The following is a 69928-nucleotide window of genomic DNA, read 5'->3' on the forward strand; positions in this document are numbered from 1 at the left end:
CCCCTGCTCCTCCTCCCGTCCGTAATTAGCGGCCCCTGATGTCGGGATGTCTCTATCCAGGGTGGGTCACCCCTGCCACGCACCGCCACTCGGGCGAGACAGCAGAGGTACAACTGCGCTGGGACGGCTCGGGTTACCCGGGACATCTACTCTACCCGGAGCAGAGCACAAGCTCCTGGAAGCGGGAAGGAGAGAGCGGGGTGGGGGGATAAAAATCCTTAGGGCAATTTTTAGTGGTAGAGTGGGAATTAAAAACGCGAAAGCACCTGGCCGACAGCGGCAGTGCCGGGGGTGGGGCCGTTCCGAGGGCGCCGCCGCCGCTCCGGGGCTCGGGGAAGGGACGGGTCCCTCCCGAGGGGTCTCTCCGAGCCGAGCCGGGGGGCGGCCCCCGGAGGGACATCTCGGTCCCGTCCGGCGGTGGGAGCGGCGGAACCGGGGCTGCGGCGGACGGAGCAGCGCTCTCGGCCGAGGTGAGCCCGGGGCTGCGGGGGATGCGGGGCTCGGCCGCACCAAGGCTGGGCGGCTTGGCCCTCGCGTCCCGCTCGGGGAAAGAGGTGTTTTTGCGCGGGGGAGGTGAAGATGGAGTGGCCGTGCTGCCGGAGCGGCAGCGGGACCCCGGCAGCGCCGGGCCGGCTCCGTGCGGCCGCCGCCGCTCCGCGGGGCAGCTCTTGGCGCTCCTTCCCGGAGGGGCGGCGGCGTTTCGGCCGCGGAGTGCGGAGGGCAGTCCCTCTCGGGTCCCCCGCACCTCTGTAAGGTCTGTGCTGCCCGGACAGCGCTCTCGGGGGCAGCGGCGAAGGGGCGAGTGAGGGTGGCAGCTCACACGCCGTGCCCGCTTGTGCCGCAGGCTGCAAGGGCTCCGTCCTGCCCCAGGAGCACTGGTGGGACTCTGGCAGGTCCGGGAGGATGGCAGCAGCGTGAGGACGAGGAGGAAGGGGTCAGCTGGGAGGGAGAAAAGCGGAGTTCCGCTCTGCCAGCGGTGACTAAGAGGTCTGACTTGGCTGAGAGGGTGGAAAGACATCAGAACTGGTGAGCGGGGAGGGTGCAGTTGGCTGCCGTGTTCCCGGACAGACGTGCTCTGGAAAACGTCGGTGTCTGGACAGGGATAAGGTCTGAGGAAGAAAGATGGAGATTCACAATAGAACTGTAGGAGAGGAGGAAGAGGCATTGAAAAAAAATACAGAACTCTTGTAAGTGTAGTAACCCAAAACTATTAATGCTGCTGGAAGAAGACGAGTTTAGAAGCTTTGGCTAAAAATGAACCATCCTGGTTAAGTGAACATATTGCTTTCTAAAGCGTGAGAAGTTTCTCAGAATAGACTGGATGTTTCTTAACTCTAAAGAAACCAGCATTGAACTATTATCCACGGGGTTTGTCACAACGGAAGCCAGAGGAGCAAAATCTCAAGAAACTCAAATACCCCTGAGTTTGAGTTTTGTAGCAATCCCAGCAGCATCTCGAGTCAGTGGCTCTGTAGGAGGAAGCACTGACTGGTGAGGCACCTGTGAATGCCCTTCTCTTGTTCATGTGCCCTTTTAGGCAGCACACAAATGGCCATTGCCCTTGAGGGAAAGAGTGTATGAAGCTGAGTGAAAAGCAGTCTGCCTGCCAGGTTTAGCTTTAGGTGGGCAGTTCAGGGAGCAGCTGTCCCTGTGCCACAAGGTTTCCTTCTCATGGGATTTCTACTGACTTGAGGCATTTGCTCCCTCCATCCGGCAGTGGCTCTAATGAAGCCTTTTTCCTGTTCAGAGACATCATTGTGCCAAGTTGCCATGCACTGAAGTTCAGTGACACCACCAGGATGCAGCCTCCTGGCTGCCTGCTGTAGAATTTTTCTGTGCCAATATTTGTGTGTGTCTCACTGGCACCTGTGCCACAAGAAAGTACATCCAAACCTTCAGCAGAAGCAGCCTTTTGCTGCTTTAGGTTTAGCAAGGCCAGTCACAGCAGGTTCGGAGGAGCACCAAGGAAGAGACTGAGGAGGGAGGGAGTGGGGCCATTCCCTAGCAGCAATCAGCCATAGCCTTGGCTTTTTCATCAGTAGGTATTTTGCACAAGGTGCTTATGAGTAATTCTTCCATCTTACTTTCATTTCATTTGGTCTCTAGTATAGAGAGGAGCCTCTGTGCCAGTCACAGTCACCATAAGAAACCATGCAGATGTGCCTGTTCCCTATGTAGAGGTGAGACCAGAGGGGTAGGATACCCATGTGCCAGATATGCCTTGCTGTCAGTGCCCTGGGTTCCAAACCACCAAAAGGTTTGGATCATGTTACAGGATGTGACGGCAGGAGAGACTGGGGATACCCCTCTTGTCTTTGCTTGCAGCCCCCCAGTAAATCTGCATAGCTGTGCTGTTATTCAGCTTCCTAAGGGTTGTGCTTCCCAGACTTGTCAAAAACTTGGACTGTATCTTCTGGCTTTGTGGTTCCTTTCTCTGCTCTAGTGGTGGGGTGGGGGTGGTGTTTTACTTCTGACCAAATTAACGTTTAAACTCCTCAAATTGCTGGGTTGTTCAGGTTACAGAACAGATTAGCAGATCTTTTGGGTGGTGCTTTCACTGGGAAACTGGTGATACGCTATCAACTCACTTCTTGTAACTTACTTCTTCACTGTCTTTACTGACTTTTACAATTATCTTAAACTGGGGCTGGGAACTCTGCCTGACAGTTTAAATGAGGTTTGGTGGAATTTCAGATTATGGCATTGTGAACCAACCACTCCCCTGTCAGTGAAGGATTAAGTACACTTATGTTTATTTAGATTTTTCTCTTAGGGAAACGTTCTCACTCTTTTTTGTACAATTGCATAACACCTCCTGTCTATGCAAGGTTAATGTCTCCCAGTCTGTATGTAATAAGCTCAGCCTTGCAGTTGCACTGTCAGATAGGAAAGTACTTCCTCAATACTCATAGGAGGAAACTTGTGAGACAGAAAAACAGCCCCCGAGATCCTTGAAGAAACTTAGACATTGACTTCACTATAATTTCAAATCAGAGGTGAAACTTCCTGATTCAGTTCTAAGTGACCTGCTCCTTGGATAGACAGAGGTCCCCTAAATCCACATGTAGTTGGCTGTTAGACCATCTTTCCTTGTAGTTAGCAGTGATACTGTGAATTAACAGAATTTTCTCACTTCCTGATGAGGTGGAGTTTCTGGCTTCTGCGTTCTCATGATCTCCTTGGACATGCCACCAAAGAGCAGCTCCTTTTTTTAGCCATGTGCCAGTATTCTTTTGAGCTGTGAGGGTTAAAACAGTGTTTAGTCTTAAATTTTATACCCCGGCACACAAGAGCCTGCATGGCTTCCTACAGAAATGCAGTAACAGGAAACTACTGTTTGGAAGCTGTTGGTGGCAAGGAGCTGTATCAGTTTCCCAGCTTGCCCACTGCTAGCATCTGTCCTTTTGTCTCTTTGCCCTTTCCAGCAGCTTTACACAGCCAAATTCTGCCATCCCTTTCATTTTAAGTATTGATGAGGGTTTTATGTAGTTGCTTCCTGAAAACTAAAAGCTGTGAGGTACAAAGCTGCTCTTTTCAGTAAAGAAGACCCAAAAGATGGTCTACAATAAAAAAGTGTTGGGAAACTTTTCTTGACAGAGTGCTGAGACTGATTCTCCTGTGTGGTTTTGGGTGGAAGGCGAGCTACCGCAGCTTTCTCCCTGTTGTGCAATTCCATCTTCTGTCCTGCCCCACAGCTCAGGGTTTGTCAATTGCTGGTCACCTGAAGCCATCCTTCAATAGCTGCTTCTCCCACAGTGTCTCCTGTGCTGGGCTCAAGGGCTGTGGTGGCAGGAAGGGAGGAATGTGTTGAGCTGAACAGTGTTGGGGAATTATGCAATTGCCATGAGGAAGTGAGGAGGCCACAGCCCAGCCTGAAGGGGGTGGATGAAGGCTCAAAAAAAGAAAATAGGGGGGTGGGCTTCAGGTTACTGCAGGCCTTTTTGAGCTGGGAGGCAGGTTACCGCTCCCACATCACTGGCATGTTGTGCTCTGCAGCAGGGAGGGCTGGCCAGCTGTGCAGCACCTGCTGCTGGGGCTTTGCTGCTTTGTTGTCCTGTCTGACAGGTGCAAGTAAATATTACCTCTCCATTAATGAAATAGGCACAGAAATCTGAGGGAGGCATCAAGCCATAGTGTTTTGTGTTTATGAACCTTTACTTAAGAAACACTCAAGTTCATATGAAATCCTTGCAAGAATATGTAGAACCTTGCATTTATTTCAACAAGTAGTCTTAAGACTAGCAACAGCATTTTGTAATGTTAAGAAAATTAATCTTCCTGGGGCTTTTTGGATAATCCCAGGTATCCCTGAATAGTGAGGAACACATGTCGTCACCAGAGGGTCCTCCTGCCCCACACCTTGGTGGCCTGGCCCCAGGGTGGGCAGCTCATACCTGCACAGCTCCCTGGAAGGCTTTGGGAAAGCTGCAGGGCAGAAATTACATTTCTCTGCCAACCCTCTATTTGACTAGAATCACAGAATAAGCTGTGAGAAGGAACACACAAGGCTCATTGAGTCCAACCCCTGCCCTGGACAGGACAACCCAACAATCCCACCCTGTGCCTGAGAGCATTATACAAATGCTCCTTGGACTCTCTCAGGCTTGTGCTGTGACCAGATCCCTGGGGAGCCTGTTCAGTGCTCCAGCACCTTCTGGGTGAAGAACCTCTTACCAAAACCCACCCTAACCCTGCCCTGGTACAGTTCCAGCTGTTCCCTTGAGTAGTTCAGCCCTGTGTTCATTTGCACAGGCAGTTGCCATTTCAGTGTTAAAAATGTCTGCTCTTGATCAGACGGGTGAATTCTCTATGTGAGTGCCATGTGGAGCATGAACAGTATGGAATTTTGAAAGGATGCATTCAAGGAGGTCACCAGTGATCCTGATATGCCCTATTTGAGCTAAATCCAAATGGGAAGTTCTCATGAAGTGTACAGAAGTGAACGGAACCGTGCAGAAAGTTGCATTAGTTCTTGGTGTTCCATACATATTGGCAGCAGGCTATTGGTATTCCACGTTCCATATGTTTTGGTATTCCTCAGTGAACAGGAAACTATAATTTAGGTTGTGTAGGCTGTGTAAAAGGTCAAGGCATTCAAAATGTGGCAAGGACAGTACCTGGTGGAACCTTGGGAAAGGCCCTGTGATTCCCCCTTAGGCTGTGATTGCAGGAATGGCTTCACACAGACTGGCCTGCACCAAAGAAGCACAGATGCAAACACGAGTCTTGAGCCCATATCTCTGCTGCAGGCTGTCTCATTCCAAGTGTTTCTAGAGACTGGTCTTGACCACAGCTCTCAACAGCACGTGGTAGCAATTCAGAGTTCCTACTTCTGCTCTTGGCAAACATACTGGACTGGCAAGAGCAAAGGGGTAAAAGCAGAAGGTGCAGTGCAGGGCAATTTTGTCTGTGGTCTTTGGGAGGAAAGAACCTACATGCTTTGCTCTGACAGTTTGTGCAGTCTGTAGTTCTAGGAGGATTTTTTCTAATTTGTTCTTGATGAAAGCTTTGCAATCTTGAATTTTCATTGTGCTCAAAAGGAAGAAAATGCCTGTCTATAGCTGCTCTGAAACACAGTAACTGGGAACTGATTTATGTAAACTTTCAGCAGCTTTTTTTTTAATTTCAGTTAAGGATGCCTTAACACCAAATATATTTGCTGGGGATTACACCCACTGGTTATTTCTAAATTGCCTTAGCTCTAGATCCAAGATTAGTATGTTTAATTTTTGTGTACCAAATGTTATTTAAAAGTCTGCCTTGACAATTGTGCTTTGATTCTAGTTTGAAATTTTAAGGTTTTTTGTATTTTCTTATAATTTAAGGTTTCATTTGGCTCTTAAAGGAGAAGCTTAAAAACAAAAGAATATCTTTGCCTTCTGGGAAAAACAAAAGCAAGGGTGAAACCTGTTGGCAGGTAGGAATGGAATAATGGATGTAACCTTCTCCATGAAGGAGCAGGAAAAAGACTCTGGGTCTTTTCTAATGTTAATCTGGGAAAATATCCTGGAATCAGTATCAAGGACCATATTTAACAAAGCATTTAAACCCGGTGTTTCACCTGACTTGTGTAGAAATGCCTTAAGCTTGTCTTACATCACCTGGAGTGGGCTGCAGCCCTGTCTGCCTCTGGAAACTCTGGGATGGATGTTTTGTGCCTTGCCTGAGCCAACAGCACATTGCTGCAGCTGTGGGTAACCAACCATTGGGGCTGGAACAGGATGGGGCTCTGGCAGCATGTGAGAGCTGCTTTGTGCCTGTTGGGATTGCTGCTGGGATGTGGCACATGGCTGGGGACAGCAAGTACCACAAGAAAGAGACTTATTTAAAAAAACAAGCAAGTTTATTCCTTGCTCTGTGTGCCACAGGAAAAGCACTCAACAGGTCTGGCCCTGTGAGAAGGGCAGCCTGGGTTTGGTGAGGGAGGACCTGGCTCTTGTCTCTGGCTGCTGTGATACCTCTTTGCTCTCAAGTCATCTCTGTTGTCCCAGCAAAGTCCTAAAGCGCCTCTTTCTGACAGGGCCAGGAAACTTTTTAATGTCTGTTTTGCCTTTTAGGCAGTAACAAAGTACCTGCTAAGGTAAAAACAGGAGCGAATTTCAAGCAAACACAGCTGCGTGTTTGCATTGGTGTGGCAGTCATTCCTGTGCCTGTGGTCATTCCTCTTTCTTTGTTTCCTCCATTGAAAGTGCTGCATGGAACCTCAGGGGTGCAACACCATCAGCTGTTGTGTAGCTTCAGATGAGACTTCATCAGACATGATGGGAAGAAATGGAGCTTTTGCTTCAGAGGTGTTTGCAGTGCCCCAGAGGCGCCTGTGGTTACCCTGCTGCTTTCACCATTGTTGCTGAAACAGCTGTTGGAACCTGCTGCACCTATTTGCTGCTTGAGATGCTTCTATATTTCTCTCCTGTTAAGCAGTGGAGTGTCTTTGAAGAAAAGTAAATCATTGCTATTTCCTTGCTGTTTGTGAGGGAGAAGTAGTGCTCCTAACTACTATCCCTCACAGCTGTGCTTCAGTCCATCTGTTCTGTGGAAATCGAACCCTCAGGAGGGCTTCATATTTATTTTGTAGGCAAAGTTTTCTGCCTTGCGTTACTGAGGTAATCCCCTCCTTTGTTGGCAACTTCTCCTTAGGCTGGTTTAGTTGCAACACAAAGCTTTGCTTTCTGAGAAGTCTTCAGAGAGGTGTGTGGCAGTACTGGGATGTCCTTATCTTCCTGTTTAACTGGTAGAGAGCCCTTCGGTACATGCTAGTGAGATGCTTGGGATAAACTCTTGACAGGTTTAAGCAAATAATAAAATCTGGGATGGGAAGCTGTCAAAAAATTGTTGGCAAGTCCTTTGCATTCAAGTCAGTAAATGATGACATGGCACTTAGAATCATTCATCTTCCTTCTTTAAAGAATTTCTAAAAAATTGGATGGGTAGCTTTTGGAAATCAGTGTTACCACAAAGGGAAGGAAAAAAAAAGATATGAGTCATTCAGGAAGTCAGTAACCCTCACCACCTAATTTCTTCTAAAATCAGTTTTGTTTGCACTAGGTACTGAAGAACAGCTCACCAGCTGGTAATCCAACATGCAAATCCAAGTTTCACCCTTACAGGAACTAAAAAAAAACCCTAGGGAGTTGTCTGCATTTAAACACTGCAAAGTACTCTGTATGAGGCAGAACTAGCAGGGTTTGAGGAGCCAGGGGCTGCAGGGCTCACCTGTGTGGAAAGGGGCTGTGATTCCAGCTGGTTCCAATCAGCTCCAAACTAGGCAAACCCAGCCCATTGCACACCAAAACGGCAGCTGGTCAGAACAGCATACTCTGCCACTGCTTGAACGTTTTTGAGAAAGCATGGAAGCTGCTAGGGACAGGATGGTGGGGTCTTTTTGTTTCTTGCAGCTGTAAGAACAGAAAGTGTGTGTTACCCTTTCAGAGTCCCAAGGGAAGCAGAGGGTCTGGAGGGAAGGGCAGCTAACCAGGAGGTGGCTGCTCCCAGGGCTGCTGGCTAGGTGATGTGTCAGGTAGTGTAGAAACACTCCAAAGTGGCCAGTCTGAGAGGCTGAAGGTGTCTTGGAAAAGTCATAGAAAACAACAAGGCTTTTGTTCAACAGAGGGGGAAAGAAAATGAGACAGAAAAAAAAAGTCCCAGCAGAGAGTTTTCCTCTTGTTTTCAACTGAAGAGTGATTAATCTGTATGGATGCTAAATACAAAAAAGCAAGCAGGAAGCACAGTGTCCATGGGAAACCAAGTCACCTAACTTTCTCAGACTGGCCTGAGATGTGGCCAAGGAAATCATAAGGAGGAATCAAACCAGTCCTTGGAGACAGAAGACAACCTTGCAGGTGTTGTCTGTCAATTTCTTGTTTTCTTGCAAGAGAAGGTCGAGGGATGGTGTACACAACTGACCAATGATGGTGATGTGTTACTTTACTGACCAATAAGAGTTTTACCTTTCTGGACCTTCTTGGACTTGTCTATAAAAGAAGATCTGGAATATTAAAACTCACTCTCTTGTGCAACCAGAAGAGAATCTGTGTCGTTACTTTCACCATTCCCAATACAGTGTGACAAATCTGAAATGGAAAATTCTATTATCAAGCTGATCCATAGCTCTCTTTAGGAGGCATAATATAGTTCTGTTAGATTATGCGCATTTCTGGTTTGTCTAACAGAACTTCTGTTTTTACTGCTGGATTATATTGATTTTATTTCTTTTAAATTATACAAACTTTTACCAAAAGATAAACAGGGATTAAAGTAGAGGAGACACTAAAATGTTCTGCATCTTTCTGACAACTTTTTATCTTTTTCTTCAAAAAATATGTTCCTTGTGAAATATTTCTGGGTTTTTAACTTTATTAAGAGCCAGGCACTTCTGAGAAAAGCACTGTCACACTGATGACAGTGCTCTTCAATTAAACTGTGCTTTTATACAGCTTCTTTCATGCCATGTCTCCTGTCCTTGGACTCATGAAGGTTAGCTGGTACATGGGTGCTGTACCTCAAGGGGAAAACCAAGTTTGGGGCTGGAGATGCAGAACTGGCCAGTGCAGCAGAAGAGGAGCGTGGAAGACTCCGGAAAGTAATCCTGGATCCAGTCTCCTGGGAAGTGACTGAAGGATGATTATTTTCTCTGTGCTGCCTAGGAGCTCTTGTGCTGGGGGCATCCAGGACACACAGTAAAGAGAAATGCTCTGTAAGGGCTCTTTTCCTCCTTGTTACTCTCCTTGTTTTATCTCCCTCCTCCCAAAATATGGAGTCTGAGATGGCTGTAGTACAAAGGAGATTCTTGTAGGAAATTTCAGTTACTTGTTTTAATCTGATACATGCTGGGGAGTGAGCTCTGCCTAGGGCTGGTGTGTCCTCAGCAGGAGAGAAGAGGGGAAGCAAAGCTCTCCCCATGCTGTGTTTGGAGATGCCATTTATGAACATCATCCCTTTAGTCTTTTACTTGTACTTCAGATTTATCTCTCTCAAGTGATTTTGGCCATTCCCTTGTTCACTTGGCTCATGGTCTCTGGTTTTTGCTTTATAACCGTTCCTGAAATTCAGATGAACAGGCAGAGTCCAGAAGAGAGAACTGCAGAAGGTAGTCACTCAGCTGCATCCTGCCATTACAGCCCAAGCTGAGATCTTGACATTTAAATTTGTATATCATGATGAAGCAAAACATCATCCTGTAATATGCTGGCAGAGGTATGAGAAGTATAAAGCATGCTTCAAAATGGCATCTATAACCAGGGGGAAAATGAAGTAGGCACATGAGGTCTGGCAAGTTAAAGTCTGAGACTATAGAAAACACTGTTTGAAAACAATTTCCAAAAGATAGTAAAGCTACCAATATTATTAATCCTTTTTTTTTTCAAGTTGCAGAAAGAACATGAAGCCTGCTACAGAGACAGAAGTTCATTAGGAAATGAGATTGGGTGTTCAGAGATCACTTTGAAACAACCCAGAATTAAATTCTGCATCTGGCTACAGGTAAGAAGAACTTGGGGATGCTGGGCCCTGCTGTTTGTGAACAGAGAAGGGCTGGTGGGAGATGTGGTGGTTGGAGTCTGTCTTGGGCATAGTGGTCTTGAAAGGAGAGTTTTCAATTCTCCATTTTCCATTCAAGTATGGAATGGAGTCACAAAACTTCTACCCTGGACTTACAGACTTTGGCCTGGGGTGCTGGTTGAGGCAGTCCCTTGGGAAGCAGTCCTGAGGGGCAAGGGGTGCAGGAAGGCTGGACATTCTCCAAGAACATCTGAAAGGCACAGGAACAGGCCAGCCCAATGTCCCGTAAGACAAGCCAGCAGGGAAGAAAGCTGGCCTGGGTGAACAGGGAGCTTCTGATTCAGTTCAAGGGAAAAAAAAAAAAAAAAATTACCAGCTTTGGAAGTAGGGGTAAGTGGCTCAGGAGGATTACAAGGCTGTCATTAAGTTATGCAGGGAAAAAGTCAGAAAGGCCAAGGGCCTAGCTAGAATTTAATCTGTCAAGTGCCACAAGAGATAATTTTTTTTTTTTTTCCTAATACATTAATAACAGAGAGCCAAGGAGACTCTCCATCCTTTATTGCATGTGAGGGGAAACATTGCCACCAAGGATGAGGAAAAGGCTGAGGTACTTGATGCCTTCATTCTTTCAGTCTTTAAATGAAAGACTAGTTATTATCAGGGTGTCAAGCCCCCTAAGCCAGAAGAAAGGGACAGGATGGTCCCCTTGTAATCCAGGAGGAGACAGTGACCTGTTGCTCCACTTAAAATTGCACCATCTATGGCACCAGGTGGGATCCACTCAAGGGGACTGAGAGAGACGGTGGACGAGCTGCTCTCCATCATTTACTGGCAGCCCTGGTGAACTACAGGAGCTCAGGACCTCTGAACAATGAACCAATATGATTTCACAGAAGCCATTTATTGATTATATTACACATCTATTCATACATTCTAAAACTACTGTTCACACAATCATGCATCTTTTCATTGGTGCCCCTATCCTTTCCACAAGCTCTGCACACACCCCTTGGGGCACAGGATTGGTTACAGTCCAGGAGTTCAACCACCCTCTGTTATCTGGCTCTTGTGGTCCTGCTTTCTTGTTTTTCAGCCTCTTCTTTCTTATTTTTAGAATAGCTTATGTCTCGGCAACCTGGAGAAATTCTATAGGGTCTGATAATAAACTCTAAATACGGCTTGGCTGGAGCACATCATGGCCCAAGCTGCTCAGATGCATTACTACAGTGAACTAGGGAAGTCCCAGAAGACTGAGGGTTAGCCAGTGTGACACCCGTCTACAGGAAGACTGAAAGGAGGATCTGAAGAGCCACAAGCCCATGAGCCTGACCTTGATACCAAGGCAGGCTGTGGAACAGATCATACTGAGCATGACCAGCCAGGGGGCCTGGCCCAGCCAGCACACATTCATGAGAGTCAGGTCCTGTTTAACAAACCTGTTCCTGCAAATTTCTGACTGTCCAAGTGTAACAGAATTACTGACCATTTTCCCTTCCTCTTGGGTTGCTGCTTATTGTATTCAGGGAGGCTGATTGAAATGTAATGATGTTGCCATGTCTGGCTATCTGATTTTCTGTTTGGGGTAATTTCTTAAGTCCATCATTGATATTCTCTGTTGCAAATAACAGAGCCTGTAGATATTTTTTTCTGGACAGCTTCAGTGAGATGCCATCATATCTGTGGTTGCTTTGTGTACGGTGATCTGGGAATCAGCAGCTATCAAAGCTGCCATATAATTTCTTCCCACAATCTGTTTACTTTTTGTTGTAGAAACTTGCTAATCTCATTCTCTGACTCTTTGCTGTGGCTTTCTTTTAATGCATCTTATCCCACAGAGTGTCTATCTATCATTTTATTACAGCTATACAAGAAGGTGTTTATACTTCTTTCTTTTATTTCAGGAGAAAACTTAGTTCTAAACCCACTGTAAGTGAATTGGATATTGCAGGGTTCATTCTGGAAAGGTGAAGTTGTGATAAATACAGAAGATGCAGTTAAGAGACAAATGCCTTAAATGTCCTATGCCTTCAGCTGCAGTATTTTATTGATTTGATATACTACATTTACAATATTTGCTCTCCTCTTACCTCAAATTTTCACACATGCTTGGTCTGCCATCTTCTCAGAGTTCAAGAGGAAGGAGCTCTAAAGTTGTTGGTAAAAAGCTAAAAACTAATTCCCCTAAATACTAGGGGAATTTGCCGGTGGATACATGCATGTTGGGCACCGTGGTGTCTCTATGCCTATAAAGTCACATATTGAATGCTGCTATTGTCGAATCTCACCTCTTCTACTTTCATTAGTAATGTAAATCTGAAGAAAATTAGGATCTTCAGCTGTTTTTTGGTGGGTCCCCAAAGTACTCTATCAGGCTGCTTGTGATGGGTGATATTTATTAAGAGTTCCAGACTCTTAGCAGCTACCTAGGTATGCAGCAGTGCTTTACTCGACCGTTTCCCCTCCTGTTTTTTGTTACCGAATTTGTAGCAAATTTACAAACAGCCCCTTAGGTGTTTTGCAGTTCCTATGTCCACACAGTTGCTTGAAAGGACATCACTAATCTCAAGGGTATTTGGTTTGTTCCACTGAAGACAACAGGGGCTGGTGCAAACACTTTTTCCAAGGCTAACCAGAGCTGTGTTGCTGTGTTTATGCTGGACGTACATTCAAACATAGCTTTTACAGTTATATAAAAGTATATATATATATATAAACATATTTATTTATGGTTATATATATATATAGTTATACACTACCATAAAGTAGTTGAACTCTTGATAAGAATACAGAACAACGACAAGAATAATAAAACAAAGAAAGAAGTGAAGCTTCTTTTTGAAGTATACCACAGTGTACTTTCACTTAGCCCATGAAGCCTGGATGTTCATGACAAATTCTGGCTGATCTCTACCAGATCTCCCGCCAGCCCCAGGCTCAACTCTTCCAGTGCTGGGTCCCTTGCTGCAAGAGCTGCCACTCTCTGCTTTGCTACCCCAACAGTACTTTTCTTAAATCCAGAAGGATATTTTTAGTGACCAGAACTGCATGAATGAAAGTTAGCTTGACCACAAGAGGGCACAGCTATTGCTTGGAAATGTTGGGATCAACCAAAGCATCTTTCCCAGCTTAAGATGGAAAACCATCTCTAGCCAGTTTCTCTGCATGTTCTGAGGTGCAACAAAGAATTACATTGCAAATCCATTTTAGTTAATAGTATATTATGTATCTAAAGATACACATATATTTGCTAACAGTTAGATCATCTCTTTGCACCTTCTTTCCTTTAATTTTCTTCTAATTTGCAGGCCTATTCAGCTTCATAGGCAAAATTTCCTAATTACATAGGTATAAGTTGTATCAATTAAATCCTAGAAGGGAAACCATAGTGAAGTTTTTATTGACATCCTCCATTTATATTCTGTTTTTGAAGCAACACTTGCACTTCTGTGATATGGACAACCACAGTTTTCCTGTAATCATCTGATCACCTCTGGCTATGACATTTGTTTGTATAGTAAGATTTAGGCCTGGGAGTTCTGAGACCTTCTGCAGAACTCATGCTCTGAGAATTACACAGATCTAATGTAATTATGTAGAAACAATCCTAATTGTTTTCAGTGCAAAGTGAGAATGTAACGTTTCATTCTCTGACATCACTAAATTCATGCCCTTAAAAAATTTTTACAATTAATTTCTTCCTTTTGTTATCACTATTTGAACTGTCATGTAGATCATACAATGTTTTATAATAATATCCCTCAATAATAAATTTTTTTCTCATGAGGAATGATTTTACAGGTTTCAGGGACTTTTGAGTATCTGCTATTACAATTTGAAAGGTTAAGGATTGCAGGAATGCAGGATGCTTTTTTGGCTTCAAATTAGTTTGCTTCATGCACAATTCATGTTGTACCATCAGTCAGTCATTCAATTATCATCTAGTTTGGGCTGTTTCCCTTTTTTGCTGTCTGTGATTTTGCTACCAAGGAAATATTAGTGAAGATATTCATGTAGGGCAGGAAAGCACTTTGCTCAGGGCAGGGTGCACTAAAAGTAGGCGTGAACATGTGCTGAGCTAGCAGCAGCAGACTGGTGGCAGTCCTTGCATGGTGGAGTTACGAGATCATCTGTGGTAGCAGCCCTCTGTCTCCTTCCTTTGTTTTATCCCTTTTGGTTTTGGAACAAGGGATCCTCGATGATATTTCAATAACAGGGTTTAAATTGTACAGTGAGGCGCCTCTGAACATTTTGCAATTTTCGTTTGGACACATTTTTTGTTCACATATTTCAAGCCCTGTATTGCCTAACATGGCTTTTAAATTTAATAAGCAAGGCCATGAAAATGATAGGCAGCATTTTCATGGAAAGCACCTGGGCAGAAAAGGGCCTGGTGTCCTCTGGACCACAAGCTGAGCATGAGCCAGTGGATATCCCCACAGCCTGTGGAACATGGCCTGCAAGGTCATGGGGATCCTTGCCTACCACCCAGCACTGGTGAGACACAGCTGGAGGGCTGATTCTGGAATTCCAGGATGAGGGAGGCGTATCCGTACTGGAGCAAGTCCGGCAAAGGGTCACTAAGGTGAGAAGGGGAATGCAGCGCATGGTGCATGAGGAGAGGCTGGGAGAGCTTTGCTGGCTTTTCTTGGACTAGAGCAGGCTGGGCTGTGTGGTCAGGGTGTGCAAACTCCTGACTGAAGGTGGGTGGGCAAAGGACACAAGTGACTGTTCAATGCAGCGGTGGCAGGAGACCCAGTGGGCACAAATTGAACCGTGGCAAGTTAGAATGAAAGGAATGGTGGTGAAACACTGGATCAGGTAGCCCAGAGCGGTTGTGGTGGAGTCCCTGTGCTGAGCCCTGAGCTGTCCTGAGTCTGTCAGTGGTGCTGCTGTGCATGGAAGGATCTGGGGAGAGGAGAGGGGTCTGGGATGCTACAGAGCAAAATTTGTTTCAGGCAGCTGAGGAGGAACTGTGGTAAACCCTAAATTTAGTGGCTGTACTGCTACAGGACGGATTTATGACTGTACCAGTGTTTCTCATGCAAGGGAAGGTCAGCCACCCTTGATCACAGGGACAAGGGGGAACTGTCATAGAATGAGGGACACCTGAATGTGGCAAAGTCCTTCAATGAGGTCCCTGGCATATGAGGGAGTATTCCCTAGTGAATGAGTAAAGTATGAGGTAAGAGAATGTATTTCCAAGGGGGTGTTCTGTACTTAGGGCTTGGGGTGGGAGCAGGCAGCTCTATGGAAGGATCAGCTCAGTTATTGTGGCAGCCCCAGGAGCAGGGTGAGTGCTGGGAATTCTTAGCAAAGGAGGAAAAAAACGCCAATCCATTTACCCACCACTCTAAAGCTTAAAGGATAGCAACAGTGAGGTTTCAATTTCCTCCTTTTTATTTAAATTACTTTTTAACTAACTGGTTTGTTCACAGTGCATCTGTGTGACCTTTGCATCAGCTACTCACTACAGTTGAGTGATGTCACATCCTCCACATTTTATTTCCTCCATGTACTCACTGTTCCTTTTCAGAAGAAGGGGGTGCCAAACCATAGAGTGGCAGGCATCCTCATAGACTTTAATTTCTTAAACATTTTTTCAGCTGGACAGGGAATTCTGTGGCATCATGAAAAAGCTGGGACAGGTGAGTTTTCTGCATTCTCTTCAGCACTGGCTCTGTTCTGCCAAATCTGTTCCTCTTTGCCTTCAACAGCTTAAGAAATTATTATGGGGTTAACCTAACTGTGATGTGGAGGGTGTGGATTGTAAAGGGTTTGTAAAAAGAAGGGTGAGCCGGGTTTTGCTGCCTGTAGCACTGGCAGCACACGCTGGCGTTACTGTGCAGGAGGAGAAAACCTTCTGGGGATCCAGAACTGATCATTTCTGTATCGGCTGCCCCTCCTTTGTCCTCAAGTCTCAGTGCCCCTATCAAGCCTTTTTCAGGCACATGAGAAGTGCCATATGTGACCGAAGCTCTGTGATCACAGGAGAACTGACAAATGGGGTTGTGCCAGCTGGGTTTTCTGTCCTGTACCCTGCTTGTTTGCTTTCCACCTGCCAGAGATTTTTGCACGTGTGTCTCACGTTCAGAAAGATAGGAAGTTGTGGAGGTTAACAGAAGAGGTCTCTAATAGAGTTTGCAGAGTTTGTTGTGCACTGCTATGAAGGTGGGACACGCCTGTGAAGGAAGGGTCATACTCTGCTGCCTCATCTGTCAGGTTTTTTTCTTTCCTTCCCTTCAGGCTGTCATAGGAGAGCAACCTATGGCTGGAGAGAGAATGCTCAGGATGCCCAGCTTCCTCCTAAAGCCCACCAGGGTCATGCTGAGCCACAAGCCCTGGGCACTGTTTATCCTCATCTTTGTGTTTGTATCCTTTGCGTACATCAAGTTGTATTCGAATATCTGGGAGGACCCAAAGAGCAGAGGCCCCCTCTACGGCTCGTCTGCTGAAATCAGCTGTGCTCACTATGTGCCTTCTTCCCTCAACATTGCTGGTGGGCCCTCTCCTTCTACAGGAAGTGTGTTTTTTGTGGAGACCTCAGAGCAAACTACCCCAAGTTACCTGTTCTCATGCTCTGTGGAGTCAGCGGCCAGGGCACACCCCGCATCAAGAGTTGTGGTGCTCATGAAAGGCTTGGCCAAAGAGAATGCCTCCTTACCCAGGCACTGGGCTTTCTCCTTGCTGAGCTGCTTCCCCAATGTGGAAATCCAGCCCCTGGACTTGACAGACCTCTTTTCTGGAACACCTCTGAAAAGTTGGTACATGTGGCCTCTGCGCCACTGGGAGCCTCATTTTTTACCTGTCCTCTCTGATGCCTGCAGGATTGTCCTCATGTGGAAATTTGGTGGCATCTACCTGGATACAGATTTCATTGTGCTTAAGAACTTACAGAACCTCACCGATGCACTCGGGATTCAGGATGACGTTGAACTGAATGGGGCCTTTCTGTCCTTTAAGCCCAAACACAAGTTCATGGAGCTTTGCATGCAGGACTTTGTGCAGAATTACAATGGCTGGGTCTGGGGCCACCAGGGCCCAAAGCTCCTAACTCGTGTCTTCAAGAAATGGTGCTCCATCCAGACTATCAAGAGCATGAGCTGCAAAGGTGTGAGTGCTCTTGCCCCAGAAGTTGTTTATCCCATTCCCTGGCAGGACTGGAAGAAATTGTTTGAGCCAGTCAGTGCCTTGGAGCTTCGCAAACTCCTGAAGAACACCTATGCAGTGCACGTATGGAACAAACTGAGCCATGGGACCAAGTTAGAGATCCCCTCCCAGGCTCTGCTGGCTCAGCTCTATTCCCAGTTCTGCCCTGCCACCTACACAAAGATGAAACAGGACTCTGAAGAGTTGTCAAGGGGTGCAGTGTGACCTGAGGGCCCTTGGCTGCAGAGATGTTCCCCAGACCGAAGGAAACCGAGTGCCTTTGACATTCTCCAGAGTTGGTTTCTAGACCCCAGAGCAGGTGTTCTGCGTGACAGCTCTGTGGTTTTGTACCATTTCTGATCTCTGCCTCCGATCCTTTGAGTTACAAATTTACAGCAGAACCTGAGTTCAGCCTCTCTTGCTGTCCTTCAGGAGACCTCTTGCTGCAAGGGAGGTTGAACTTGTTCTTCAGCATCCCTCAGCTGGTCCTCTCTTGGTTTTCTCCAACAGCTCCTCCTGTGGATCCCGGCCTGAGCAGCCCCTTGTGATTTTTCAGCAGCTGTAAAGACCCTTGGCTTGCTCTCTGTGGCATTTCTCGGCTTGTGAACCACTGCCAGTAGGTGCCAAAGGGCACAGTTAGCTGGAGCTCAGAACAGAACTCACTGGCTGGCAAGGATCCTTTACGCCTTGAGAAATACATGAAGAGGATATGCAAATTGCAGGATTTAATATCCCTGCGCCTCTCAGTGTGAAATTCTTCTAAACTTCTAAAGTGAGAAAAGTTGAAATGGTGTTTCCTACTGTTTCCAGTTCCACAGCAGTGGGATGACTTTTCTGGGACTCCTCAGGAAAACAAACAGACAAAAGCAGTTCATTTAGGAGTGGAAATATAAAGTGTCTTGCTCTGCTGAAGTAATTCTTGTAGGAAACCAACATCTAACCAGCCATTGTCACATTCTGAAGAGTCTCAGCATTGCCTGTTTCTGCAGTGCTGTGAGGAGGATTACGTCTCTGTGATTGGAATATGGAGCCCATTGTGGAAGTCCAGAGGATAACATGTCCATATCAACAGAAAGAACAGGTCCAGGATTCAGAGCAGTGTCCCCAGGGACAGAAATAAAAACTCAGAAGCGCATGAATGTTGGAAAAGACCTTCGAGATCATTGAGTCCAACCTTCAATTCCAGTATCATCACGCTCACTGGCCTTTATCCCATGTGTACTCATTTTCTGGAGTGCTTCCAGGGAAGGCGACTCCACCACTTCCCTGGGGAGCCAGTGGAACACGGTGCTTAAGCACTCTGAATTTTTTTCCTCATATCCAAGCTGAACCTACCGTGGTGCAGGGAGTGCTGCATCCAGCCCTGGGCCCAGCACAGGAAGGACAGGGAGCTGCTGCAGCCAGGCCGGAGCCAGGACACCAAGAGCATCAGAGGGATGGAGCAGCTCTGCTGGGAGGAAAGGCTGAGGGAACAATTGGGATTGTTCAGCCTGGGGAAGAGAAGGCTTTGGGGTGTCCTCACTGTGGCCTTGCAGTGCCTGAAGGGAATGCACAGGAAAGATGGAGAGAGACTCTTGACAAGGGCCTGGAGTGACAGGAATAAGGGGGAATGGCTTCACACTGACAGAGAGCAGGTTTAGATTGGATATGAAGCAGAAATTGTTCCCTGTGAGGGTGGTGAGGCCCTGGCACAGGTTACTGCGAGAAGCTGTGGCTGCCCCATCCATGGCAGTGTCCACAATCAGGTTGGGTGGGGCCTGGAGCAACCTGGGATGGTGGAAGGTGTCCTTGCCCATGGCAGGAGGAGTGGAATAAGATGATCTTTGATGTCCTTTCCAACCCAAATTATTCTACTGATAGCGGTGCTGAAATGATTCTATTAATTTCTGCTCGTTCTGTCCCTTGTTCCCTGGGAGCAGGGCCTCCTCTCCACCTGGCTGCACCCTCAGGTGTTTTGGACTCTTCAGGGAATTTTGGAGAGCAATAAGGTCCCCCTGAACCTCCTTTTCCTCCAGGTTAAACTCCCCCAGCTCCCTCAGCTGCTCCTCATCAGACTTGTGCTCCAGCCCCTTGCCCAGCTCCGTTCCCTTCTCTGGACACGCTCCAGCCCCTCAATGTCCATCTTGCAGTGACAGGCCCAGAACTGGACACAGCACTGGACACACCTCACATTGGTGAGGCCTCACGAGTGCCCACAACAGGGGGACAGTCACTGCCCTGGTCCTGCTGGCCACACCATTGCTGACCCAGCCTAGATGCCATTGGCCTTCTTGCCCACCTGGGCACACACTATGGACCAGCAGGCCCAGGCCCTTTCCTGCTGGGCTCTTCCCAGCCACTGTTCCCCAGCCTGGAGCTGCTGGGAGTTGTGACCCAGGGGCAGGAGCCCCAGCACCTGGCCTTGTTGAACCTCAAAGTTATGAAACAGGACTGGCCCTGACAGTGGGCCCTGGGTACAACACCGGTGACCTGCTGCCAGCTGGATTAATTCCACCACCGCTCTCTGGGCCTGGCCATCTGGGCAGTGTTTTTCCAGCAAATGGGGAACCTGTTAAATCCATGGGCTGCAAGGACAATGCTCTCCAGGAGAACGCTGTGGGAGCAGCAATCAAAGGCTTTACTGAAGGTCCACGTACACAACATCCACAGCCTTTCCCCATCCATTAGGTGTTCACAGAAGGAGGTTGGGTCAGTCAAGCAGGACCTGCTTAAACCCATGCTGGCTGGGCCTGATGCCCCAGTGGTACAGCACACATTGTGTGACTGCACTCCAAGTAATCTGTTCCATACCCTTCCCTGGCACCGAGGCCAGGCTGCCAGGCCTGTGGTTCCCCCACTTGTCCTTCCAAGCCTTCTCGCAGATGGGTGTCACATTGGCCAGCCTCCCGTCACCCAGGAGCTCTCCAGTTAACCAGTCCTGGTTAAACGCTGCTAAATGATGGAGAGAGGAGCTTTGCGAGCTGCTTCACCACCTCCCAACCATAGCCTTAGGAGGAAGGATGACATCTCCCTAGACTTGTGCATGTCTGAGCAGCACAGCATGCTCACTAACAAGTCACTAACAGCTTCTTCCTGCAGTGTGGGGACTTTGTTCTGCTCCCTGTTTCTTCTGTCTTCCAGTTCAGAGGGCTGGACATGTCAAGAGTAACTAACTGGGCTTTCGGTTAAAGGCTGAGGTAAAGAAGGCATTGAGTACCTGAGCCTTTTCCTCATCCCTGGAGGTCATGTTCCCACCCCAGCATGAAATAAAGGATGGAGAATCTCCTTGGCCTCTTGTTGGCTATTTTTGTTATTAATGCATTTGGAAAAGCATTTTTTTCTTAACTTTCTTGCTGGTGACCATATTTACTAGCTGGACTCTTACCTTTCTCGTTTTCTCTCTGATTAACTTCATGACATCCTTGTAGTCTTGCTGAGTTGGCTGACCCTTCTTCCAGAACTCTCTGTTCTTCCCTGAGTCCCAGCGGAAGAAGCCTGCTGTTCATCCAGGCCAGCCTACCCTGAACCGGCTTACAGCACATTGGAATGGGCTCCTGCTCCACCTGTATGACCTCCTTCTGGAGGCATATCCAGCCTTCCTGGGCTCCTTGGCCACTCAGGACTGCCTCCCAAGGGATTCTCTCAACCAGTGGTCAGAACAGACCAAAGCCTGTCCTCCACAAGTCAAAGGCAGTGGTTTTGCTGCCCCCCTCCCTCCCTTCATTGAGAACTGAAATGGAATTATGTCACAGTCACTGTATCCGAGGTGGCCTTTGGCAACCCCATCTCCCACCAGTGCTCCTCTGTTTGCAAACAGCAGATGCCCTGGGGAGGGCTTGCCTACCAGCTGTGTTAGGAAGTTTTCTTCCACATGCTCCAGGAACCTCCTGGAGTTCTGGTCTCCTGTCTGTTGGGTGGGATTCCAGCAGACACCTGGTAAGCTGAAGATGTCACTGAGGATGTTGGCAGTGATAGATGTGGGTACATCTATCTACCCCTAATGCAAATCTCTGCCCAGCACTGGTGAGACACAGCTGGAGGGCTGATTCTGGAATTCCAGGATGAGGGAGGCGTATCCGTACTGGAGCAAGTCTGGCAAAGGGTCACTAAGGTGAGAAGGGGAATGCAGCGCACGGTGCATGAGGAGAGGCTGGGAGAGCTTTGCTGGCTTTTCTTGGACAAGAGCAGGCTGGGCTGTGTGGTCAGGGTGTGCAAACTCCTGACTGAAGGTGGGTGGGCAAAGGACACAAGTGACTGTTCAATGCAGCGGTGGCAGGAGACCCAGTGGGCACAAATTGAACTGTGGCAAGTTAGCATGAAAGGAATGGTGGTGAAACACTGGATCAGGTAGCCCAGAGCGGTTGTGGTGGAGTCCCTGTGCTGAGCCCTGAGCTGTCCTGAGTCTGTCAGTGGTGCTGCTGTGCATGGAAGGATCTGGGGAGAGGAGAGGGGTCTGGGATGCTACAGAGCAAAATTTGTTTCAGGCAGCTGAGAAGGAACTGTGGTAAACCCTAAATTTAGTGGCTGTACTGCTACAGGACGGATTTATGACCGTACCAGTGTTTCTCATGCAAGGGAAGGTCAGCCACCCTTGATCACAGGGACAAGGGGGAACTGTCATAGAATGAGGGACACCTGAATGTGGCAAAGTCCTTCAATGAGGTCCCTGGCATATGAGGGAGTATTCCCTAGTGAATGAGTAAAGTATGAGGTAAGAGAATGTATTTCCAAGGGGGTGTTCTGTACTTAGGGCTTGGGGTGGGAGCAGGCAGCTCTATGGAAGGATCAGCTCAGTTATTGTGGCAGCCCCAGGAGCAGGGTGAGTGCTGGGAATTCTTAGCAAAGGAGGAAAAAAACGCCAATCCATTTACCCACCACTCTAAAGCTTAAAGGATAGCAACAGTGAGGTTTCAATTTCCTCCTTTTTATTTAAATTACTTTTTAACTAACTGGTTTGTTCACAGTGCATCTGTGTGACCTTTGCATCAGCTACTGACTAGATAAATGGCGTTGCATCACCCCCTTCTATTTTCCCCTTGTGTTTCGACTCCATGTACTCACTGTTTCTTTTCAGAAGAAGGGGGTGCCAAACCATAGAGTTGCAGGCATCCTCACAGACTTTAATTTCTTAAACAATTTTTTCAGCTGGACAGGGAATTCTGTGGCATCATGAAAAAGCTGGGACAGGTGAGTTTTCTGCATTCTCTTCAGCACCGGCTCAGTTCTGCCAAATCTGTTCTTCTTTGCCTTCAACAGCTTAAGAAATTATTATGGGGTTAACCTAGCTGTGATGTGGAGGGTGTGGATTGTAAAGGGTTTGTAAAAAGAAGGGTGAGCCGGGTTTTGCTGCCTGTAGCACTGGCAGCACACGCTGGCGTTACTGTGCAGGAGGAGAAAACCTTCTGGGGATCCAGAGCTGATCATTTCTGTATCAACTGCCCCTCCTCTGACCCCCAATGCCTGGTGCAGAGTGGTGGCTCCATGTTCTGACATTTGGATGCCTCCCAGTGTGGCTGACAAGTCATTTTTGGCCACAGGGGTAGCTCCGTGTGTGACCCAGACACAGTAATCAAGAGGCAATGACAAATGAGGCTGTGCCAGCTGAGTCCTCTGTCATGTTCTCTGCAACTTTGCTTACAGCTGTTGCATTAAAGCTTCTCCTGTTTTCTGAACCTTTCTGTCCTGGAGCGTGGGGCTTTGGAGATGGATCTCATGGAGGGAGGAGAAATGATAATATCCATTAGGAAGGAAGAGATCTTTGAGATGCTTGAGTTCAACCCCAAAGCCCACTCTGCCAAGTCCACTACTAAACCAAGTTCCTAAGTGCCACACCTACACATCTGTTAAATACCTCCAAGGACCAGTGGCTCCACTGCTTTCTTGGGCAGCCCGTGCTGGCACCTGATAACTCTTCCAGGGTGCAAAATTCTGAGTGATGTCCACCCTAACCTGCCTTGGCATAACTTGAGACCATTTCCTCTGGTCCTAAAAGCCACAGCCTTCTTCACTCTTCTTCACGTGCTCTTGCCTGTTGACCTCTGGAGCCCGGTGGTGGGCACAGGAGGTGCTGCTTCTGCTGCCCTTCACTTTACGGAGCAGCAAGGGCAGCAATGCTGATGCTAACGCTGAGGATGGAGCTTGACTGACTTATCTATTTGTTGCTGCCCCGTTATTCTCCTCCACTCCATCCCTCCCTTTTGGCAGAAGAAGGGAGGGAATAAGGGCAGGAGAGTGGAGGGATTACCTGTCCACCAGCAGGATGTACTGGGAGAGCTGAGCAGGTCAGAGCCAGTGTGGCCTGTGCAAGGTTGGGTAGCAGCCTTTACAAAGGCAGTTCTTGACCTTATTGTCTGCATCTGCCTCCAGAGCTGCCCTGTATCCATTCCTTTCCCACCCTCCGTCCATCCTGCCTGGCTACGGTGCCATGATCAATGGGCCGAGCTCTCTGCAGGGACAGGCAGTTGGTTTGGAAAGGCAGCAACTGACAGGTCAACAGCCTGGAAGACTGAGGCTTGTGTTTGGTTTGGGGGAAGGACACGCTGTGTATCAGGAGAAAACAACTCCCCTCATAACAACCGGCTCTCACTGGGCAGCAGCTCCACACAGTGTCTATTGACAGGGCTTCAGGAATGGTCATAAGGAACGTTCCTATTTCCTCCTGCCGGGGGCTTTGTGTACGTGTCTCGTGTCTCGTGGTCACAGTGACCTGAAGTTCTAGAGGGTGACAGATGAGGTTTCTAATGGTGTTCCCAGAGTTTGTTGTGCACTGCTATGAAGGTGGGACACAGCTGTGAAGGAAGGGTCATACTCTGCTGCCTCGTCTGTCAGGTTTCTTTTCTTCTTTCCTTCCCTCCAGATCATGATGGCTGTCTCAGGAGAGCAAGCTATGGCTGGAGAGAAAATGCTCAGGATGCCCAGCTGCCTCCTAAAGCCCACCAGGGTCATGCTGAGCCACAAGCCCTGGGCACTGTTTATCCTCATCTTTGTGTTTGTGTCCTTTGCCTACCACAAGTTGTACTGGGGCATCTGGGAGGACCCAAAGAGCAGAGGCCCCCTCTACGGCTCGTCTGCTGAAATCAGCTGTGCTCACTATGTGCCTTCTTCCCTCAACATTGCTGGTGGGCCCTCTCCTTCTACAGGAAGTGTGTTTTTTGTGGAGACCTCAGAGCAAACTACCCCAAGTTACCTGTTCTCATGCTCTGTGGAGTCAGCAGCCAGGGCACACCCCGCATCAAGAGTCGTGGTGCTCATGAAAGGCTTGGCCAAAGAGAATGCCTCCTTACCCAGGCACTGGGCTTTCTCCTTGCTGAGCTGCTTCCCCAATGTGGAAATCCAGCCCCTGGACTTGACAGACCTCTTTTCTGGAACACCTCTGGCACAATGGTACTTGCAGCCTCAGAGGCAGCAGGAGCCTCATTTTTTACCTGTCCTCTCTGATGCCTGCAGGATTGTCCTCATGTGGAAATTTGGTGGCATCTACCTGGATACAGATTTCATTGTGCTTAAGAACTTACAGAACCTCACCGATGCACTCGGGATTCAGGATGATGTTGAACTGAATGGGGCCTTTCTGTCCTTTAAGCCCAAACACAAGTTCATGGAGCTTTGCATGCAGGACTTTGTGCAGAATTACAATGGCTGGGTCTGGGGCCACCAGGGCCCAAAGCTCCTAACTCGTGTCTTTAAGAAATGGTGCTCCATCCAGACTATCAAGAGCATGAGCTGCAAAGGTGTGAGTGCTCTTGCCCCAGAAGTTGTTTATCCCATTCCCTGGCAGGACTGGAAGAAATTGTTTGAGCCAGTCAGTGCCTTGGAGCTTCGCAAACTCCTGAAGAACACCTATGCAGTGCACGTATGGAACAAACTGAGCCATGGGACCAAGTTAGAGATCCCCTCCCAGGCTCTGCTGGCTCAGCTCTATTCCCAGTTCTGCCCTGCCACCTACACAAAGATGAAACAGGACTCTGAAGAGTTGTCAAGGGGTGCAGTGTGACCTGAGGGCCCTTGGCTGCAGAGATGTTCCCCAGACCGAAGGAAACCGAGTGCCTTTGACATTCTCCAGAGTTGGTTTCTAGACCCCAGAGCAGGTGTTCTGCGTGACAGCTCTGTGGTTTTGTACCATTTCTGTTCTCTGCCTCCGATCCTTTGAGTTCCAAATTTACAGCAGAACCTGAGTTCAGCCTCTCTTGCTGTCCTTCAGGAGACCTCTTGCTGCAAGGGAGGTTGAACTTGTTCTTCAGCATCCCTCAGCTGGTCCTCTCTTGGTTTTCTCCAACAGCTCCTCCTGTGGATCCCGGCCTGAGCAGCCCCTTGTGATTTTTCAGCAGCTGTAAAGACCCTTGGCTTGCTCTCTGTGGCATTTCTCGGCTTGTGAACCACTGCCAGTAGGTGCCAAAGGGCACAGTTAGCTGGAGCTCAGAACAGAACTCACTGGCTGGCAAGGATCCTTTACGCCTTGAGAAATACATGAAGAGGATATGCAAATTGCAGGATTTAATATCCCTGCGCCTCTCAGTGTGAAATTCTTCTAAACTTCTAAAGTGAGAAAAGTTGAAATGGTGTTTCCTACTGTTTCCAGTTCCACAGCAGTGGGATGACTTTTCTGGGACTCCTCAGGAAAACAAACAGACAAAAGCAGTTCATTTAGGAGTGGAAATATAAAGTGTCTTGCTCTGCTGAAGTAATTCTTGTAGGAAACCAACATCTAACCAGCCATTGTCACATTCTGAAGAGTCTCAGCATTGCCTGTTTCTGCAGTGCTGTGAGGAGGATTACGTCTCTGTGATTGGAATATGGAGCCCATTGTGGAAGTCCAGAGGATAACATGTCCATATCAACAGAAAGAACAGGTCCAGGATTCAGAGCAGTGTCCCCAGGGACAGAAATAAAAACTCAGAAGCGCATGAATGTTGGAAAAGACCTTCGAGATCATTGAGTCCAACCTTCAATTCCAGTATCATCACGCTCACTGGCCTTTTTCCCATGTGTACTCATTTTTTGGAGTGCTTCCAGGGAAGGTGACTCCACCACTTCCCTGGGGAGCCAGTGGAACACGGTGCTTAAGCACTCTGAATTTTTTCCTCATATCCAAGCTGAACCTACCGTGGTGCAGGGAGTGCTGCATCCAGCCCTGGGCCCAGCACAGGAAGGACTTCCCTGGGGAGCCAGTGGAACACGGTGCTTAAGCACTCTGAATTTTTTCCTCATATCCAAGCTGAACCTACCGTGGTGCAGGGAGTGCTGCATCCAGCCCTGGGCCCAGCACAGGAAGGACAGGGAGCTGCTGCAGCCAGGCCAGAGCAGGGACACCAAGGGCATCAGAGGGATGGAGCAGCTCTGCTGGGAGGAAAGGCTGAGGGAACAATTGGGATTGTTCAGCCTGGGGAAGAGAAGGCTTTGGGGTGTCCTCACTGTGGCCTTGCAGTGCCTGAAGGGAATGCACAGGAAAGATGGAGAGAGACTCTTGACAAGGGCCTGGAGTGACAGGAATAAGGGGGAATGGCTTCACACTGACAGAGAGCAGGTTTAGATTGGATATGAAGCAGAAATTGTTCCCTGTGAGGGTGGTGAGGCCCTGGCACAGGTTACTGCGAGAAGCTGTGGCTGCCCCATCCATGGCAGTGTCCACAATCAGGTTGGGTGGGGCCTGGAGCAACCTGGGATGGTGGAAGGTGTCCTTGCCCATGGCAGGAGGAGTGGAATAAGATGATCTTTGATGTCCTTTCCAACCCAAATTATTCTACTGATAGCGGTGCTGAAATGATTCTATTAATTTCTGCTCGTTCTGTCCCTTGTTCCCTGGGAGCAGGGCCTCCTCTCCACCTGGCTGCACCCTCAGGTGTTTTGGACTCCTCAGGGAATTTTGGAGAGCAATAAGGTCCCCCTGAACCTCCTTTTCCTCCAGGTTAAACTCCCCCAGCTCCCTCAGCTGCTCCTCATCAGACTTGTGCTCCAGCCCCTTGCCCAGCTCCGTTCCCTTCTCTGGACACGCTCCAGCCCCTCAATGTCCATCTTGCAGTGACAGGCCCAGAACTGGACACAGCACTGGACACACCTCACATTGGTGAGGCCTCACGAGTGCCCACAACAGGGGGACAGTCACTGCCCTGGTCCTGCTGGCCACACCATTGCTGACCCAGCCCAGATGCCATTGGCCTTCTTGCCCACCTGGGCACACACTATGGACCAGCAGGCCCAGGCCCTTTCCTGCTGGGCTCTTCTCAGCCACTGTTCCCCAGCCTGGAGCTGCTGGGAGTTGTGACCCAGGGGCAGGAGCCCCAGCACCTGGCCTTGTTGAACCTCAAAGTTATGAAACAGGACTGGCCCTGACAGTGGGCCCTGGGTACAACACCGGTGACCTGCTGCCAGCTGGATTAATTCCACCACCGCTCTCTGGGCCTGGCCATCTGGGCAGTGTTTTTCCAGCAAATGGGGAACCTGTTAAATCCATGGGCTGCAAGGACAATGCTCTCCAGGAGAACGCTGTGGGAGCAGCAATCAAAGGCTTTACTGAAGGTCCACGTACACAACATCCACAGCCTTTCCCCATCCATTAGGTGTTCACAGAAGGAGGTTGGGTCAGTCAAGCAGGACCTGCTTAAACCCATGCTGGCTGGGCCTGATGCCCCAGTGGTACAGCACACATTGTGTGACTGCACTCCAAGTAATCTGTTCCATACCCTTCCCTGGCACCGAGGCCAGGCTGCCAGGCCTGTGGTTCCCCCACTTGTCCTTCCAAGCCTTCTCGCAGATGGGTGTCACATTGGCCAGCCTCCCGTCACCCAGGAGCTCTCCAGTTAACCAGTCCTGGTTAAACGCTGCTAAATGATGGAGAGAGGAGCTTTGCGAGCTGCTTCACCACCTCCCAACCATAGCCTTAGGAGGAAGGATGACATCTCCCTAGACTTGTGCATGTCTGAGCAGTACAGCATGCTCACTAACAAGTCACTAACAGCTTCTTCCTGCAGTGTGGGGACTTTGTTCTGCTCCCTGTTTCTTCTGTCTTCCAGTTCAGAGGGCTGGACATGCCAAGAGTAACTAACTGGGCTTTCGGTTAAAGGCTGAGGTAAAGAAGGCATTGAGTACCTGAGCCTTTTCCTCATCCCTGGAGGTCATGTTCCCGCCCCAGCATGAAATAAAGGATGGAGAATCTCCTTGGCCTCTTGTTGGCTATTTTTGTTATTAATGCATTTGGAAAAGCATTTTTTCTTAACTTTCTTGCTGGTGACCATATTTACTAGCTGGACTCTTACCTTTCTCGTTTTCTCTCTGATTAACTTCATGACATCCTTGTAGTCTTGCTGAGTTGGCTGACCCTTCTTCCAGAACTCTCTGTTCTTCCCTGAGTCCCAGCGGAAGAAGCCTGCTGTTCATCCAGGCCAGCCTACCCTGAACCGGCTTACAGCACATTGGAATGGGCTCCTGCTCCACCTGTATGACCTCCTTCTGGAGGCATATCCAGCCTTCCTGGGCTCCTTGGCCACTCAGGACTGCCTCCCAAGGGATTCTCTCAACCAGTGGTCAGAACAGACCAAAGCCTGTCCTCCACAAGTCAAAGGCAGTGGTTTTGCTGCCCCCCTCCCTCCCTTCATTGAGAACTGAAATGGAATTATGTCACAGTCACTGTATCCGAGGTGGCCTTTGGCAACCCCATCTCCCACCAGTGCTCCTCTGTTTGCAAACAGCAGATGCCCTGGGGAGGGCTTGCCTACCAGCTGTGTTAGGAAGTTTTCTTCCACATGCTCCAGGAACCTCCTGGAGTTCTGGTCTCCTGTCTGTTGGGTGGGATTCCAGCAGACACCTGGTAAGCTGAAGATGTCACTGAGGATGTTGGCAGTGATAGATGTGGGTACATCTATCTACCCCTAATGCAAATCTCTGCCCAGCACTGGTGAGACACAGCTGGAGGGCTGATTCTGGAATTCCAGGATGAGGGAGGCGTATCCGTACTGGAGCAAGTCCGGCAAAGGGTCACTAAGGTGAGAAGGGGAATGCAGCGCACGGTGCATGAGGAGAGGCTGGGAGAGCTTTGCTGGCTTTTCTTGGACAAGAGCAGGCTGGGCTGTGTGGTCAGGGTGTGCAAACTCCTGACTGAAGGTGGGTGGGCAAAGGACACAAGTGACTGTTCAATGCAGCGGTGGCAGGAGACCCAGTGGGCACAAATTGAACCGTGGCAAGTTAGAATGAAAAGAATGGTGGTGAAACACTGGATCAGGTAGCCCAGAGCGGTTGTGGTGGAGTCCCTGTGCTGAGCCCTGAGCTGTCCTGAGTCTGTCAGTGGTGCTGCTGTGCATGGAAGGATCTGGGGAGAGGAGAGGGGTCTGGGATGCTACAGAGCAAAATTTGTTTCAGGCAGCTGAGGAGGAACTGTGGTAAACCCTAAATTTAGTGGCTGTACTGCTACAGGACGGATTTATGACCGTACCAGTGTTTCTCATGCAAGGGAAGGTCAGCCACCCTTGATCACAGGGACAAGGGGGAACTGTCATAGAATGAGGGACACCTGAATGTGGCAAAGTCCTTCAATGAGGTCCCTGGCTTATGAGGGAGTATTCCTTAGTGAATGAGTAAAGTATTAGGTAAGAGAGTGTCTTTCCAAGGGGGTGTTCTGTACTTAGGGCTTGGGGTGGGAGCAAGCAGCTCTATGGAAGGATCAACTCAGTTATTGTGGCTGCCCCAAGAGCAGGGTGAGTGCTGGGAATTTATAGCAATGGAAGAGAAAAGAAAACCAGAATTTTTCCTGGCCAGACTAAAGCTTAAAATGTTGTGAAAATGAGGTCTGAATTTCCTCTTTTTTTTTTATTTTCACTTTATAATTAGTTGGGTTCTTTGCCGCGCTACGTACATCCTTTTTATTTGCTACTGACTGGATGAAAGTCTGATGTCACATCCTTTTCATCTATTGTGCTTTTCCTCCTATTCAGACTTTTTCTCTTGTGATTTGTTTCAGAAGGAGGAAGTGCCAGAACATAGAGTAGTAGGCGCTCTTACAGACACCAACCTCTTAAAACTCTTCTCCAGCTGAGCAGTGAATTCTGTGGGGTCTTGAAAGCAGGGACAGGTGAGTAGTGTTTTCAGCTTCTTTGCAATGGCCCTTGTGCTTTCAGCGGAAGAGATATAGCCAGGCTTCCTGTTTATTTTGTAAAAGAATTGCACAGGATAATGCAGCATCTATAGCGTTGCCATATTTGCTGCAAAAGCAAGAATATATTTCTAACTTTATGTAGATGTGACAATTGCAAAGTTCTGTCTGCTGCTCAAAATGTACCAACAACCTCAAACCTTCATAGTGGTTAGATTAGCGTGGCACTTTCCTGCCCCTCTACTGCACAGGAACTTCCCCCTAAGCCTGTACCGCTTTCTCTTATTGTTCTTGAAATGCAAAAAAATTATTTACAGGGCTAACCCCGCTGTTGTGTGGAGGGTGGAGAATGCAAATGGGTCTGTAAAAAGCAAGGTGGGCTGGGTTTTTCTGCCCGTAGCACTGGCAGCACATGCTGGCATTTCTGTGCAGGAGGAGAAAACCTTCTGGGGATCCAGAGCTGATCATTTCTGTATCAACTGCCCCTCCTCTGACCCCCAATGCCTGGTGCAGAGTGGTGGCTCCATGTTCTGACATTTGGATGCCTCCCAGTGTGGCTGACAAGTCATTTTTGGCCACAGGGGTAGCTCCGTGTGTGACCCAGACACAGTAATCAAGAGGCAATGACAAATGAGGCTGTGCCAGCTGAGTCCTCTGTCATGTTCTCTGCAACTTTGCTTACAGCTGTTGCATTAAAGCTTCTCCTGTTTTCTGAACCTTTCTGTCCTGGAGCGTGGGGCTTTGGAGATGGATCTCATGGAGGGAGGAGAAATGATAATATCCATTAGGAAGGAAGAGATCTTTGAGATGCTTGAGTTCAACCCCAAAGCCCACTCTGCCAAGTCCACTACTAAACCAAGTTCCTAAGTGCCACACCTACACATCTGTTAAATACCTCCAAGGACCAGTGGCTCCACTGCTTTCTTGGGCAGCCCGTGCTGGCACCTGATAACTCTTCCAGGGTGCAAAATTCTGAGTGATGTCCACCCTAACCTGCCTTGGCATAACTTGAGACCATTTCCTCTGGTCCTAAAAGCCACAGCCTTCTTCACTCTTCTTCACGTGCTCTTGCCTGTTGACCTCTGGAGCCCGGTGGTGGGCACAGGAGGTGCTGCTTCTGCTGCCCTTCACTTTACGGAGCAGCAAGGGCAGCAATGCTGATGCTAACGCTGAGGATGGAGCTTGACTGACTTATCTATTTGTTGCTGCCCCGTTATTCTCCTCCACTCCATCCCTCCCTTTTGGCAGAAGAAGGGAGGGAATAAGGGCAGGAGAGTGGAGGGATTACCTGTCCACCAGCAGGATGTACTGGGAGAGCTGAGCAGGTCAGAGCCAGTGTGGCCTGTGCAAGGTTGGGTAGCAGCCTTTACAAAGGCAGTTCTTGACCTTATTGTCTGCATCTGCCTCCAGAGCTGCCCTGTATCCATTCCTTTCCCACCCTCCGTCCATCCTGCCTGGCTACGGTGCCATGATCAATGGGCCGAGCTCTCTGCAGGGACAGGCAGTTGGTTTGGAAAGGCAGCAACTGACAGGTCAACAGCCTGGAAGACTGAGGCTTGTGTTTGGTTTGGGGGAAGGACACGCTGTGTATCAGGAGAAAACAACTCCCCTCATAACAACCGGCTCTCACTGGGCAGCAGCTCCACACAGTGTCTATTGACAGGGCTTCAGGAATGGTCATAAGGAACGTTCCTATTTCCTCCTGCCGGGGGCTTTGTGTACGTGTCTCGTGTCTCGTGGTCACAGTGACCTGAAGTTCTAGAGGGTGACAGATGAGGTTTCTAATGGTGTTCCCAGAGTTTGTTGTGCACTGCTATGAAGGTGGGACACAGCTGTGAAGGAAGGGTCATACTCTGCTGCCTCGTCTGTCAGGTTTCTTTTCTTCTTTCCTTCCCTCCAGATCATGATGGCTGTCTCAGGAGAGCAAGCTATGGCTGGAGAGAAAATGCTCAGGATGCCCAGCTGCCTCCTAAAGCCCACCAGGGTCATGCTGAGCCACAAGCCCTGGGCACTGTTTATCCTCATCTTTGTGTTTGTGTCCTTTGCCTACCACAAGTTGTACTGGGGCATCTGGGAGGACCCAAAGAGCAGAGGCCCCCTCTACGGCTCGTCTGCTGAAATCAGCTGTGCTCACTATGTGCCTTCTTCCCTCAACATTGCTGGTGGGCCCTCTCCTTCTACAGGAAGTGTGTTTTTTGTGGAGACCTCAGAGCAAACTACCCCAAGTTACCTGTTCTCATGCTCTGTGGAGTCAGCAGCCAGGGCACACCCCGCATCAAGAGTCGTGGTGCTCATGAAAGGCTTGGCCAAAGAGAATGCCTCCTTACCCAGGCACTGGGCTTTCTCCTTGCTGAGCTGCTTCCCCAATGTGGAAATCCAGCCCCTGGACTTGACAGACCTCTTTTCTGGAACACCTCTGGCACAATGGTACTTGCAGCCTCAGAGGCAGCAGGAGCCTCATTTTTTACATGTCCTCTCTGATGCCTGCAGGATTGTCCTCATGTGGAAATTTGGTGGCATCTACCTGGATACAGATTTCATTGTGCTTAAGAACTTACAGAACCTCACCGATGCACTCGGGATTCAGGATGATGTTGAACTGAATGGGGCCTTTCTGTCCTTTAAGCCCAAACACAAGTTCATGGAGCTTTGCGTGCAGGACTTTGTGCAGAATTACAATGGCTGGGTCTGGGGCCACCAGGGCCCAGAGCTCCTAACTCGTGTCTTCAAGAAATGGTGCTCCATCCAGACTATCAAGAGCATGAGCTGCAAAGGTGTGAGTGCTCTTGCCCCAGAAGTTGTTTATCCCATTCCCTGGCAGGACTGGAAGAAATTGTTTGAGCCAGTCAGTGCCTTGGAGCTTCGCAAACTCCTGAAGAACACCTATGCAGTGCACGTATGGAACAAACTGAGCCATGGGACCAAGTTAGAGATCCCCTCCCAGGCTCTGCTGGCTCAGCTCTATTCCCAGTTCTGCCCTGCCACCTACACAAAGATGAAACAGGACTCTGAAGAGTTGTCAAGGGGTGCAGTGTGACCTGAGGGCCCTTGGCTGCAGAGATGTTCCCCAGACCGAAGGAAACCGAGTGCCTTTGACATTCTCCAGAGTTGGTTTCTAGACCCCAGAGCAGGTGTTCTGCGTGACAGCTCTGTGGTTTTGTACCATTTCTGTTCTCTGCCTCCGATCCTTTGAGTTCCAAATTTACAGCAGAACCTGAGTTCAGCCTCTCTTGCTGTCCTTCAGGAGACCTCTTGCTGCAAGGGAGGTTGAACTTGTTCTTCAGCATCCCTCAGCTGGTCCTCTCTTGGTTTTCTCCAACAGCTCCTCCTGTGGATCTCGGCCTGAGCAGCCCCTTGTGATGTTTCAGCAGCTGTAAGGACCCTTGGCTTGCTCTCTGTGGCATTTTTAATTTTCACAGAATTTCTGTGTTTGAAGGAAACCACAACCATCATAGACCTTAACCCCTGCCCCTGCTAGGGGATAAGACACTCCAACAATCGTGATCTGCACGAGATTGTTATCCTTGAGGCTGTGACCAATCTGTGGGGAGCCTGTTCAGTTCCCCAGCACCCTCTGGGGAAAGAATGTTTTCGTGATACCTACCATATCTCTCCCTTGACCCAGCTCCCGCCATTCCTTCAGGTCCTGTCCCTGGTCATGCAGAGCAGAGATCAGGGCCTGTCCCTCCTCTTCCCCTCGTGAGGAAGCTGCAGAACTGCTGTGAGCTCTGACCTCAGTCTGCTCTTCCCCAGCTGAACTGACCACGTGCCCTCAACTGCTCCTCATGTGGCTTCACCTCCAGGCCTTTTACCATCTCCGTAACCCTACTTTGGATGCTCTCTAACAGCTTTAGATTATTCTTGTATTGCAGGACCCAAAACAATATACAATATTCTAGGTGAGGCCACCCTGACCAGAGTAGAGTGGGACAATCCCCTTGCTGGCCCAATTGGCGATGCAGGCCTGATGCCCTCAGGATAGGCATGACCCACCTGGCTGCCAGGACACTGGCTCATGTCCAGCTGGTCATCTTCCAGCACAGGACCCCAGGTCTCTTTCCACAGCACTGCTCTCCAACCTCTCATTCCCCAGTGTCTCTGTACATCCAGGGCTGTCCCATCCCAGGTGCAGAATCCAGCCCTTGTCTTTGTTAACCTTCACACAGTTGGTGATTGCCCAGCCCTGTCATTGATACAGGGCTCTCTGCAGGGCCTCTTCGAACTTAAGGCAGTCAACAGCTCCTCTCCTTTTGTATCATCAGCAAGCTTACTTAGTATGGCACCCTGTGGAGCCCCACAAGCTACAGGCTACCAGTCTACTGTCACCCTAGTTACTGTAATTCTTTGTGCTTGACCCTTGCCCATCACACAATGTGTTTATCCAGCTGTGGGCTCCACGCTGAGATAGATGATGTCCAAAGCTTTACTGAAATCCAAAAAGATTACATCTACTGATGTTTTTTGATCAACTGGGTTACCTTAGCATAAAAGGAAATTAGTTTTGATAAGCAGGACTTTGCTGTCATGAAGATGTGCTGGCTGCGACCAATGATTGTGTTGTCCTTCAGGTTTCTCAATACATCCCAGAATAATCATCATAATCTCCATAATTTTACCAGGCACTGGAGTGAGACTGACAGGCCTGTAGCTTCCAGGGTCATCCTTCTTGCCCTCTTTGAAAACTTGGACCTCTCCAGATTCCCAAAACTGTTCAAAAATTATCAAGAGATGCCTTGTGATGGTATCAGCCAGCTCTTTATGTATTCTCAGATTAATCCCATCACACCCCATAGATTTACAGGCATCCAGCTAGAGCAGTAGATCCCTCACACCTTCAGGGCTAACTCAGTTAATTATTCTCACAGTCACAGTCCTGTAGCTCGGGGTGCTGGGACCTCCTTTGTCCATCATCAGTGTTGAAGACAGATGCAAAGAAAGCATTAAACATCTCTACCTTGTCCATAGCCCTGTTTGTGACATGACCATCCTCATCCTGTAATAGGCTGATATCATTTCAGCACTGCCTTTTGCCATTAATGTATTTTTAAAACCCTCTTTTTATTGTGCCCCACATTCCTAGTGTCTTCAATTGCAATGGAGCTTTGGCCACACAAATTCTCCCCCTACAGTGGTGAGCAGCATCTCTGTATTACTTCCACATCACCTGACCTTGCTTCCACTGGGCATACACCTTCCTTTTTTACCTTATCTACAAAAGAAGATCCCTGTTCAGCCAAAGTGGCATTCTGCCTCATCTTCTTGATTTCTCATTTTTAGGAATTGCCTGTTCCTGTGCCCTCAAGAGCTGATGCTTAAAAAGTAACCAGCACTGATGGACCCCAGGACCTTCAAAAGCATTTTCCCAGGGGACTTCACTTACTGGTTCCCTAAGCGGCCTGAAGTCTGCTCTTTTCATGTCCAGGGTTGCACCAGAGATTTTAAACTCGATGGCTTCATGGTCACAGTGGCAAGACAACCACCAATCTCCACTCAAGAGGATCACAAGATCCTCTCCGTTGACAAGCAACAAATCCAGGAGGGCATCTTTCTGAGTCGGCCCTCTTAGTACCTGTATCATGAATTTGTCATCCAGGTGTTTCAGGAATACATAGGGAATATATGAAAATTGTATTAAGTAACAGAAAATATTGTAAGGCCCACTGTGGATCTAATGACCATCTCCCCACCTAAATGTGTTCCCTGTGTGTCCAGGTCATTGTATTGTAATTGACTTGAAATTAACCTCTTATGAAATGAGAAAAGGAGACTAAAACATCCTGGAGTTCTGCTTGTGCCAAATCAGGCTTCTGTCTGGAAGGTAAAGTGTAAGCAATGTGTGCTTATTGCTCTTTTAGATATGCAGTGACTAACAAATATGAGAAATGTGTATATAAATTTTAATACCTTTTTCCTAAATGTTATCATTTGCTGAAAAGTACATGCACTAGAGAAGACTGATGTAATTTAGATGTAAATTTAATGTGAGCAGGAGTATGTTTCATGGTTTCTCAGTGTCACAGCACACTACTGATTAAACTGATTCCATTGCAGACCAAAAGAGACAGAGTCATCAATTTTTACTTGAAATGAGTTGTATAAAACAACATATTAACTTTGCTGTCTTGTTCTGTCCACCACCCCCCCCCCCCCATCCATTCCTCCTCTCTCCACCACTCCTTCTTTCCCCCAGTTTAAAAAAAAAAAGTTTCCTGCTCACTCCACTACTCTTCACTAGTGGTGCTGAGCAGTACTGGATATGCTGTTCCAATGTGGTGCCCACGGTGCCGGACAACCATCTGTAGCTCTTGGCTGTTTCACATGTGGCTCTTTCTTCAGATAGCAGGAAAATGACTGTGTAAAGGGCAAACTTGAACTCTGGGCTGACACCAATAAAGATGCTTCCAATTGGCTTGACTGAGCCCTTCCAGCCGAACTGGATGCTCAAAACTTGGTCATCTTTGTCAGGCTGGAAGCATAAATGAAACAACAATAATCTCCAACACAGCTGTGATGGGGCAGATAGAATTTATGATTCCAGGTTTTTGAGAGCTTTGTAAGATTCAGATATCCTTGATGTACCTGGGTGATATAGCTGGAGTACAATCTTTTCCCCGAATTCTGGAGCATACGTGATCATTTATCCCAACTTAGCCTTAGCAGTATTGCAATTCTGTAAACAGCAGCACTACTTTTTAAAATAGTTTTTTCAACAAAAGAAGCTGGAAGACATGTTATTATTCATTCTTACATACAGTTATGCGCTGTATATACTTATTACTGTTCAAAACACTGAGCCTGTGATTGCCTCATTAAACTTGTTTCATTACAACTTTTATCTCTGGATCCATTTGTCTTACTTACAGAGGCTGCCAAAGGCTTGTTCTTCTCCTGGTTTTCTTTTTCCAAGCCACATCCCTTGTAATCTGTCTGGTTGCACTTTTCCTAAAGGTAAAATTGCACCCAGTTGTGCAAACCTAAGATCTCTTTACCATGCCTTATTTCTTCAACAAAAACATGTTCAAAACCACAAGAATCAGGTCTGTAATGAAGAAGAAAAAAATAAAAAAGAATATATAGGTCTTTTATATGTTTCGTAGAGCCATAGGATGGTTTGGGTTGAAAGGGATGCTAAAGCTCATCTCATTCCAATCCCCTGCCATGGGCAGGGACACCTTCCACTATCCCAGCTTGCTCAGAGCCCCATCCAGCCTGGCTCTGGACACTTCCAGGGATGGGGCAGCCACAGCTTCTCTGGGCAACCTGTGCCAGGGCCTCACCACCCTCACAGGGAAAAATTTCTTCCTCATACCCAATCTAAACCCATTCTCTGTCAGTCGGAAGCCATTCTGAAGCTGTGTTCCTGTTCTGTGTGTAGCAGATGGTACTTGGGCTTACATTTATCTAAATCAGAATAGCACAGAGATTATCAGTGCCCATACCCATCAAACATACCTGTCTCCTTCTTTCCTGGCATAGAGTTGGAACTAGATGTCATAAAGCTGATGTTTGAAATCAGCAAGATTTGGCTTTGCTAGTTTTTTCAGCAGATAGTCATGAGCTAGCTGAAGGATAGAAAACCAAGATACATACACAATTTACTTTTTTATTCAGTGTTTTCAGTGACAAAAAAGATCTGTGTTACTCACTCTCATGACTTATGTTGCTAAGATGGCATCAAGGAAACAAATGTTTTCAAGTATTTCTTATGGAGTCACTACTTCTGCTACACCAGTTTATGTCTTATAGTTGTCCAATAAGGAAATAAAGGCTGCAGAAAAAGAGAAACTTTCAGTCTGCTCATATGCCTGATCCAAGCATTAGAGTGCCATCATAAAAAGTCACCATAGAATACACCATGACCGCCCTTAGAGAAAGCTGTTCCTTTATATGTCAGATTCTACTCTCAGGTATACTGTTAAGAGTAGGCCTCAAGGTGACTCGAGGCCAGATCACTGCTGCACTTTTTAAAGATCTTTTTAAAGAAAACCAGCTACTGAGCTTCCTTATGGAGCCAGGTGCTGAAGTAATAATAACCTTCTACCAAAACAAATCACATCTGCCCACCACAATTACAGATAACAGGATTAGGACCTTGAGCTATGCTGGCAAAAGGTCTTGTGGGCATTATTTCAGAAGAGTAATAACAGAGCATAAACCTTTATCAGATGTCTTGAGCTTGAGAAAAATTAGGGAAGGAAACATACATTCATAGACATGGCTGAAGTATAGCACCCAACAGAAATGCAAGACCTAGCTGTGGGTCTAGTCTTATCTGAAAGGGCTTGGAAGCTGTGAGTAAAGGAATTAAGATGAATTTGGTGTCTTTTTCAATACATAGAATCATAGGATGGTTTGAGTTGGAAGAGATCTTAAAGATCATCCAGTTCAAACTCCCTGCCATGGGCAGGAACACCTTCCACTATCCCAGGTTGCTCAGAACCCCATCCAACCTGGCCTTGGACACTGCCAGAGATGGGGCAGCCACAGCTTCTCTTGACAAACTGTTCACCAATGTGTTTCAACTGCCCTCATAGGAGACAATTTCTAAATTCTAATCTTAACCTGCTCTCTGTCAGTGTGAAGCCATTCCCCCTTGTCCTGTCACTCCATGCCCTTATAAAGAGTCTCTCTCCATCTTTCCTGTGGGTTTCCTTCAGGCACTGCAAGGCCACAATGAGGTCACCCCAAAGCCTTCTCTTCCCCAGGCTGAACAATCCCAATTGTTCCCTCAGCCTTTCCTCCCAGCAGAGCTGCTCCATCCCTCTGATGCCCTTGGTGTCCCTGCTCTGGCCTGGCTGCAGCAGCTCCCTGTCCTTCCTGTGCTGGGCCCAGGGCTGGATGCAGCCCTGCAGGGAGGGCTCAGCAGAGCCGGGCAGAGGGGCAGAATCACCCACCCCTGCTGCCCTGGGGCTCTGGGTGCAGCCAGGGGGGTTCTGAGTTAGGGCATGTCCAGCTCTCACCCACAGTACCCCCAGATCCTTCTCCCAGGGCTGCTCCCTCTGCCCATTCCCAGCCTGGATTGATCCCAGGGGTTGTCCTGACAGGTGCAGCAGCAGCACTTGGTCTGGTTAAACGCTGTGAGATTCTGTTGGGCTGCTACTCGAGCTTGTGGTAAGTGTCTCATCCCCTTTACTTTGTAGTAGAAGAGCCAGAGAATTCAGATTTTGCCTAAGGCACAAAATGATGTTCCTCCTGAGGCTCAGGTACAGGTAATTTCAAAGCAACTGTTACGAAAACTTCCTTCAAATGACCTGCAGCCTGATGATCCTCACTACCATCCAAATGATATGCATTGTTATATTTTAGGCAAACACATCAAAAACAGCACAGATTTTTTTTCTATCACTTCCACCATTAGCAAAAGAACAGGTCTCACTTGCAAAAGTTTTTATGCTCCTCAGGCATTCTTCATTTACATTGTGAAACAGATGTCCGGCTGCATTGTCCTGGACAGCACTGTCACCTTGCTGTGCTGGACCTGCTTTTCCCTAGGAAAAACACCAGAGGAAAGCAATGTAAGGGTAAGATGTCTCTCCTTAGAGAAGACAGTGCCTGCCATTGTAATAATCAAACCAAACCCCATAATGCTATCAGGATTCTTTGCTAGGAATTTTCTTTCTATGAATCAAGAGAAGATATTACAGAACTGCCAGCATAAAGAAAAAAGACAATCTCTGACAACTGTAAGAGCCTGAAATGTCTCTGTTGACTCAGAGATGATTGTAATGGCCCATGTGACAGTCCATTTCTGCTCAGTAACCAGCTGTTCTATTATACTATATACATCACAGATGGTAAACAGAGGTAATGTAGAGCAATGGATCCCTCCCACCATAAATAAATAAGAAGGAGATTTGAGTACCTTCTGTCTCTGCAGTTTTAAGGAGACTTTCCTGATAATTTTCAAATTTCTTTTTCATAAGGGGCAGTCTCAAGGAAAGAAGATAGAAGATGAGTTTGTTAACATGGGCAATGGGTACCTAGAGCCTTGTTCTGAGGAATGGAGAAACCATATGGGAGAAGTTTTCCCCAGACACATTTTGGCTTGAGGTAGGTACCACTATTTTGAATTTATCAGCAACAGGAAATTATCTGTTATAATATGAAGCAACATTGGAATAAAGTGTTTGAGTAACATCAGAATAAAGTAAGTTCTTGAGTGAGTACAAAACTGGATTGTGAATATTCTGGCTTGTTGCAATTTGTGGCTAAAACACATGGTCATGGTTGCACTACATTGGGCTATCAAGGAGTGAAATGGCTGCTTATGAAATCTCTCGTTCCTCCCTCACATTTCCCTTGGATTGAAAACAACAGTCCTGAAATCTTCTTCACTCACCTCTCTGTGCTATTCCCTGTTCTTCCAGAGAAACACAGGAATTTCTCAAATTCCTCCCTTATGCCCCTTAGAAGACTTGGAACCTATCTCCCGTTCTCTCTTTCTGCAAGTCACCCAGACCACAATCACACAAGCTGTCATTCACATGCTGAAACACACAGGACATCTCTAGTGCTGGTCAAAGTATGGTTAACATTGAATTCAGACTCTGTTTCTCAGGGTGCCATCTTGTTGGGTCTTGAAAACAGCCAGTGACGGAGATTTCACAGCTTCTCTGGGGATCCTATTCCTTTGTCTTTGTTGAATTTTATGGTCTTCCTTCCTTAGCATATTGCTCCAGCTGCCTATGTCCAGTGGAAGAGAAGCCCTGCACCTGAGCATACCAACTTCATCACCACAGTTTACTGTCATCTGCAAAACTGGAAGGGTTGCATACTAGTTCCTCCTCCAGCTCACAGATAGAGAGATTAAATATTAGAGGACCCAAGACTAACACCTGAGAGACTCCACTTGTAACCAAAGTCCAGGTAAGTGTGAACCATTTGTGCTCTCTGTACCGTTCCCTCTCCTAAGGGATGCTTTCCTCACTAGACATGACAAAGCACAGACAACTTTTTGTGCAAAAGGCACTTTTGGAGGTACATTTTCCTGCAGCACCACACTGCCCTTAATCCTGACTTGGCAATTGGTTACCTGCACATCAATTGTGTACTCTTTCCCAGGCCTAAGGCAGTGAACATCTGCATCCCACGTCTCACTGAAAAGCTTAGAAAGTTCATGAAAGGCCTTCCTGTCAAGAAATACAGAGCAATACATGTGTTAAAAAAAGGCATGTGCTGTTATTTCTGCAAGTCACTTCTAGAGTATTCTAATGCCACTCCATGTTCTGGATATCAGCCTGTCATCAAGTTTCTCTTTCTCCCCATGCCTTTCTGTCAGTGCCACTGCAAAAACCACAGTGCAGAAAAGGTCCACATTCCTTTTTAAAGAATGCAGGTAACCTGTAAGGAAACGTGAGCCTTCCTTTAGATTGTCAGACAACATAGTTCTTGTTGATAAGTCTTCTTGTGGTTTTCCATTCAATGAAATGAAAAGGAAGATGGCGGTGTTTCATTCTCGAGGATTCTGCACACAAACCAGAGGTAAGCAGGAAATTGTTACCAGCATGCAGCAACACTGCCAACAGAGCAGGAAGCAAAACATTCTCACTATGATGCTTTTCTAGCAGCAATCTTATAAACTCTTCCCTTTTTCCTTCAAGCAAGATTCCACACAGAATATTTTCCTTTGCCATGTGATTACCCCAGCATAAAGGTAGTGGTGACAAAGGGCGAGTAAGGCTCTAAACACCATGTCTTCGTTCAATAAAAATCTCTCATGCACTTATCTCTGATGCACATACCTGCCCAAGCTTCCCCTTCCCTTATTTTTAATGGAGTCCTGTCCTGCATATTAGTGTACAGTTTTCAGAAGTCTGTGCATTTGTCTATCAAGAAGATTTAGGAAGGGCTCTGTGTTGCTTTTGCATGGCCTGGTTTTTGGTAGTGGTGGGGGGAGCACAGAGGTGGCTTCTGTGGGAAGCTGCTAGAAGCTTCTGCTGTGTCCAGCCGAACCAATCCCTGATGGCTCAGAAGATGAACATGCTGCTGCCCAAGCCTGGGCCAATGAGAGATGATGGTAACACCTCTGTGATAACATATTTAAGAAGAAAATAAACATAAAGTGGGCACAGTTCTTTTCCTAGCCAGAGAAGTGGAGGAAGTGAGAACATGTGAGGGAAACAACATGGAGACACCAAGGTCAGTGGAGAAGAGGGGGAGGAGGTGCTCCAGGAGCCAGAGCTGGGGTTCCTCTGTAGGCTGTGGTGAGACCATGGTGAAGCAGCTGTTCCCCTGCAGCCCATGGGGATCTATGGGGGATGCAGAGACCCACTCACAGCCCCTGGGGGAGGTGCTCATGCCAGAGCAGGTGGATGCCTGGAGGAGGCTGTGATCCAGTGGGAGACCCAGTGGAGAGAGGGGGACCTGCTTCCAGGCTGGAGCAACGTGTCCTTGGAGGACTGCACCTAGTGGAAAGAGAGACCTACGTCACAGCAGTTTTGGGAGGACTGCTGCTCATGATATTCCAGTCACGCTGGAGAAGTTCACAGAGAGCTGTCTCCCGTGGGAAGGAACCCCACAGTCTCACAGGGGAAGGACTTCTCTCCCAGAGCAATGGAAGATGATCTTGGGTGACGAACTGACCAAACTCCCATACTCTGTCTCCCTGTGTCCTTGGTGGGAAGAAGGGAGGAGCTGGGAGAAAAATTATTAATGGCTTATTTTACTTCTCATTATCCTCCTCTGATTCTGTTAGTATTAAATTCACTCTGTACTTCTAAGCTGAGCCTGTTTTGCCTTTGGAGTGTTTTCTCCTGGTCCTTATCTCAACACATGAACCCTTCATTAATTTTTTTTCTTTCCTCTGCCCAACTGTGGCAGGGTAGGGTGAGTGAATGACTCTCATGGCTGCCTGGTGTTTGGCCAGTGTCAAACCATGACAGTTGTTGTTGTGATGAAGCACCCAGAGATAGCTCCAGTTTCAAGTACATTATGTCCACACTAAGAGGGGATCAAGACAGAGTAGAAAAAAAGAGAAGCGGATTAACCTTTAAATGCCTGACAGTGGAATCAGTCAGTTACAAAGCAGCACATGCATCAAAGCCCAGAGAATAACTGCTTGAAAAATTTGAATTCTTCTCCAAAAGAGATGTTTTCCAGAAAAGAAGTACAGAAATCTGTCAACAATTGACATTTCTTTCAAATAGCTCTTGGAGCACCTTGGCATGATTTTAACAACTGGTTCTCCCAGACTGAACCAAGGCACCTTCAAGCCCAGCTCTAAACCTCTGATTGGTGTTACATTTTCTCCTTCTGTTCTGGCCAGGATGGAGATAACTCGCTGCATCCTCCTGCCAGTGGCAAATTCCATGCTCTCTAGCAGAAAGAGCAAACAAAGATTGCGGCAAGGGCAAGAGGGCAGGGCAGATAATTAGGGCAGCTGCCACACCTCAGCCTGCCTGTAACTCTGGATCTGAGCCACTGTGTTCCTGAGCAACGCTGGAGGCACTGACAGTCCATTTTCTCTCGGGTTCACTGGTACTCTGGGATAGCTGTGGGTGGGAAACCTAAAAGATCACTTAAATTTTTAATTAGGCTTGGACCAGTGTCAATACCTGTAAAGAGGAAAAGGATTAAAAATTCTAGTGTATAAGAGCCAAAGGATATGTTCGTTGCCAGGGTTAAGCAAGAACATGAAGGAAGATTTGTGCTTGGAACACGTACTTGCATGGATCTGGCAGTGGAGAAGAAGGAGGTTGTCACAGAGGAACTTCATTCAGCCCCTGCCCAAACCCCAGGCTCTGCTTGTACATAAGTGGGGCTTGTGGCATCACATCATCAACGTTGGCTGGGCAGCCCAAACAAGGCCCCTGCTCAATGTCCCAGAGAGCTGCTTCAGAAGCCACCAACAGCACCAGTTTTATTTATTTCCAGCCATACTTCCAAATTCTTTCTGGAGTCGTACGAAGAGTAAGCCCTTCTCAAAAAAAGCTTACAGGCCAACACCAAACAGAAAACTACTCACTTCAGCAGCTCAGCTGAAGGCCCAAGGACAGGACTGCTGAGTTCAAGGAACAGTACTGGAGATGTTTTTCAAACTTCAAGCCTTTACCTTGGACTGCCCTAATTTTATTGGATCGCTTTTGTGCTGCATTCTGGACCCTCCTGCTGTCTGCTCCTCTGCATCAGCTTATCTTGTCTGTTTGAGAATCATCATATTATACTTCATAGAGTTTTTACTTTGGAAGGAACTACTGCTGGTAAAGAGGACTGCTGCCTGCTGAACATCCAAGGTATGTGGAACATCAGGGAGGGTGTCACTTGGGTTTTATTATAATATTTTGTTCCACAGACACAGTATTTTATATACATATTTTTTATATTTATGTGTGTATTTTCATAACACTCACCTATGTAGGAGATATCCATCTTCTCTTTAATACCCACTTGCTCTCAGTCTGCTCTTGGCAGATTTGTCCTGTGTTTATAAAGCATTGTAGGGCTCTGTTTGACCGTTCCTCCTTTAAAAATATGAAATATCACATAAGCTCAAGATGTCTACTCATGAGAGGGCTACAGCAAGAGTGTACCTACAGATTTCAATCCTCATTTTTGTTTAATAAATATACTTCTACTAAATGTACTCCTGCATTCAGGAAACTTGTCCCAAAACCGAAATCACTAAATTTTACAAAGCAAAAGCCTTTACTCTCCTTTATCTGATAGGTGTTAGCACAATATCATCATGGACTTTTCTTTTCCTTTTTGTTGTCCCTGTAGTTTCCAAACAGATAGATGGATTTTGGACTTTGGAACAGATAGTTTCCAAACATCTGTTTATGCTGTAACTGAAGACTAAAAAAAATACACCCTTGCCAAAGTAAAATACTTGTCTAGTAACTTACACAGTCATCTTATAAAAACTCTCTCTGGGTGGTGTTTCTTTAAGAAGGGCCATAAACTTAGCCTACACATACAAGGTGAGACAACTTCAATGAGAAGATGCCCAACACCTTCATGCAAATCCATGACACACCATGCATGTAGGTAAGGCTGTCCTGGAAAACAGTATTGGGTATTTCCTCCCTGATTTTCAACTCAATGGCATGGGTGACTCAAAACAGAGATTTTTATCATCAATTCTCCATCTCTTCCCTGGGGTGAAAGCTCTGAGTTGTTAGATTTATGCTTTCACATAGAATTAATTACTTCTGTGTGAGAAGTCTGGCCAATTGGATTTTTTCCAGTTGGAACCTTGTTTGGATGTGCTTACGTGAGCAAAGCACCACCCCAGTAACAATGCTCAGTCTGCACTTTTAAGAGCTGGGAAAACCTGTGAGAGGCTCTTTGCAATAGCAACTGATGCACCAGCAGTGTGTTTACAGCAAAATAATCTAACATCTGCATTTTATTCTTCATTCTACCCAAAACAATGCTCCAAGAAGACTTTATTGCTTTAAATCAGAAATTACTCAAGACATGAAAAGAATTAAAGGTCAGTGGCAAATAATGTGACCAAGTAAACAGTGTCAGAGCAAGAAAAACAGGTATTGCAAATGGGTCACATGCAGTCCTGCAAATAAGGTCAGATTGAACACCTTCTCCAAAATAAATTTACTTTTAGAGATCCTTTCAACAACATGCAATTTTATACAGCCTTTAATATTTACATAGAGAAGAAAAATAATTGGAATACCTCATGAGCAGCTGCAAGAAGTTTCCAATCATTTAAAAACTTGGTTCAAATGTTGTGAAAGACATGAAACAGCTTTTATGGCTAACAGAAGATAGAAACAATTCTCTAGAATTTCATCTTATGCCAGTGTCTATGTTTTCTATTTTATTTATTATTTTTTATTTTATTTCTTTAAAGCTAGTATTTGAAATGCCAAAGGATAAATAAGGCAGGTTTTGTAGGTGGAAGGGAAAAGGCAATAAATATTAAGGGGCAAACATGAGAGTGGAACAATCTGCCAAGGTCCTGGGCAGGCAGCTGATGTTTGAAGAGCTAATTCTAAGTTACCAGCTATGTTTAAGCACAATCTGATTTTACCATCACCTTTATTTTAAGCTAATGGTTCAGTAGCTTCACCGATGTTTTACACTGCAGTGAGTCAGTAAAACAGAACAGAAAGAGGAAGAGGGTTCTTGCTCTGCTGCATGTCATGTAATATCCACCCTTTTACAAACAAATATATCCTGTCCCCCCTAACCTTCCTGTTAGAGGAGAATTAGTATGATTGTCTCTTACCCACCTGCCATGCCAGGAAGAAGTTTTTCTCTTGGGAAATACTCTGAGCAGGGAGAAGGCAGCCAGAAGCTCGGCAATCCTCCTGTAATCCAAGGTATGGAGCTGTGCTTCTCTTAGAGTCCTCTTGCCCACTGAGGACTGTCACTCAGCCTGACAAGAAGGCACAGGAAAGGCAGGAGGTGCCAATTCCCATGGGAGCCTAAGGACAACACCAGAGCTCACACTGATCTCACTGCAGGAACACTCACACCAGGAAGTCAGAGGCACCTGGAGCAGGCTCCTGCCTCACCTTCTCTTGTGGCATGGATTATTTGCCAAATGGATTTTATGTCTCTGGATGAAATTTGAGCCCATAAAGAAGCACTGCAAATCTGAAAGCCTTGAAATGGACAGGGCATTCTAGTCTTGTTATTCTGTATCCAGTTATTATTTGACAGTAGAAGGGAAGATGATAATTAATCTGAGATTAAAAAAAAAATCATAGGTGGGGAAGAAAAGAAACCAAGCAAATGCTTCACTATTTACAGCTGAAACTCCTAAGTGTGATCTTGTGAATAGGTGTTATAACCTGGAAATGTTTTAGAAAGGCAGAATTTTGCATGTGCTGTTGGAAGCAAGTGGTAGCAAGTGTTGGTAGGTGCAAGTACCCATTCCAGTGCATGTCCTGGGAAGCTTGCATTCATTATATGGCTAAATCAGCCTTCAGATGGTTTAAAGCTTATTGTTGTTTGGTTGGTACTTGTAGCATTTTATTCTTCATCATCATTAATTTCTGAAAAGCGTAGCTTTAGGTCTGAACTAGATATATGGATATAGAGAAGCCAGAATGGCTACCAGTCATGCTAGTTACCAGTCATACAAGTGGTTCTGCACCTCCGGTCCATGTACCTCTTCAATTTAGGGCCAAATAAAGCCCCTGGTGATGAAGACACCTGACACACAAAATTGCATAGGTAACAAGACATGCAGCCCACTTAAAACACTTAAAAGTGTTTCCTTCTGACACTAGAAGTGGAAATTAAAGTATCTCAAAATTGAATATCCTTAATTTTAACAGAAATTTTATTTACTATCTTTGGTTAGTATTTGTTGCAGGTCAGAGTAAACAAGGTAAATGACAAATATCCAGTGCCCTGGATTTGCCAACTGCCCCAGTTTATCAACTGAATGCAGGAATTCTTCTGTGCTTTCATTTAAAATACAAAAGCCAGTGGGCACATTCTGCCAATAAGAAAGCTGCAATTTGTTTACACAGATTAGCAGAAAGAGCCCAGATGGGAGCCCAGGGAATTTTCACTTACAAGCAGTATCATCACTGAAGTAAGTGGTTTCAAGTTAATCTTTAATAAAATTACATTTCAATAGCATCACGAGCACTTTCACAACCAGCTGTGTACTTGAATCTCTTTTAAAACTTCTGTCTTTTGATTTGGACACTGAGCTAACAAAAATGCAAAGATCCAGGAGGAGAGTGAAAGGAAACAAAGCACTGATCAAAGGCAAATTAGATCAGCACAGAATCTGGGTTATTCCCAGGTCTAATGCAGACAAACAGAGTGTGCAGAGAACAACCTTGGTATCTACCAGGGTTGGCTTCCTCTGCAGCAGAGCCCAGCCAGCACTTTGTCAAACCCATTGCACAGGGCAGCGAACATGGATTTTGTGCAAGAGTTGAGGCCAGGCTGCCTCTGTGCTCTGTTCCTCTTTTTTTTGTCACAAGGGAATGGGGGGAGTGTTTGGTGCTGTCTCACTCATACGTGACCACTATTTCCAAAGGAAAGGGAAAGGAACTTGTGGAAGATGTTCTGCCTGACCACCACCTCAAGCATCAGATGCTGACCTTTGCCGACATAAAGAATCAAGGAGATCCTTGGGAATAAAACATGCTTCTAAAGCATGTAGGCATCTCTGCACATTTCCGGCCTTAATATTTTGCTTTTCCAGATAAGGTGGCCAATGGGTAAGTGTTGGTTTGTCACCTCCAGTCTGGTGTCTACCCTTCCCTGGGGGGAGAAAGGCATAATTCAGAGTTATTTAACTTGGGTCACTCTTTGGTCAGTCTAGAGAGGTGTGAGTGAGAACACTGAGTTTTACAGGCTTCTAGACCAAAACAGCCAGGGCCCATACCTGCACAAAGGACACATTTGGGCTGGACAGACTAACTCCAGGAGACTGAGTAAAAGCTACCAGCTGGAGTAAACACTCTGCAGATCTACAGCAAGCTCAGTCCTTTCTCAGGAAAGGACCTGGAGAGCAGGTCTTTGGGTCACATTTTGTATGTGGATGTAGGGAAGAGGAAAGTTTATGAGACACTGAGGATGCTGGACATTCCTGTGGGAGCTTTGGCTATTGCTGCCAAGTCCCCACAAGCTGACCCACACGAAAAGCAGCAGAGATGCAGCCTGGGCCAGTCAGTTGGAAGCCAATCAGGTCAAAGCTCAGTGAAAGCAGAACATGGGGACACTCCACCCTTTCTTAAATATTAATATTCAAGTTGGAGCCTCTCCTGTGAGAAAATTTCAGAATTTTTTTAAAGTTTAATAGGGAATAAAATGAGAGACAAAAATCCAGTGACGGGATGCTCCTGGCAAACAACCAAAGAACACAGATTAAGACAGTGTTATCTGTATATTGCTACAGTACAGGGGGTACATACATATTCATGTATTTCATGCATTATTCAAACATTCTTGTGAGCTTCCTGATGTTTCAGGAACTCTTGTTTGATTTTACACTCTTACTTACACTCTGACTTATCTGCATGACATCCTGTGAGCTAAGTCCATATATTTAATTTCTTCTTGTGTTTCTGTCCTGCTGTTTCACACTCCTTGATAAGGAGTTCTTCTATAATTCTTCCCTGGTGCTCTGGTTTGTGTCACTGTTACCACTTAGAGGGGTTGGTCAGCAGCTGTGGGGGAAACAAGCATAACTGCCTTACACCATTGTTTTAGTTACACAGGAGGGTTTTAACATTTCGTGTTTTCCTAAGACCTACGATGTAATGCATTTATCACACCGCTATTTCTACAAGCAATGCAGTACATACTTAAACTGGTAGATTATGTTATACTAACAAACAGCTAAATAAAGGTATATATGATACCTTATCTAAATACTTATGATCAATGCAAAAACTAATATATAAATGTGAAAACAACTATCATATTGAAGTCCTTTTTTTTTTTAACACATGCCAGATTGCTTCCCACCAAACTCCAGGATCCCTGTGCCTGTCTCAGTTACCTCCCTTTTCCTAAGGCTCAGCCTCTCAGTCCCAGAGTCCTTCTCTGTAGCCAGTGGTGTTACAATCTCTACGATTACTGGGGAGTTTCTGGTGCAGCAGCTGTCGTCCTGAAAGAGAAAACGATGAGGATTACAGAGCCAGGTATGTTCCTGTCATAGAAACGCCAGGAATAAATAACTCCATCCCTGCAGCTAAATGTGCATACCTGGACACAACCTTACCATTAATATTCTTTCACTTACCAGTGCTAATTCCCAAGTTGAATAAGTAAATCATGATTGACTTATGGTGTGTTCTCACAGCCAGATGAGCCACCTGCACACTCAGCAAACCATGAGGCTGAAATAAAACATCTGCTTGGGCACACAGGGGGCTTAGTACCTCTGTGTGAGCCTAGAGGACAAGGGAGGACTTTTTTTATTATTTTATTTTTGGGACTGCCAAACATACATCTTTCTTGATTTTGTAAGGAGAAACTGTCTATGAATCACTGAAGACATATTAATTAAAGATATTTGAAGTGTTTCACACTAGACACAAAGATACATGTGGTTATTAGTCACTAATTTGCACACATTGGTGTAAACCAAAATTTAAGGGAGCCTGGCTCAAACATTGTTACCTTATTGCACAGCTCAGCTTTTTGGATGAACATTGCCATTAAGGAATCCTTAAAACTGAGGGAATTTGGATTGTTCAACCTGGAGAAGAGAAGCTTAGGGGGGGCCTTCCAGTGCCTGAAGGGAACCCACAGGAAGGATGGAGTGAGACTCTTGACAAGGGCCTGGAGTGACAGGACAAGGGAATGGCTTCACACTGACACAAAGTGGCTTTAGACTGCATATTAACAAATTGTTCCCTGTGAGAGTGCTGAGGCCCTGGCACAGGTTGCCCAGAGAAGCTGTGGCTGCCCCATCCCTGGCATTGTCCAGAAACAGGCTGGATGTGGCTCTGAGCAGGCTGGGATAGTGGAAGGTGTCCCTGAACATGGCAGGAAGGGTGCGACTGGATGATCTTTAAAATCCCTTCGAACCCAAAGCAGTCTGTGATTATTCAGGCAGTTCATAAAGCACAGAAGGGCGCTCGGGGCGCGCCCCGCTCACACAGCGCGGGGTACCCGGGGACACCCCGGAACAACGCCGGGGCCATGGCGGGGCTGACGTCACGCGCCGGGGCGGGGCACAGCCCAGCGCGACGTGTGACGTCACAGGGCGGAGCGGGACGGGTGTAGTTTGGCGCGATGTGTGACGTCACGCGACGGGGCGGGACTCAGCTCAGCGCTGAGCTTGACGTCACGGGGCGGAGCGGGACAGGCGCGGTTCATCGCGGTGTGTGACGTGCCGGGGCGGTGCCCGCGGTGTGCCGGGGCAGCGATGGGGGCACGGCTCAGCGTGGTGAGTGCTGGCGGGCGGCCGGGATTGGGGTCCCTTCCTGCCCAACCCCGGCTCCGCCCGCAGCGCTCCGGGGCGTGGCGGTGTCCCGGGGTGTCCCGGCGTGTTCCCGCGGCGGTGTCCCGGGGTGTCCCGGCGTGTTCCCGCGGCGGTGTCCCGGGGTGTCCCGGCGTGTTCCCGCGGCCTCCCGCCGCCCGGGCACCGCGCGGTCCCGCTGCGGAGGCTCCGGGGCCGTCCCGCGGCCGCGGCGCCCGAGGCGGTGTTGGTGCCTGTGCTGCCTGCCTGGCCGGGGAGTTCTGCCCTCCCAGCTCCGCGGATACCTCTTCTTCTTATTGTTGTTGTTATTTCCGGGGTATCTGAACGCTTGTAGTGTTTTCCTCCGTCGGGATAATTTCAGACTATAGAAACGTAGGTTTAGAGTGGATATGAGGAAGAAATTGCTCCCTGTGAGCGTGATGAGGCCCTGGCACAGGGTGCCCAGAGAAGCTGTGGCTGCCCCATCCCTGGAAGCGTCCAATGCCAGGTTGGATGGGGCTTGGAGCAACCTGGAAAGGTGTCACTGCCCTCGGTGTTAGAACGTGATGATCTATAAGTTATTTGCAACACAAACCATTCCACGATTCTGTAATCATGCTTGCTGAGCAGTGGGTCTGCAGCGCTGTCATCTCTGCCACGCATCAGTACCCTCTTTTCTCAGCTGCCTGTTACGGCTCTTTGCTCCTGTGCTCAAGCATTTCTTTCTCTGGGTTTGGGAAAGGGGCAGGATGGAGCTGGATTCAACTGTGTTCGTTTGGGAGCAGCTGCTCATAAGGTGCATTGGACGGAGGAGATGAGACTAAAGCTGCAGAAGTGAAGCAATCCCGTTATCCTCTCATTGGTTTCTGAAACAGATGAGAAGAATGTTTAGCTGAGATTACTTCAAAAGCAGGGTTTTTGAAGCTGAGAGTACAAGGTTTCTCATGCAAAAGCAGGATTTGGTTTGTGTTAGGGCAGGGCAGTGCTGGGGTGTCGAGCTGGGAGCTTGTGTGTTGGACTGTGCTGTGCTCACCACACCCTGGCAGCGCAGTCTCCATGGCTTTTCTCTTTGTTATCACACAGAGGCCTCTTTCCATTAATAAAAATTCCTGCTCAGTTACTAATTCTGCCTTGTCTGTTTGCAAAGATTTGTGCAGCTGGAAATCATGAGTCACAAGGTCCCCATTTAGTGATTCCTAGGCCTTGTGGTCAGCCTGTTGCTCTCTGCTGCTGGAGGCCTGAAGCTGTGCAGTTACCTTCATTAATGTCTTTATCTGCCCTGTGTTGAGAGTATATAGGCCACTTTTGACCCAGAGAATGCTTTTCTTAGCAAGCATGACTTTTTGTAATCATTCAGCCTTCAGTTCTTCCCCTTTTTTCTGCCCACCTGGTGACAGATGTGAGTAAGAGACTAACATATCTTTGTGAAGTATTGGGTGTGCTGTTTCTTTCCAGGCCAAATCCCATGAGACTTTTGCACTAATTGACCATGATTAACAAGTCGTTTTCCGTGAGGTTTATGCTGTGTTAAAACTATTTGTCATTGCCTGACAACAGCAGCAGTATTTTTTTGTTCAGTTTAGATAGCCACATTTGGAAATGAAACCGTTTTAACTTATTAATGTCTCATGTGAAACACCTGCTGCAAAGTCAGCTTGCTATTGCCACCAGACCTCACTTGCATGTTAACTTCTCATTAAGGAGTTTAATTGCTGCTCTGTCACCTTGAACAACTTCCCTCCCTCTGCCCTTTTTTTGTGACTCAATAACAAAAGTTCTTCCCAGAGCTGCAGTAATCTGGTGGATCTACGAGAGTTAAGGAATGATCTTCCTGTCAACTTCAACTTCTTCCGAAACAACCTGTATGGAGCTTTTTCAGTATTCCCAAATAAAAGTGAAAAATGCAGTGTGTATACAGCATGGTGTGTGCCCTCAGGCTGTACACAGTGATGATACATTTTAAACCTGTACAGTAGCATTTTAAGAAAGAATTTATGCTGTCCCACAGTTTTATTATTAATAATGTAGGAAGCTTTTTTAGCCTCCTTGAGGGACTGTCACATTCTAAAATACTGTTCAGGTCCCTTTAAAATAAAATGAAAGTGAAAGCTAAGCAGGCAGAACTTTGAGGTAATTTTTTTTTTTTATTTTTTTGCTATAGTCATGCTTTTCCCCTCTCCTCTGTTGCAGTGTTAAGTAATAAAGTATTGAGTCAAAGAGGATTTTTGTAAGTAGTTGTTTATTCTCCTGCCCCAGTGCAAAGAGGGTGGTGTGGTGTCAAGAGCATAATCTGTTCCTGTCTTATAGGGCTTCAGATGTGGGGAAAACGATGGTAAAGGGACAAGAAGGGCTGTCCCTTGGCTGTGTCCTGCAGCTTAGCTGATTTCCCAGGGAAGGGATGCTGCTCTGCAGGCACAGGTTTGTGTGGTGGTGGAAGCACCAGTGCCTGCACCCAGACTCTGGAGCTGGAGGGTGTGTGTGTGCTGCCAGCACCCGGCAGCAGCGTGGCATGGCTGGCAAAGCCCTGCTCAGCTGCCAGAGAGAGTATGGGCTCAAGTGTGAGACCTCAAATGATGGGGTGTCTGCAGCACGTGGGGTGGCCTGTGAACTGGTCTGTGCAACAGTGGCCTCTGTGTCGAGATGGCAGCAGCTGGGGAGCCTGGAGAATGGGCACACTCTGCCAGGGCAAAGCCAGCTTGTGGGGAATCCACCTCCTACACGTGTGTGTATGGAATTCCCACTCATGGACCTTCATCCTGATCGGTGCAGAGGGGAACAGGATGAGCCCATTGGTGCTGTTTGTGTGTGGCTGGCTGTGTTGGTCAGTGTGCCCAGCCACATGGTTAGGTCAGATATCAGGAAAAGGTTGTTCCCCCAAAGGGTGGTTGGGCACTGGAACTCTCCAGGGAATCCTCACAGCCCCAAGCCTGACAGAGTGCAAGGAACATTTGGACAACATTCTCAGACATAGGGTGGGATTGTTGGGGTGTCCTGCACAGGGCCAGGGGCTGGACTGGATGATCCTGATGGGCCCCTCCCAGCTCGGGACATTCTGTGATTCTGTGTGTATTTGGACGCATGTGTGACATGTCTGTGTGCCTGCTGGAGATGGGGATTCAGCCTCTCTATCAGGGTACTTGGGGATGTGGAGCTGTGACAGTCTCACTTTGTCCAGCAGCCAGTGTGGCAACCCCGTGCTGGTGTGCAAGTGCCTCAACACAGGAGTGATGCCAAGTCTTCATGAGGCAAATCTGTGTATTTGGGATGTTTTTTTATTATTATTACTATTTTTTAAGTAATGCTTCCTCTTCCTGCTCAAATAAACACGTTCTTTTTGCTGGTTAAATTGCCATGGCATGGTACCCTGTTCCTTGTCACCCAAACAACTCTCTCATTCTGTACATGTGTTTCTGTCCTGCTGCAGTTGCGTCAGGTTGTGACATACCCAATATGGCTGATCTACACCACCTTCATGAGGCTTTTCAGGAATCCCCAGCCTGCAATCACCCTGAAGGACCCAGAAGTGAAGTATGCACTGAGGCTGATTGATAAGGAGGTAGGTGCACATGCAGTGCTGAGCATGACCTTTCCATGGGTGCTGTGAAATGCTTACAGCTTCTGAAGGCTTTGGTGATGAGGAAAGGACTTCTTTATAAAAGCTCTTTGTGTGATAAAACTCAGTTCTGCAGTTCTGCAAGCAGCTTGTTTCCAAACAGTTTAGAGTGGAGAATGCTGCTTAGAAATGATCGGTCACAGGTGTCTCATGCTGTGGAGCACATCAGCAGAAATTCCCAAACTGTGCACCACTGGCTGGGCTAAGGGACACAAGTCCTGCTGTCAGGCAGAGCAGGCAGCTTTTTCATGGTCAGTGGCATTGAACAGCAGCTGTCAGAACTATTTTGACACTGGTTCCTGTTAATGGATTGATGTACTGTAACGTGTTACAGGAAGAAAGGTGTTCAAGTCATGCAGTCCTCACAGCACCTGAGCTGTCTCAGCTCCTCTTTCCCTCTGTTATAAGTAAAGCCTCCTGATACAAAATTAAATTCTTGCTTAAGTGGTATACCAGAGGAAAGTCATAATGCTTTCAGGGGTGGATCTTGCCATCAGAAATTGGTAACTAAGCTTGTGGGAAGTGCCACCAAAGCCACCAAAGTTGCAAAGTCAGGATTTCCCTTGGATAAACCCACCATCAAAACCATGAGAGAGAAATCTTGGCTTTTCAGGTGTAATGACACACCTGAGGATATTTTTAGTGTTGACTTTTTAAAGCTATGAGCCATTCAGGAATTTATCAGAAGACTTTGGACTGGAACAGAGCTTCGTTTGAGGTTTAGAGGGTGTACTGATAGCTTGGCTTTCACTGGTTCTGTCAAAGGAAACAAAAAAAAAAAAATACTATCATTTTGAGCCCTGGGCTTTTGGGAACTGGAAGCTTCCCTGTGGCTTGGGCTGTGCTGCATTGCTGATTTTATTTCCCAGGTGCACTGCAACCACACTGTTACTATAGTCTTCTTACTTCTCATGAGGTCAGGAAAGGCTAAGGGAATTGGGATTGTTCAGGCTGGAGAAGAGAAGGCTTTGGGGTGACCTCATTGTGGCCTTCCAATACTTGTGTTTAGTCTCCTCAACTTTAATTGATGATTAAGTGGGAATTCAGAGCTTTGTTCTTTCTGCATGCAGCATTATTGGCAAAATCCAGTGATTATTTCAATACAGTGCTGAAATTTCCATACAGAAACAGCAGCAGTCAGAGTGAGAGCAGCAGTGTGAAGTCCACATTAGTTGTCTTTCTGAAGAAATTTTCAGTGGCAGTTACTGCTCCTGAGTACACATAAGTACAGAGAAGCCCTTTTGAGGCTGCCAATCAGTTCCCTTCTCCTTCAGAATTTGCCTTAAAATAAGGTACTGTGAAGAAAATTTCATCTGTATGACCATAGTAAGGAAAGATGAGACAAACTGTGAGGAAGAAATTAATCTCCATTGGTTACTTTAAAAACAGTTAAGCAAACAAAATAAGGGTTACAAAACCCTTAAAAACAGAAAGTCACTGGATGAGGCATTAAGCTGTATGCTGTTTTTTGGTTTTTGTTTTTGTTGTGTTTTTTGTTCCCATGAATGTGACCTGATTTTTCAAACATAAGACTTACATAAGAAATAATATTTAATTACTTATTGCCAAAATTTTATTCAAGGTGTGACTTTCTTAATAAAGATTAGACTAATTATCCCAGCAGGGCTGCGTATATTGTCATAATTTTGTTCATATCTAAATACTGCTCTTTTCAATTTCATTTATGGATTAATTCAGTTTTTACAGGGAAAATACTTTTAAGGACCTTACCATAGCAAAAGGAACCAGGTTGCTACTTCCACTGAAATGATTAATTAATCTGATTTTGAGAGATGAAAATCAGAGTACTTTGGCCTTGAACTGCTGCATATTTAAACTTGAAATGAGAATTGAAGAGCTAATTAATTTTTATCTTGTGGCCTTCGCACAGAAGGCAGTGTAAATATCCATAATATTTGGAAAGTTATCACTTAGTCTTAATCTGCACACAAGTATCATTAAGTGTCATTAATTCTTAATCTCACTGGATGCCAAACTTGTCTTGTTTTAGACATAAATCGCAATCATTAAATCCCAGCAACAGAGGTGACTTCTTTTGATTTTCCTCTTTCAGGAAGTTAGTCATGACACAAGGAGATTTCGATTTGCTCTCCCTTCCATGGAGCACGTTCTGGGTCTCCCTCTAGGTATGTTCCTTGTGAAGGATCCAAGTGTTGCTTGCATTAATTATACTATAAGAGATTTTGTTGGGGCGTTTTCCTTATGTTTTGAATTTGGAATACTGCTCATGTGGCTGGAGCTGTTACTGAGAGCTCTGTAAGATTATCCTTGCTGTGAGTAGTCTGCAGGCTCTGAAGTGCAGTGTATGTGAGTGAACATCCAGCTTGTTTCTATGGAGAGAGTAAGAACAAACACAGGTCTTCACTTGTACTTTTCCAGTCTCAGCTTTCCAGCATGTGTTATTCCTGTGGGGCTGAATCCCTGCAGTCCCTTTCCATGCCCTGAGGCACCACTCTCATCCACTTCTCTAACTCATGCGGTTTACCAGATGATCTACTTACTTCTGAATTTCGTGGAGCTTTTGAATCACCCAGGGGTAGCTGTTTCCAAAGGCCCTGCCACGTGGTGTGGTGCCTTCCATAACAGCTTAGTGCCATTGTTTCCTCCTGCTTGTATAAAGAGCATTTAATTGTGATTTGTGTTTAATAGGACTTCTGCTTTAACAAGCTGTTGCACTGATCCCTGGCTCCTGTGCTTTGTGGTTGTTGTAAACCCTTTTTCAGGTGTTAAGTTCCTCTTGTTTGGGGTGTTAAAAATCTCTTGTATCGGGATTTGAGAGAGAGATGGGACCACTTAAAGACTTTTCAAAGCATGATTTATTCTTCTTTTATGGTCTCATGAAGGAGTAAGTGTGTCTTTTCCTTATTCACCAGGTATTCTTAGTCAGTGGTCACAAGACCACAGGTTACAGGGTCCTTTAAAGGTTAATTAGCCAATAAACTAAACTAAAGCCACAAAAGAATGTTTCTACTCTCACAGCAATTGGTAATTATTTTGTTTTATACTTCTTTGCTGCAGTGCAGACTTTTTTAGCCAATCATAATGACACACAAGACTACTTGTCATACCTTAAGTTTCTTATTATCTTTATAACTGCTTATATATCTTAACTTTAAAACCTTAAAATTTTCCACTAAGCTTAATGTCTTTTCTATCTGAACTCACATTCTTGCTTACGATTCTAAATCTGGAAGCCTTCTCCAAGGTCTTAAATCAAACCCTGTGTTCATGTCTATGTCTGAGCTTGCATTTAGAAGATCTTGAGAGCTTTCTGTACTTGGAATTCCCACACTATTGATCTTTTTAGTAGCCATGAAAGCAAAGCTCCTTTCCCTGGCTTACCCAAAATGGACATTGAGGAATGGTTTGCAGAGTGAGTCTGGGGAAGCAGAGAGAGCTGAAAGCTGCAGAGGATGGAAAAGCAGCTGGGAACAGCAGAACTGCAGTTGGGTGGCAGATGCTGTTTAGTCCAGCGCCAGCATTTGCTTTATATCACCTAAAACACTGAAAGCTTAATTCTGAGGGAGATGGTTGTATGTGGCACCATGCAGAGGCTGCCAACTTATGTCCTGTCAGGGTGGGGTAAAGCTCTAACAGGTGACGGTCTAAGGCACATTTTCTCTCTGGGAGGGGCACCTTTTCTGCTTTGTGCCAGTTCTTGTGAGGTGGGCCCCAGTAGCAGCCCCACTGTCCAGGCTGACAGTCTGCAGTGGTCACCAAGGGTCTGTGGGTCTGTGCCTGCAGCCACTTCTGCCCTAGAGGAGGAACAGGAGCTCCCTGCTGCAGCTCCCTCCTGGTCTGTCCTAGCAAGATGTCTACAGGCTTTGCTGGGAGGGTTACTGGAATATGACATCCGTGTACAACTGCAGGTGAGTTATGGTTGCTCATTCCCCAAGTCACCAGGCAGCACATCTTCCTTCACCTAGCCTTCCTTCACCTTCAGTTCCTTCTGAAGTAGGGAATTAACCATGCCTGAAGGGTCAGCTGCTTCTGGAGCTAATGTAATATGGTCATTATGATAATTTGCAAACCAGCTCCTGGTAAAATTCCCTCTTTTTGGTCCCAGCAGAGGAGCTGCGCTGTCATTGGAGATGCTTTGTTCCATTGACCTAATGGTGATAAAACGAACAAAACTCAAAATCTCTCCTTCCCCTCCTGGTTAATCTTCAGTTGGGGGTCTTCAGAATGCTGGAATTCCATAGGAAAACCTTCCATAGAAGTTAGTTCTTTTCTTGTTTTTTCAGAAAAAAAAATATGTAGACATTGAGAAGAGAAATGGTTGTAGAGAGCTCAGAGGATGGATATGTGACAGATGGAAACATGATCGCTGCATTCACATGTTAAGCTGGAGGAATGGCAGGGTTAGAAAAGTCCTTTGTGTCTAGGCAGCCTTATCAAAGGTAGCTGGAGAGCTCCTGGAAGACATGAGGGATCTGTGGTCAAAGCAAGAACAATTACAAACTCAGTTTTAACTAAACTGTGGCAGTTTACAACTAATACATTAATAAAGATGTGTGAACAGCATTGGACAGTTTTCCCCTCCTGTGTCCCTTTTATTTGTCTGTTTGGGAGAGACAAATCCCACCTTTTGAAAGATCTCAGGTACAGTTCAGGCTTTGGTAAATGTAAATGTATGAAGTTATGATTGACACAGAGAATTAGCAGTGGAGTTGTCTGTCCTTCCAGGTAGATCTCTGCATGGCTAGCAACTCTGGCAAGGTGTTGCAGTGTCAGGAAAATAAGAAAGGAAGAAGTGATGCCCCAAAATAAGGTAGTTAGAGCTTTGAGGCTGCATTTCAGTCCATACCAACTCGGCACATCCACTGAAAGAAAAATATTTTGAAAGAAAACTAGGTTTTGGGTTTTTTTTTTTCCCTGCAACAGGGCAGCACATCTACCTGTCTGCACGGATTGATGGAGCTCTGGTTGTGAGACCTTACACTCCAGTTTCCAGTGATGATGACAAGGGCTTTGTGGATCTTGTTGTCAAGGTGAGAATGTCATGCTCCCTTCTCAGGCTGGGCAGCTTCTGAGCCACCTTTGCAGTGCCTTTATGTTAAATTTGGTGTGCTGGCTTCTCTTCAGGAATGTGCCATTACCTACAGTCCACATGGCATTTTGCAGGCACTTCTTTAGTGAGGGTGTCTCATGAGATGCTGCGTCATTTTCCACCCTCTGTGTAGATGTTCATATGCTTTTTAATCTTTCTGGAATAAGGAATTAACCTTGACTGAATGGGCAGCTGCCTCCGAAGCTAATGGAATTTTTGGTCATCATGATCACTGAGAGTGGTGATCAGTATCATTACTGATCCAGGCAGTGGGAATGACTGATGTAATTGGTAAGAATGTAATCTTAACTTGTGATAACGTAGTCTCATTTTGCCTCTCAGTAGCTAGACTACCTATCATTTAAAGATGTTAGGAATTTAAAATATTAATATCTGCACTGGATTTCCTCTTAGAATTTTGCTTAGAAGTTTGGAATCGCAGTGGTTTGGGTTTTTCCTTTATTTTTCTACCTTTTTAACTTGGGTATAAATTGTGTTGATTATTATCTGTTATCTGAATATTTTCTGTGTTGCAGAACTACAGTGGAGAAATCACTGGTCTTTGTCCAAAAATTGTGGCAGGAGTGGCATTTTCATCTTTTGTCAGTCAGACATTGCATTTCTTTATGGAGTAATTGTGTTCTTTGCATGAGGAATATTTGTACCTAAAAATTTGAAGGGCACATAGCCTTCTCTGAGCTGTGAGATTGAACTACTTCATTTTTGTTCTTAACAGGTCTACTTCAGAGGTGTCCATCCCAAGTTTCCTGATGGGGGAAAGATGTCTCAATACTTGGACAGCCTGAAAATAGGGGACACCATTGACTTCAGAGGACCAAGTGGCCTCCTTGTGTACAAAGGAAAAGGCAAGACCAGTTTGGAAGATAGAACAGATACATACAGATAGAACAGATAGATAGAACAGTATAGGAAATAGGTCTTATTACTATAGAAGTGCTTTTTATTGACGCTGTTCTCAAGTAAGGCATGGGTTTTTTCCGTGCTTATATGGACATAGTTCATACACTGACAAAAACACTGGGTATTTGCACTGTCCACTGCTGATTTCCCAAGTAAAAATGAACTTTATGAGTAGGCATTACTTTTATGTCAATGTAAAATACCTCATGTTAGTATAATGCAGCCACAAATGCGTCACAAAAACCTTCTGGCAGTTTTGTGTGAAGCAGAACTCTGACGCGTGTTTTTTCAGAGCTTTGTATGTAGCATTCATGTTATCGTGGATGAAGAGAGCTGTGAATACAACACAACATTTTGGGGAGTTTCAGACTCTGTTGTGTTTGGCTGAAATGGGCTAATCAGTTCAAAAAGAGAAAAATTTAAAAAACCCCACTATGCTGAATATTTTATGTTTTCCCTTAAAATAATCTGCTCAGGGGAAATAAACTCTCAGAGCAGAGTGATTCCTTAATGTCCAACTGTTTCCAGAATCTTGGCTTGTGTATATCACTGGGGGTATAGGATGTGAGCAAATTGAAATACAGGTGGAGTGTATGTAGGCTGTGGTCAGGGATAAGTCATAACCCATATCAGTGTCTGGTGTTACCACCTCACATCTTAAAATTATCTTTCAGGATTGCTATAGTTCAGGACATCTTCACCTTTTCTGTTCTCTGGGAGAGAGGGGTGACAGGGCTGAAACTAAGTTAATTTAGCAGGATGTGCTGGAAAGGGATAACAGGAGGTGTTTCCTGCTTGCTTCAGTGTTTCCCATATCTTTCTCTCTTCAGGCAAGTTTGATATTCGGCCAGAAAAGAAAGCTGAACCAGTTACCAAGACAGTGAAATACGTGGGGATGATTGCAGGGGGGACTGGTAGGTACCAGTAAAGATTCATCTGTGCTTTCTGACAGCTGGTAGATGCATATGGCTCACATTTTCCCACTTGTCCCTTATTTACTCCCCATCCTCACATCACGGACCTGCCTCTCTCTTCCAGGGATAACACCAATGCTGCAGATTATTCGTGCAATTATAAAGGACAAAGATGACCCCACCACTTGCCAGCTGCTGTTTGCTAATCAGGTAATTCTGTCCTTTTTTTCTGTTTGTAGTGTTTTACTTACCTAGTAGGACTCCTCTCAGCAAAAAAAATGACAGAGATACAAACCCTGAGGGGAGAAGTGAACTGAAATGTTGGAAACCTCCCCTATAAAAGCACTGTGACAAATTGAGGTTTTAGCATTACTACAGAAATGTTTGCTAATGTTTGCCTTCCTGTGACTCATTGCTCTGTTTCTAATCCAGTTTATGAATGTTAAAGCTCTGCATTCCTTTGTGCAAGTTGTTAATTGTTTGGGCAGACTTTCAGAGCCATCTTTCTTGGTGGAAGCATGAAAGGGGTGGACATTTGTCTCTTTCAGCAATTTTAACTCCCCAGCTTTGCAGCAGTGTTTGTCTGTGCAATCTTTCTGTCTGAGAACATCTTGGTTGAGACTAAAACTAACTGTGGTCCCCCCAGCAGGTCCCTCAGTTACAGAGCTATGATTCTTCTTGGCTGTCTGCTTTCACTTCCGTACCCTCTGTCAGTTTTTTATGTGCTTCTCTTGCTCCTTGAGGTGTGGCATCCTGAATGCTGGCCAGAGGGAAGCTCTCTCATCCATGGAATCTTTGCAAGAGAGATTTCTTGGATAGCCCAAATGTTGGTGTGCTGCTGGGCACCTGATGGTCTTCCGCTGTGAATCTTTCTGCTTTTTAAGTTCTCCCTCTAATGAACATTTGTGTCTGGATTATGAGTCATTATTTGTGGTGAGCTTCACTTCATGCTTGTGGTTTTTAGCTTCTTTAGGCTCTTCTCTACTTTTCTTCTCATATTCAGTGTGTGCTCATTTAATTTGTAGGCCGTATCTAGGCCTACAGGAAAGATGGAGAGAGGCTCTTGACAAGGGCCTGAAGTGACAGGACAAGGGGGAATGACTTCACACTGACAGGAGTAGGTTTAGATTGGATATGAGGAAGGAATTGTTCCCTGTGACAGGGGTGAGGCCCTGGCCCAGGTTGCCCAGAGAAGCTCTGGCTGCCCCATCCCTGGAAGTGTCCATACTGGATGGGGCTTGGAGCAACCTGAGGGATAGAACTGGAAAGGCTTTAAGGTTCCTTCCAACCCAGGCAGTTCTGTGATTACCTGAGTTATAACCTGAGGTTTTTCAGCCCAGGAGCTATGATCCATGTACTGAGGTTCCCTGTTCTGAGGAGCCCTGCCAGTGCTCTCTGCTGCTGGCTCAAGCCCTTGGATTTGGCATTAAGTGCAGTGGTATCAGCACAGGAGGGCCAGGATTTGCTAGGAATTATTCAGAATGGCTAACACAGGGCTGTAGCTGCTTTAGTAGCATGGGAAACCCACTGCAGCTAGGAAGGAGGGCCTGGGAAACAGTTCCCTGCCTGCTAGCCACAGCCTATGGAAACATCAGCCCCTGGCTTTAAAGAGGGGACGCAGTAACTCCACAAATAGAAAGCAGTTTTGAAAAATATTTTAAAGTATTTACAACAGCGTACATGGGCTCCTACTGTGCTTCTGGCTGGCACACTTTGAGTTGACCCAAGCCAGCAGGAGTTTTTCTTGAGCACCCACAGCTGCAGATCCAGGAACAACACCTTCTCTGGAGTAGCTGCTGCACATTCCTCCTTATCCCCACAGTTACAGACTTGGTGGCGACCTCCATGCCAAATTACTATGCCTGCAGGCGATGGCAGCACTTTCTGTCCCTACCCTTTTCCTTCCTGCCCAGGCTGCAGCTGCTCTTGGGGAAATAAGGCTTTCCTTTGGCCTTCAGTCATGCTACATCAGGGAGGAGCTGAACTTGATACCCTAAGTAATGTTTATTGTTCCAACTAGAACTTGATACCCTTTTGGTTGTTTGTTCCCCATGCTTTTTAAAAACCAAACAGTCTCCATATGGCAGTGCTCATGATACTCAAATTGGCAAAGGTGAAAAACCTGGTATTTCTCTGTCTGGATGGCACAGTATGAAGGGGTAGGGAGATATTTCTGTGCAGTCATAGTTAGTTTTTTGATGTAATAGTGCTAAAAAGGGCTTTATTCTTCTGATTCCCTGATTAAGTGATGGTTCTGCTTTGTTTTATTTGTGGAGGGAAGGCATTGCGTGGTCAGGATTTGGGAAAGTTATGAGCCTTTTATTAGCTCTGCCACAGGCTAGGTGTGGAAATAACTTGGGTTTGGTCTCTTCAGTCTTTAAAACAGAGTTGAATCACCTCTTCCATCTCTCAGGGCTGTGCAGTAGCTGCTGCTCTGTGGCCATCTGAGGGCTGCACTCACATGCAGGGTGTGATCACTGTTTTCCTTGTCCTGCAGACTGAGAAGGATATCCTGTTACGTTCTGAGCTCGATGAGATCCAGGCTCAGAATCCCAGTCGCTTCAAGTGTTGGTACACGCTGGACACAGCACCTGAAAGTAAGACCTGAAGTGCCACTTCATGTGAAACTCCTGAATATTATTGTGCTTTCCAGGGGACATGCTGTGTCATATGTGTGTTTCTGAGCTTCATGATTCATTTATTGCTTAGTGAATGTCTGCATCCAGTAGCATCATTCTCCACACAGGGATGCACACAGGGTCAGGTGTAAGCAGAGAAGTGTTTCCGAAGCTCACCTCAGGCCAGTGTCAGTGCAGTGTTCTTCCCATGGCTACACCTGAATATTTGCCATTGTCTCCTGTGGAGGGTGACCTTTTTTTCTCCTTCCCCACAGACATAAATATAACATGTTATCCTTGTGTTTGGAGTCTCCCTGAGGCAGCTGCAGTACCAGAGGCACTGTGTAGCTCACAGGCACAGATCCCTGCCTGAACTTGCTGAACAAGGTTGAGGAAGAGAAGGCTAAACATTCCTCATGGTTTACCTTCCTTACCATTCCATGCCCACCCACATCAGGATAGATTCACACTTGTATTCACTGGGAGTTTGGGGCAGAGTAGGAAAAGCCATATGCCTCCTCTTCCTTGTGAAGAATACACCTCTGGTATGCTGAGGGAAGGGATTTGCCCTCCCCACAGTCTGTTGATGTATCATCCACTGCAATTAGTGTTCTCCTGTAATTTCTGATTGCCATTCTTTCTTTTGGGGAAATTGTGAACTGAGCTTAGCAGTTGGGATAAAAGTTCCTCCTTGGACCTCCTCAAGCCTGTTCTGCAGACTTTCACTATCATATATGAAATCTGACCAAAACTGAGAAAAAAAACGTGTCAGTCTTATGGTGCCCAAAAGTTTGGGTTATCAGCAGCAAAAGTTTGTTCTGCATCCAGAGCTGGAGATGTGATGGTTAAACCTGAATCCCAGTAAAACCGACTGTCACTGTGTTCCAGCTGGGAACAAATTCTTCAGCAGGATTTCTCCTTTCTAAAGTGATTTGTATCTCTCTTTTCCTCCTTTTAACATCGCTCCCCTTCCCCTACTTTCATTTTTTTATAACAGATTGGGATTACAGCCAAGGATTTGTGAACCAAGAGATGATCAGAGACCACCTGCCCCCACCTCAGAACGATGTTCTGATCCTCATGTGTGGACCTCCTCCAATGATCCAGTATGCTTGCATTCCCAACCTGGACAAACTGGGCTATGCCAAGGACATGAGGTTCTCCTTCTAAACACGACTGTTATTCAGGGATCTTGTGTAGAAGGGAAGGAAAAAAAACATTTAATGGGGAACAGGACAAAGTTACAGAGGTGGCTGATGCACAGCGATGTGAAAATTCATTTACATTAAAAATGCTTCATATTTTCAGGCTCTCTGGCAAGTAAGACCCATAACTGTGCTAAACCTGTGTGTAGAGAGGTGGTGATGCCTCGTGCTCTGTGTTGTGTGCTCATGTCCTGGGAGGACAGTGCAGCTGTTCAGGGCAGCACACACTCATTTATGCTTTTTCTTAGTGCTGTAATCAAGTGGCAGTAATATCCTACTTCTAACACTGTGCATACCCAGGATTTTATTCAGTATGAACTATGAAAACAATGAAAAGTGTTGGATTATTCACCTTGTTTATGCAAAATTGTAATCCTTACAGAGCTCTGAGGGCCAGGAGTGTTTGCCTTGTACCCATAACCTTTGCAACATCAGTTTAAAGATGCTTGTTGAGTTGAAGTATGCCAATTAACCATTTATGACTGAAGGTGTTGCAGCTGCCTCGTTAATCAAAATAGAGAGGTAGGCAGTGATTAAAAAATGGGTTTCCTTTGTATTTTGGAATAACCTCTCTTAAGTGCAAACACTTTTCCATCTGGTCGCAGTTCTCATCCCTGGGCAATGAAAGAAACTTCAGAAGGTGGCTTTGGGTACTGTTCCACAAGTACCTTGAATTTTTTCTTGATAATGTATGGGATACTTAAAAAAAACTTCTTAATTTTGTATTTACTCCTAAGTACTGTGTGATGGAATGGGAGTACAAACGCAGTTCTTCTGCATGCCCTGTGCAGTGAAAAAAAATGCTGGGTGATAACTGGATGAGATTTTCTTGTTAATTGTTTCCCAGAGATGGATTTGGACTGAAGGAAGCCCAGGTTTCATTGCCAGGAGGGTTTTGGCAGACAGCCCTGCTCTGGGTGCAGTAGCACCTGATCACCTCCGTGTCTTGATCAAGCAAATCTCCCCAGGGTTTGCTTGGTAAGGATGCACGGGAATAGCCTTAAATCACAGAACTGACAGCAAATTCAAGTGTCTCACTGAGTCTAAAACTGTTTCCTAGAAGCTGTTTACTACAGCTTTAATTTTTATTTTTTTCTTAATATCCTTTTTTTACAGCAGCCTTTTACCTAGATTTTAGGACACAGCAGGCATCTTCTGCCTGCAACCTTCTGCTTCTGACCAGCAGAGATGCTGCTGAGGTTAGAGGTGTCCTGCAAGGAGTCTAGGAAACTAAAATCTTTGTTCTGGTGATGACATCAGAGTGACTGAAAGGACATTTAGTCATGTATGAAGTACTTGGGTGCTGAGATAGTTACAGGTGTCAATGTACAATAGCAATTTTTAAAGATTGGGTAGGAATTTGAGGTTATAGCTCACTGTGTTTTCTTTTGTGCCCGTACCACAAATGGGTACTGTGTATTTAAAAGGTTCATTTTTCAGCAAGAATTAAAAGTCAAAGATGCTGCAGTTAATTTAAGGAACCTCAACTAGATAATATTGTTATTAATTTTATTAATTTGACATTTGCCTCAAGTCTTGAATTTTTGATGTGTGCTTCTGAAACTTGTTCTTTAATACTGTGCTCCGAAGTTTAAATACTACTCAATTTTTCAAGTTTTAGTCTCTTTTTTGGAAGGCAAAAAGCAGAAATATGAGAGAAGTGGTCTTACTGCTGGTCTGTATCACTGTGGGATATGCATAGATTTTTTTTTTTTTCCATCAGTGTGTTTGCCAAAGTCATTCCCATCCTTTTTTATCCTGAATAAAGTTTTGGAAAGCTGAGTTTCATGAGAACTGGTTCATATTTTGATTATTCTTAACTGGGAGTTTCCCTTGAAACCAAAATCAGTGGGTAAACACAACATGGTCTTGAAAGGCCATAAGATCCAAGATATCCAATCCCCAATGCCTTCAGGATTTGTTCATTGAAGCTTTTCAGGGTTAATTTAGCAAGCTTAAGGTTTTGGTGATATCATGATCAAAACAATAAATCTGTGAAACTTATCTGCAGCTGGCTAAAAGTGGTCCCTGCTGATAACTAATTAAAGCAGGTCATTAAAAAGGAGGAAGATAATATAGTAATTCCTGTCTTTCTGACATTAGAAATGCAGTACCAGGGTTCTGTTATCCCAAGATAACAGAATGTTTGGGGGATACTTGGCAATTATGGTGGCTCAGGTTGGACTAAGCTTTTAACACTCCCTGGATTCACGGGATCACACATTCCAGCATGCACTGCACAGGTTTTTTCAGGGAAATCCTTTGGATTTGAATTTGGGAGATCCCCAAATCCACGTGAGTTCAAAGCAGAAACCCCTGGGAGTTGAAGGCAACAGGATGTTTCTTGAGCATTTTGAAGTATTTGTTGTGTCATAAATGTAAGGTTTGAATTAATGCAGATTTTCCAGGATTGTGTGTTCAGAGTTGCTGGATAAGGATGGCAAGGTCTGGATTTGGATTTGTGGGCACTGAGTGCTCCTTGTGTCAGCTTTAGGTCTGGATTGGTGGGAATTGTTGGAAGAAAGAGAAGGAAATTGAAATGCACAGATCTGTTCCTGGAGAAATTATCAGGATGGGAGAAACAAGGGTGTAGAACTGCTGGGAGCTCCTGGAGCTTGGATGGAAAGGATCCAAGAATTGGAAGCAAAAGCCGTGGAACAAAGTCTGAAAGGGGGCGGGGGAAAAAGGGAAAGAATCCCTTCTCCAGGAATCCAGCAGGGAGCAGGAGAGGATCATTTTGCATCCACCAGCTCTTGGTGAAATCCTGATAATGAAGGTCAGAGGAAATTATTTGTTGGCTGTTAGGTTTGGAATAAAAGGTGTGATTCCAGAGGGGAATATTCACCTGTTAAAATTCTGTTGGATAAAGGAAAAGAGGGAGGAAGCAGCTGGGGAATGGACAGGTGGGTTTTTGGTGGATACAGGGAAAGACATGGGAAAGGGCTCGTAGGCAAAATACACATCACGAGTACCACCATGAAAAGCCCCAACTGCTCTTCTTTCCAAGCTCTGACATTCCAGAGGGATAAGCAGTGGTTAGCACATCCATTTCTATGTTCCTTGGATGCCCAGTGCCTTGTTGGGAAGAGATAATATTAGGAAATTAACAAATCCAGGGATGTAATTCTTGATAGTAAAGCCCTGGGGGCCCAGGTTTTGATATTCTTCTAGCAACCAAACCCAACAGAGGGAATCCTGGAGGAGGTGGAAAACACTGTCACTCTGTTGGTGGAATTCCTGGGAAATTTAAAGTGGCTGAAGCAGTAAGAACACAGCTGGAACCAGACTTCAGCCAGGTAAGGCAGACACGAAATCCTTTGGAATTAGAACTGGACAGGGGTAAGAAGAATTAATTGCTAAATTTGTACCCCATGGGGTACTCCATGAGAAGATCTAGACTGAGCACTGTTCCCAGATGGGAGCAATGAGCCTTGGAGTTGACTGAAGGGGAGAAAGTGGGATCCTTTCAGCATGAGGATCAGCTGTCAAACATGGAGATGTTATCTGAAAATTATTCAAGCCAAGTCAATCTCCTGCCTTGTAAAGCTCAGAAATCTGGGAAGACCCCTACTACAGCTAAAAGTGTTCCCTGCTGATGACTAATTAAAACAACTCATTAAAAAGGAGGTAGGATTGATTCAATAATCACAAACACATCTTGCTGAGATCAGAGTTCTCTGCCCACTGAGGGCCCAGCAACCAGCAGAGACATTTCTCCAGTCTCCAGCAGAGACCTCCTCCCTCCACATCCAGGGACCTGCAGCCACTCAGGGAACACCAGCTTAGTCTTGAGCTGGGAATAAGAGAGGGACAAGGAATATTTTTAATTCATTCCAACCTCAGGGGTGTCCAGACCTGGGAGAAAGCACTTCCCACACCACTCTTGGAGTTTTCTTCCCTGCCCCTTCCAGCTTTGGAAGATTTCTGTGGGAGCCTGACTTATCTGTGCAGTTCAGAAGCTCACATGCCTAAAGCATTCCTGTGGGAACATGAAGCTTTACTCATGCATTTTATTTCTTTATCTGATGTATTCCCCCCAGTTATCCACAATGTAGAAAGAAAAATCTCCCCTACTTTTCCACCACTAATTCCCTCATTTTTACTTCAAAGTATTTATTTAATGGAGCTTTTCTCAAGATTTACTCCCACAACTTTCCCTACACGCCCACTCCTCATCACCTCATCTTTCCCTGAAGTCTTCATTCTCTACCCCAGAGATTATGTCACGTTTTGCCTCCAAAATTTTCCCTACTTATCCCCTACAGAGTTCCTAATTTTTTCCCCCAAAATATTCATTCTGTCCCCTACAGCTATATGCACAGCTCCATTCCCCTGGGTCTTGCCACTGGTCACCAGAGAGCTTCCCCTCCTCTTCCTTTGTGCTTTATATACATTTGATTTGCCAGGTCTTTAAGAATTTTAAGTTTTTGGGGTTTTTTCATCTGTAAATGCAGTCCCAGTATCAGATACTGTTTTCATTATCATTGAAGAGGTGATAAATTCCTTATCAAACAAAAAGGGAGGTGAGCTTAGTGTTGTTTC

General features: G+C 46.2%; 4 protein-coding genes and 1 pseudogene across 6 annotated transcripts; 4 read left to right on the top strand and 1 right to left on the bottom strand.

Annotated features, from left to right (window-relative positions):
* The first annotated feature begins 298 nt into the window (after nucleotides 1–298).
* Nucleotides 299–20372, top strand: LOC131592325 (lactosylceramide 4-alpha-galactosyltransferase-like). Of its 2 annotated transcripts, XM_058863747.1 has the most exons (4): nucleotides 299–470; nucleotides 9871–9978; nucleotides 15600–15641; nucleotides 16240–20372. In XM_058863747.1, exons 3-4 carry the CDS (start codon nucleotides 15624–15626, stop codon nucleotides 17365–17367), a joined length of 1146 nt encoding a protein of 381 aa, XP_058719730.1. In that variant the 5' UTR covers nucleotides 299–470; nucleotides 9871–9978; nucleotides 15600–15623; the 3' UTR covers nucleotides 17368–20372. The 2 variants fall into 2 exon arrangements, with proteins under 2 accessions (XP_058719730.1, XP_058719731.1); XM_058863748.1 differs by lacking the exons at nucleotides 299–470; nucleotides 15600–15641 and having other exon boundaries at nucleotides 9940–9978.
* Nucleotides 20373–22170: 1798 nt separating this feature from the next.
* LOC131591674 (lactosylceramide 4-alpha-galactosyltransferase-like) lies at nucleotides 22171–26184 on the top strand. The gene is made up of 2 exons (XM_058862603.1): nucleotides 22171–22308; nucleotides 23978–26184. Exons 1-2 carry the CDS (start codon nucleotides 22291–22293, stop codon nucleotides 25112–25114), a joined length of 1155 nt encoding a protein of 384 aa, XP_058718586.1. The 5' UTR covers nucleotides 22171–22290; the 3' UTR covers nucleotides 25115–26184.
* LOC131591675 (lactosylceramide 4-alpha-galactosyltransferase-like) lies at nucleotides 22210–35927 on the top strand. Of its 2 annotated transcripts, none has more exons than XM_058862605.1 (4): nucleotides 22210–22308; nucleotides 30071–30181; nucleotides 32103–33575; nucleotides 35480–35927. In XM_058862605.1, the coding sequence occupies exon 3, from the start codon at nucleotides 32106–32108 to the stop codon at nucleotides 33237–33239; it is 1134 nt and encodes a 377-aa protein (XP_058718588.1). In that variant the 5' UTR covers nucleotides 22210–22308; nucleotides 30071–30181; nucleotides 32103–32105; the 3' UTR covers nucleotides 33240–33575; nucleotides 35480–35927. The 2 variants fall into 2 exon arrangements, with proteins under 2 accessions (XP_058718588.1, XP_058718587.1); XM_058862604.1 differs by lacking the exon at nucleotides 22210–22308 and adding an exon at nucleotides 27352–29099.
* Nucleotides 35928–36407: 480 nt separating this feature from the next.
* On the bottom strand, nucleotides 36408–41357 carry LOC131591676 (poly(U)-specific endoribonuclease-like; annotated as a pseudogene).
* Nucleotides 41358–50893: 9536 nt separating this feature from the next.
* LOC131591930 (NADH-cytochrome b5 reductase 3-like) lies at nucleotides 50894–67168 on the top strand. Its single transcript, XM_058863058.1, has 9 exons — nucleotides 50894–51032; nucleotides 54469–54600; nucleotides 56732–56804; nucleotides 59563–59669; nucleotides 60465–60594; nucleotides 61480–61563; nucleotides 61688–61773; nucleotides 64061–64160; nucleotides 65179–67168. Exons 1-9 carry the CDS (start codon nucleotides 51012–51014, stop codon nucleotides 65349–65351), a joined length of 906 nt encoding a protein of 301 aa, XP_058719041.1. The 5' UTR covers nucleotides 50894–51011; the 3' UTR covers nucleotides 65352–67168.
* The last annotated feature ends 2760 nt before the right edge of the window (nucleotides 67169–69928 follow it).

The sequence above is a fragment of the Poecile atricapillus genome, chromosome W (genome assembly GCF_030490865.1).
Source record: "Poecile atricapillus isolate bPoeAtr1 chromosome W, bPoeAtr1.hap1, whole genome shotgun sequence".
Lineage (NCBI taxonomy): Eukaryota > Metazoa > Chordata > Aves > Passeriformes > Paridae > Poecile > Poecile atricapillus.

Excerpts from the sequence above, each read along its gene's own strand:
- LOC131591675 (XM_058862605.1), top strand. The coding sequence starts at position 32,106 with ATGATGGCTGTCTCAGGAGAGCAAGCTATGGCTGGAGAGAAAATGCTC.
- LOC131591930 (XM_058863058.1), top strand. The coding sequence starts at position 51,012 with ATGGGGGCACGGCTCAGCGTG. Across the intron at positions 54,601-56,731 it reads TGAGGCTGATTGATAAGGAG|GAAGTTAGTCATGACACAAG; the intron begins GTAGGTGCACAT and ends TTCCTCTTTCAG. Across the intron at positions 56,805-59,562 it reads CGTTCTGGGTCTCCCTCTAG|GGCAGCACATCTACCTGTCT; the intron begins GTATGTTCCTTG and ends TCCCTGCAACAG.